Genomic DNA, 72,089 nt, shown 5'->3' with positions numbered 1-72,089 from the left:
AAACATTCTTGAATACTACAAGTCTCATGCGTTTTAGTGGTGAAATGATAATTTAAAAAATCGTTTGGGAAATGAGTTTACTCCCTGGGTACTTTCTTTGTATACTTTTGACTATACGGACCGAGTCCAGGATTTACGGGAAATCACAGGTTTTCGTTTGCCGGCGATTAAACTTCTTTTATTCAGCGTCTCATCAAAAATGAAAACATTTTTAAAAACTACAAGTCTCATGCGTTTTAGTGGTGAAAAAGTAATTTAAAAACTCGTTCGGGAAATGAGTTTACTCCCTGGGTACTTTCTTTGTATACTTTTGACTATACGGGCCAAGCCCGGGATTTACGGGAAATCGCGGGGTTTTGTTTGCAGGCGATTAAACTTCTTTTATTCAGCGTCTCATCAAAAATGAAAACATTTTTGAAAGCTACAAGTCTCATGCGTTTTAGTGGTGAAAAAATAATTTAAAAAATCGTTCGGGAAATGAGTTTACACCCTGGGTACTCTCTTTGTATACTTTTGACTATACGGGCCGAGTCCGGGATTTACGGGAAATCGCAGGTTTTCGTTTGCCGGCGATTAAACTTCTTTTATTCAGCGTTTCATCAAAAATGAAAACATTTTTGAAAACTACAAGTCTCATGCGTTTTAGTGGTGAAAAAATAATTTAAATAATCGTTCGGGAAATGAGTTTACTCCCTGGGTACTTTCTTTGTATACTTTTGACTATACGGGCCGAGTCCGGGATTTACGGGAAGTAGCGGGTTTTTGTTTGCCGGCGATTAAACTTCTTTTATTCAGCGTCTCATCAAAAATGAAAGTATTTTTAAATACTACAAGTCTCATGGGCGTTAGTGGTGAAATAATAATTTAAAAAATCGTTCGGGAAATGAGTTTACACCCTGGGTACTTTCTTTGTATACTTTTGACTATACGGGCCAAGCCGGGATTTACGGGAAATCGCGGGTTTTTGTTTGCCGGCGATTAAACTTCTTTTATTCAGCGTCTCATCAAAAATGAAAACATTTTTAAAAACTACAAGTCTTGTGCGTTTTAGTGGTGAAAAAATAATTAAAAAAAATCGTTCTGGAAATGAGTTTACTCACAGGGTACTTTCTTTGTATACATTCGACTATACGGGCCAAGCCCGGGATTTACGGGAAATCGCGGGTTTTCGTTTTCCGGCGATTAACCTTCTTTTATTCAGCGTCTCATTAAAAATGAAAACATTTTTGAAAACTACAAGTCTCATGCGTTTTAGTGGTGAAAAAATAATTTAAAAAATCGTTCGGGAAATGAGTTTACACCCTGGGTACTCTCTTTGTATACTTTTGAATATACGGGCCGAGTCCGGGATTTACGGGAAATCGCAGGTTTTCGTTTGCCGGCGATTAAACTTCTTTTATTCAGCGTCTCATCAAAAATGAAAACATTTTTGAAAACTACAAGTCTCATGCGTTTTAGTGGTGAAAAAATAATTTAAAAAATCGTTCGGGAAATGAGTTTACACCCTGGGTACTCTCTTTGTATACTTTTGACTACACGGGCCGAGTCCGGGATTTACGGGAAATCGTAGGTTTTCGTTTGCCGGCGATTATACTTCTTTTATTCAGCGTTTCATCAAAAATGAAAACATTTTTGAAAACTACAAGTCTCATGCGTTTTAGTGGTGAAAAAATAATTTAAAAAATCGTTCGGGAAATGAGTTTACTCCCTGGGTACTTTCTTTGTATACTTTTGACTATGCGGGCCGAGTCCGGGATTTACGGGAAGTCGCGGGTTTTTGTTTGCCGGCGATTAAACTTCTTTTATTCAGCGTCTCATCAAAAATGAAAGTATTTTTAAATACTACAAGTCTCATGGGCTTTAGTGGTGAAACAATAATTTAAAAAATCGTTCGGGAAATGAGTTTACACCCTGGGTACTTTCTTTGTATACATTCGACTATACGGGCCAAGCCCGGGATTTACGGGAAATCGCGGGTTTTCGTTTTCCGGCGATTAAACCTCTTTCATTAAGCGTCTCATCAAAAATGAAAACATTTTTGAAAACTACAAGTCTCATGCGTTTTAGTGGTGAAAAAATAATTTAAAAAATCGTTCGGGAAATGAGTTTACACCCTGGGTACTCTCTTTGTATACTTTTGACTATACGGGCCGAGTCCGGGATTTACGGGAAATCGCAGGTTTTCGTTTGCCGGCGATTAAACTTCTTTTATTCAGCGTCTCATCAAAAATGAAAACATTTTTAAAAACTACAAGTCTCATGCGTTTTAGTGGTGAAAAAATAACTTAAAAAATCGTTCGGGAAATGAGTTTACTCCCTGGGTACTTTCATTGTACACTTTTGACTATACGGGCCGAGTCCGGGATTTACGGGAAGTCGCGGGTTTTTGTTTGCCGGCGATTAAACTTCTTTTATTTAGCGTCTCATCAAAAATGAAAACATTTTTGAAAACTACAAGTCTCAAGCGTTTTAGTGGTGAAAAGTTAATTGAAAAAATCGTTTTGGAAATGAGTTTGGAAATGAATTTAAAAAATCGTTCGGGAAATGAGTTTACACCCTGGGTACTTTCATTGTACACTTTTGACTATACGGGCCGAGTCCGGGATTTACGGGAAGTCGCGGGTTTTTGTTTGCCGGCGATTAAACTTCTTTTATTTAGCGTTTCATCAAAAATGAAAACATTTTTGAAAACTACAAGTCTCATGCGTTTTAGTGGTGAAAAAATAATTTAAAAAATCGTTCGAGAAATGAGTTTACACCCTGGGTACTTTCTTTGTATACTTTTGACTATACGGGCCAAGCCGGGATTTACGGGAAATCGCGGGTTTTCGTTTGCCGGCGATTAAACTTCTTTTATTCAGCGTCTCATCAAAAATGAAAACATTTTTAAAAACTACAAGTCTTGTGCGTTTTAGTGGTGAAAAAATAATTAAAAAAAATCGTTCTGGAAATGAGTTTACTCACAGGGTACTTTCTTTGTATACATTCGACTATACGGGCCAAGCCCGGGATTTACGGGAAATCGCGGGTTTTCGTTTTCGGGCGATTAAACCTCTTTCATTAAGCGTCTCATCAAAAATGAAAACATTTTTGAAAACTACAAGTCTCATGCGTTTTAGTGGTGAAAAAATAATTTAAAAAATCGTTCGGGAAATGAGTTTACTCACAGGGTACTTTCTTTGTATACATTCGACTATACGGGCCAAGCCCGGGATTTACGGGAAATCGCGGGTTTTCGTTTTCCGGCGATTAAACCTCTTTCATTAAGCGTCTCATCAAAAATGAAAACATTTTTGAAAACTACAAGTCTCATGCGTTTTAGTGGTGAAAAAATAATTTAAAAAATCGTTCGGGAAATGAGTTTACTCACAGGGTACTTTCTTTGTATACATTCGACTATACGGGCCAAGCCCGGGATTTACGGGAAATCGCGGGTTTTCGTTTTCCGGCGATTAAACCTCTTTCATTAAGCGTCTCATCAAAAATGAAAACATTTTTGAAAACTACAAGTCTCATGCGTTTTAGTGGTGAAAAAATAATTTAAAAAATCGTTCGGGAAATGAGTTTACACCCTGGGTACTCTCTTTGTATACTTTTGAATATACGGGCCGAGGCCGGGATTTACGGGAAATCGCAGGTTTTCGTTTGCCGGCGATTAAACTTCTTTTATTCAGCGTCTCATCAAAAATGAAAACATTTTTGAAAACTACAAGTCTCATGCGTTTTAGTGGTGAAAAAATAATTTAAAAAATCGTTCTGGAAATGAGTTTACACCCTGGGTACTCTCTTTGTATACTTTTGACTATACGGGCCGAGTCCGGGATTTACGGGAAATCGCAGGTTTTCGTTTGCCGGCGATTAAACTTCTTTTATTCAGCGTTTCATCAAAAATGAAAACATTTTTGAAAACTACAAGTCTCATGCGTTTTAGTGGTGAAAAAATAATTTAAAAAATCGTTCGGGAAATGAGTTTACTCCCTGGGTACTTTCTTTGTATACTTTTGACTATACGGGCCGAGTCCGGGATTTACGGGAAGTCGCGGGTTCTTGTTTGCCGGCGATTAAACTTCTTTTATTCAGCGTCTCATCAAAAATGAAAGTATTTTTAAATACTACAAGTCTCATGGGCTTTAGTGGTGAAATAATAATTTAAAAAATCGTTCGGGAAATGAGTTTACACCCTGGGTACTTTCTTTGTATACTTTTGACTATACGGGCCAAGCCGGGATTTACGGGAAATCGCGGGTTTTTGTTTGCAGGCGATTAAACTTCTTTTATTTAGCGTCTCATCAAAAATGAAAACATTTTTGAAAACTACAAGTCTCATGCGTTTTAGTGGTGAAAAAATAATTAAAAAAAATCGTATTGGAAATGAGTTTACTCACAGGGTACTTTCTTTGTATACATTCGACTATACGGGCCAAGCCCGGGATTTACAGGAAATCGCGGGTTTTCGTTTTCCGGCGATTAAACCTCTTTCATTAAGCGTCTCATCAAAAATGAAAACATTTTTGAAAACTACAAGTCTCATGCGTTTTAGTGGTGAAAAAATAATTTAAAAAATCGTTCGGGAAATGAGTTTACACCCTGGGTACTCTCTTTGTATACTTTTGACTATACGGGCCGAGTCCGGGATTTACGGGAAATCGCAGGTTTTCGTTTTCCGGCGATTAAACTTCTTTTATTCAGCGTCTCATCAAAAATGAAAACATTTTTGAAAACTACAAGTCTCATGCGTTTTAGTGGTGAAAAAATAACTTAAAAAATCGTTCGGGAAATGAGTTTACTCCCTGGGTACTTTCTTTGTATACTTTTGACTATACGGGCCGAGTCCGGGATTTACGGGAAGTCGCGGGTTTTTGTTTGCCGGCGATTAAACTTCTTTTATTTAGCGTCTCATCAAAAATGAAAACATTTTTGAAAACTACAAGTCTCAAGCGTTTTAGTGGTGAAAAGTTAATTGAAAAAATCGTTTTTGGAAATGAGTTTTCTCAAAGGGTACTTTCTTTGTATACATTTGACTATACGGGCCAAGCCCGGGATTTACGGGAAATCGCCGGTTTTCGTTTGCCGGCGATTAAACCACTTTCATTAAGCGTCTCATCAAAAATGAAAACATTTCTGAAAACTACAAGTCTCATACGTTTTAGTGGTGAAAAAATAATTTAAAAATTCGTTCGGGAAATGAGTTTACTCACTGGGTACTTTCCTTGTATACTTTTAACTATACGGGCCGAGTCCGGGATTTACAAGAAATCGCGGGTTTTCGTTTGCCGGCGATTAACCTTCTTTTATTCAGCGTCTCATCAAAAATGAAAACATTTTTAAAAACTACAAGTCTCATGCGTTTATGTGGTGGAATAATAATTTAAAAAATCGTTTGGGAAATGAGTTTACTCCCTGGGTACTTTCTTTGTATACTTTTGACTATACGGGCCGAGTCCAGGATTTACGGGAAATCGCAGGTTTTCGTTTGCCGGCGATTAAACTTCTTTTATTCAGCGTCTCATCAAAAATGAAAACATTTTTAAAAACTACAAGTCTCATGCGTTTTAGTGGTGAAAAAGTAATTTAAAAAATCGTTCGGGAAATGAGTTTACTCCCTGGGTACTTTCTTTGTATACTTTTGACTATACGGGCCAAGCCCGGGATTTACGGGAAATCGCGGGTTTTTGTTTGCCGGCGATTAAACTTCTTTTATTCAGCCTCTCATCAAAAATGAAAACATTTTTGAAAACTACAAGTCTCATGCGTTTTAGTGGTGAAAAAATAATTTAAAAAATCGTTCGAGAAATGAGTTTACACCCTGGGTACTTTCTTTGTATACTATTGACTATACGGGCCGAGTCCGGGATTTACGGGAAATCGCGGGTTTTCGTTTGCCGGCGATTAAACTTCTTTTATTCAGCGTCTCATCAAAAATGAAAACATTTTTAAAAACTACAAGTCTTGTGCGTTTTAGTGGTGAAAAAATAATTAAAAAAAATCGTTCTGGAAATGAGTTTACTCACAGGGTACTTTCTTTGTATACATTCGACTATACGGGCCAAGCCCGGGATTTACGGGAAATCGCGGGTTTTCGTTTTCCGGCGATTAAAATCTTTCATTAAGCGTCTCATCAAAAATGAAAACATTTTTGAAAACTACAAGTCTCATGCGTTTTAGTGGTGAAAAAGTAATTTAAAAAATCGTTCGGGAAATGAGTTTACTCACAGGGTACTTTCTTTGTATACATTCGACTATACGGGCCAAGCCCGGGATTTACGGGAAATCGCGGGTTTTCGTTTTCCGGCGATTAAACCTCTTTCATTAAGCGTCTCATCAAAAATGAAAACATTTTTGAAAACTACAAGTCTCATGCGTTTTAGTGGTGAAAAAATAATTTAAAAAATCGTTCGGGAAATGAGTTTACACCCTGGGTACTCTCTTTGTATACTTTTGAATATACGGGCCGAGTCCGGGATTTACGGGAAATCGCAGGTTTTCGTTTGCCGGCGATTAAACTTCTTTTATTCAGCGTCTCATCAAAAATGAAAACATTTTTGAAAACTACAAGTCTCATGCGTTTTAGTGGTGAAAAAATAATTTAAAAAATCGTTCTGGAAATGAGTTTACACCCTGGGTACTCTCTTTGTACACTTTTGACTATACGGGCCGAGTCCGGGATTTACGGGAAATCGCAGGTTTTCGTTTGCCGGCGATTAAACTTCTTTTATTCAGCGTTTCATCAAAAATGAAAACATTTTTGAAAACTACAAGTCTCATGCGTTTTAGTGGTGAAAAAATAATTTAAATAATCGTTCGGGAAATGAGTTTACTCCCTGGGTACTTTCTTTGTATACTTTTGACTATACGGGCCGAGTCCGGGATTTACGGGAAGTAGCGGGTTTTTGTTTGCCGGCGATTAAACTTCTTTTATTCAGCGTCTCATCAAAAATGAAAGTATTTTTAAATACTACAAGTCTCATGGGCGTTAGTGGTGAAATAATAATTTAAAAAATCGTTCGGGAAATGAGTTTACACCCTGGGTACTTTCTTTGTATACTTTTGACTATACGGGCCAAGCCGGGATTTACGGGAAATCGCGGGTTTTTGTTTGCCGGCGATTAAACTTCTTTTATTCAGCGTCTCATCAAAAATGAAAACATTTTTAAAAACTACAAGTCTTGTGCGTTTTAGTGGTGAAAAAATAATTAAAAAAAATCGTTCTGGAAATGAGTTTACTCACAGGGTACTTTCTTTGTATACATTCGACTATACGGGCCAAGCCCGGGATTTACGGGAAATCGCGGGTTTTCGTTTTCCGGCGATTAAACCTCTTTCATTAAGCGTCTCATCAAAAATGAAAACATTTTTGAAAACTACAAGTCTCATGCGTTTTAGTGGTGAAAAAATAATTTAAAAAATCGTTCGGGAAATGAGTTTACTCACAGGGTACTTTCTTTGTATACATTCGACTATACGGGCCAAGCCCGGGATTTACGGGAAATCGCGGGTTTTCGTTTTCCGGCGATTAACCTTCTTTTATTCAGCGTCTCATTAAAAATGAAAACATTTTTGAAAACTACAAGTCTCATGCGTTTTAGTGGTGAAAAAATAATTTAAAAAATCGTTCGGGAAATGAGTTTACACCCTGGGTACTCTCTTTGTATACTTTTGAATATACGGGCCGAGTCCGGGATTTACGGGAAATCGCAGGTTTTCGTTTGCCGGCGATTAAACTTCTTTTATTCAGCGTCTCATCAAAAATGAAAACATTTTTAAAAACTACAAGTCTCATGCGTTTTAGTGGTGAAAAAATAATTTAAAAAATCGTTCGGGAAATGAGTTTACACCCTGGGTACTCTCTTTGTATACTTTTGACTACACGGGCCGAGTCCGGGATTTACGGGAAATCGTAGGTTTTCGTTTGCCGGCGATTATACTTCTTTTATTCAGCGTTTCATCAAAAATGAAAACATTTTTGAAAACTACAAGTCTCATGCGTTTTAGTGGTGAAAAAATAATTTAAAAAATCGTTCGGGAAATGAGTTTACTCCCTGGGTACTTTCTTTGTATACTTTTGACTATGCGGGCCGAGTCCGGGATTTACGGGAAGTCGCGGGTTTTTGTTTGCCGGCGATTAAACTTCTTTTATTCAGCGTCTCATCAAAAATGAAAGTTATTTTAAATACTACAAGTCTCATGGGCTTTAGTGGTGAAACAATAATTTAAAAAATCGTTCGGGAAATGAGTTTACACCCTGGGTAATTTCTTTGTATACTTTTGACTATACGGGCCAAGCCGGGATTTACGGGAAATCGCGGGTTTTCGTTTGCCGGCGATTAAACTTCTTTTATTCAGCGTCTCATCAAAAATGAAAACATTTTTAAAAACTACAAGTCTTATGCGTTTTAGTGGTGAAAAAGTAATTTAAAAAAATCGTATTGGAAATGAGTTTACTCACAGGGTACTTTCTTTGTATACATTCGACTATACGGGCCAAGCCCGGGATTTACGGGAAATCGCGGGTTTTCGTTTTCCGGCGATTAAACCTCTTTCATTAAGCGTCTCATCAAAAATGAAAACATTTTTGAAAACTACAAGTCTCATGCGTTTTAGTGGTGAAAAAATAACTTAAAAAATCGTTCGGGAAATGAGTTTACTCCCTGGGTACTTTCATTGTACACTTTTGACTATACGGGCCGAGTCCGGGATTTACGGGAAGTCGCGGGTTTTTGTTTGCCGGCGATTAAACTTCTTTTATTTAGCGTCTCATCAAAAATGAAAACATTTTTGAAAACTACAAGTCTCAAGCGTTTTAGTGGTGAAAAGTTAATTGAAAAAATCGTTTTGGAAATGAGTTTGGAAATGAATTTAAAAAATCGTTCGGGAAATGAGTTTACACCCTGGGTACTCTCTTTGTATACTTTTGACTATACGGGCCGAGTCCGGGATTTACGGGAAATCGCAGGTTTTCGTTTGCCGGCGATTAATCTTCATTTATTCAGCGTTTCATCAAAAATGAAAACATTTTTGAAAACTACAAGTCTCATGCGTTTTAGTGGTGAAAAAATAATTTAAATAATCGTTCGGGAAATGAGTTTACTCCCTGGGTACTTTCTTTGTATACTTTTGACTATACGGGCCGAGTCCGGGATTTACGGGAAGTCGCGGGTTTTTGTTTGCCGGCGATTAAACTTCTTTTATTCAGCGTCTCATCAAAAATGAAAGTATTTTTAAATACTACAAGTCTCATGGGCGTTAGTGGTGAAATAATAATTTAAAAAATCGTTCGAGAAATGAGTTTACACCCTGGGTACTTTTTTTGTATACTTTTGACTATACGGGCCAAGCCGGGATTTACGGGAAATCGCGGGTTTTCGTTTGCCGGCGATTAAACTTCTTTTATTCAGCGTCTCATCAAAAATGAAAACATTTTTAAAAACTACAAGTCTTGTGCGTTTTAGTGGTGAAAAAATAATTAAAAAAAATCGTTCTGGAAATGAGTTTACTCACAGGGTACTTTCTTTGTATACATTCGACTATACGGGCCAAGCCCGGGATTTACGGGAAATCGCGGGTTTTCGTTTTCCGGCGATTAAACCTCTTTCATTAAGCGTCTCATCAAAAATGAAAACATTTTTGAAAACTACAAGTCTTATGCGTTTTAGTGGTGAAAAAATAATTTAAAAAATCGTTCGGGAAATGAGTTTACTCACAGGGTACTTTCTTTGTATACATTCGACTATACGGGCCAAGCCCGGGATTTACGGGAAATCGCGGGTTTTCGTTTTCCGGCGATTAAACCTCTTTCATTAAGCGTCTCATCAAAAATGAAAACATTTTTGAAAACTACAAGTCTCATGCGTTTTAGTGGTGAAAAAATAATTTAAAAAATCGTTCGGGAAATGAGTTTACACCCTGGGTACTCTCTTTGTATACTTTTGAATATACGGGCCGAGTCCGGGATTTACGGGAAATCGCAGGTTTTCGTTTGCCGGCGATTAAACTTCTTTTATTCAGCGTCTCATCAAAAATGAAAACATTTTTGAAAACTACAAGTCTCATGCGTTTTAGTGGTGAAAAAATAATTTAAAAAATCGTTCTGGAAATGAGTTTACACCCTGGGTACTCTCTTTGTATACTTTTGACTATACGGGCCGAGTCCGGGATTTACGGGAAATCGCAGGTTTTCGTTTGCCGGCGATTAAACTTCTTTTATTCAGCGTTTCATCAAAAATGAAAACATTTTTGAAAACTACAAGTCTCATGCGTTTTAGTGGTGAAAAAATAATTTAAAAAATCGTTCGGGAAATGAGTTTACTCCCTGGGTACTTTCTTTGTATACTTTTGACTATACGGGCCGAGTCCGGGATTTACGGGAAGTCGCGGGTTTTTGTTTGCCGGCGATTAAACTTCTTTTATTCAGCGTCTCATCAAAAATGAAAGTATTTTTATATACTACAAGTCTCATGGGCTTTAGTGGTGAAATAATAATTTAAAAAATCGTTCGGGAAATGAGTTTACACCCTGGGTACTTTCTTTGTATACTTTTGACTATACGGGCCAAGCCGGGATTTACGGGAAATCGCGGGTTTTTGTTTGCAGGCGATTAAACTTCTTTTATTCAGCGTCTCATCAAAAATGAAAACATTTTTGAAAACTACAAGTCTCATGCGTTTTAGTGGTGAAAAAATAATTAAAAAAAATCATATTGGAAATGAGTTTACTCACAGGGTACTTTCTTTGTATACATTCGACTATACGGGCCAAGCCCGGGATTTACAGGAAATCGCGGGTTTTCGTTTTCCGGCGATTAAACCTCTTTCATTAAGCGTCTCATCAAAAATGAAAACATTTTTGAAAACTACAAGTCTCATGCGTTTTAGTGGTGAAAAAATAATTTAAAAAATCGTTCGGGAAATGAGTTTACACCCTGGGTACTCTCTTTGTATACTTTTGACTATACGGGCCGAGTCCGGGATTTACGGGAAATCGCAGGTTTTCGTTTTCCGGCGATTAAACTTCTTTTATTCAGCGTCTCATCAAAAATGAAAACATTTTTGAAAACTACAAGTCTCATGCGTTTTAGTGGTGAAAAAATAACTTAAAAAATCGTTCGGGAAATGAGTTTACTCCCTGGGTACTTTCTTTGTATACTTTTGACTATACGGGCCGAGTCCGGGATTTACGGGAAGTCGCGGGTTTTTGTTTGCCGGCGATTAAACTTCTTTTATTTAGCGTCTCATCAAAAATGAAAACATTTTTGAAAACTACAAGTCTCAAGCGTTTTAGTGGTGAAAAGTTAATTGAAAAAATCGTTTTTGGAAATGAGTTTTCTCAAAGGGTACTTTCTTTGTATACATTTGACTATACGGGCCAAGCCCGGGATTTACGGGAAATCGCCGGTTTTCGTTTGCCGGCGATTAAACCACTTTCATTAAGCGTCTCATCAAAAATGAAAACATTTCTGAAAACTACAAGTCTCATACGTTTTAGTGGTGAAAAAATAATTTAAAAATTCGTTCGGGAAATGAGTTTACTCACTGGGTACTTTCCTTGTATACTTTTAACTATACGGGCCGAGTCCGGGATTTACAAGAAATCGCGGGTTTTCGTTTGCCGGCGATTAACCTTCTTTTATTCAGCGTCTCATCAAAAATGAAAACATTTTTAAAAACTACAAGTCTCATGCGTTTATGTGGTGGAATAATAATTTAAAAAATCGTTTGGGAAATGAGTTTACTCCCTGGGTACTTTCTTTGTATACTTTTGACTATACGGGCCGAGTCCAGGATTTACGGGAAATCGCAGTTTTTCGTTTGCCGGCGATTAAACTTCTTTTATTCAGCGTCTCATCAAAAATGAAAACATTTTTAAAAACTACAAGTCTCATGCGTTTTAGTGGTGAAAAAGTAATTTAAAAAATCGTTCGGGAAATGAGTTTACTCCCTGGGTACTTTCTTTGTATACTTTTGACTATACGGGCCAAGCCCGGGATTTACGGGAAATCGCGGGTTTTTGTTTGCCGGCGATTAAACTTCTTTTATTCAGCCTCTCATCAAAAATGAAAACATTTTTGAAAACTACAAGTCTCATGCGTTTTAGTGGTGAAAAAATAATTTAAAAAATCGTTCGAGAAATGAGTTTACACCCTGGGTACTTTCTTTGTATACTATTGACTATACGGGCCGAGTCCGGGATTTACGGGAAATCGCTGGTTTTCGTTTGCCGGCGATTAAACTTCTTTTATTCAGCGTCTCATCAAAAATGAAAACATTTTTAAAAACTACAAGTCTTGTGCGTTTTAGTGGTGAAAAAATAATTAAAAAAAATCGTTCTGGAAATGAGTTTACTCACAGGGTACTTTCTTTGTATACATTCGACTATACGGGCCAAGCCCGGGATTTACGGGAAATCGCGGGTTTTCGTTTTCCGGCGATTAAACCTCTTTCATTAAGCGTCTCATCAAAAATGAAAACATTTTTGAAAACTACAAGTCTCATGCGTTTTAGTGGTGAAAAAATAATTTAAAAAATCGTTCGGGAAATGAGTTTACTCACAGGGTACTTTCTTTGTATACATTCGACTATACGGGCCAAGCCCGGGATTTACGGGAAATCGCGGGTTTTCGTTTTCCGGCGATTAAACCTCTTTCATTAAGCGTCTCATCAAAAATGAAAACATTTTTGAAAACTACCAGTCTCATGCGTTTTAGTGGTGAAAAAATAATTTAAAAAATCGTTCGGGAAATGAGTTTACACCCTGGGTACTCTCTTTGTATACTTTTGAATATACGGGCCGAGTCCGGGATTTACGGGAAATCGCAGGTTTTCGTTTGCCGGCGATTAAACTTCTTTTATTCAGCGTCTCATCAAAAATGAAAACATTTTTGAAAACTACAAGTCTCATGCGTTTTAGTGGTGAAAAAATAATTTAAAAAATCGTTCTGGAAATGAGTTTACACCCTGGGTACTCTCTTTGTATACTTTTGACTATACGGGCCGAGTCCGGGATTTACGGGAAATCGCAGGTTTTTGTTTGCCGGCGATTAAACTTCTTTTATTCAGCGTTTCATCAAAAATGAAAACATTTTTGAAAACTACAAGTCTCATGCGTTTTAGTGGTGAAAAAATAATTTAAAAAATCGTTCGGGAAATGAGTTTACTCCCTGGGTACTTTCTTTGTATACTTTTGACTATACGGGCCGAGTCCGGGATTTACGGGAAGTCGCGGGTTTTTGTTTGCCGGCGATTAAACTTCTTTTATTCAGCGTCTCATCAAAAATGAAAGTATTTTTAAATACTACAAGTCTCATGGGCTTTAGTGGTGAAATAATAATTTAAAAAATCGTTCGGGAAATGAGTTTACACCCTGGGTACTTTCTTTGTATACTTTTGACTATACGGGCCAAGCCGGGATTTACGGGAAATCGCGGGTTTTTGTTTGCAGGCGATTAAACTTCTTTTATTCAGCGTCTCATCAAAAATGAAAACATTTTTGAAAACTACAAGTCTCATGCGTTTTAGTGGTGAAAAAATAATTAAAAAAAATCGTATTGGAAATGAGTTTACTCACAGGGTACTTTCTTTGTATACATTCGACTATACGGGCCAAGCCCGGGATTTACAGGAAATCGCGGGTTTTCGTTTTCCGGCGATTAAACCTCTTTCATTAAGCGTCTCATCAAAAATGAAAACATTTCTGAAAACTACAAGTCTCATACGTTTTAGTGGTGAAAAAATAATTTAAAAATTCGTTCGGGAAATGAGTTTACTCACTGGGTACTTTCCTTGTATACTTTTAACTATACGGGCCGAGTCCGGGATTTACAAGAAATCGCGGGTTTTCGTTTGCCGGCGATTAACCTTCTTTTATTCAGCGTCTCATCAAAAATGAAAACATTTTTAAAAACTACAAGTCTCATGCGTTTATGTGGTGGAATAATAATTTAAAAAATCGTTTGGGAAATGAGTTTACTCCCTGGGTACTTTCTTTGTATACTTTTGACTATACGGGCCGAGTCCAGGATTTACGGGAAATCGCAGTTTTTCGTTTGCCGGCGATTAAACTTCTTTTATTCAGCGTCTCATCAAAAATGAAAACATTTTTAAAAACTACAAGTCTCATGCGTTTTAGTGGTGAAAAAGTAATTTAAAAAATCGTTCGGGAAATGAGTTTACTCCCTGGGTACTTTCTTTGTATACTTTTGACTATACGGGCCAAGCCCGGGATTTACGGGAAATCGCGGGTTTTTGTTTGCCGGCGATTAAACTTCTTTTATTCAGCCTCTCATCAAAAATGAAAACATTTTTGAAAACTACAAGTCTCATGCGTTTTAGTGGTGAAAAAATAATTTAAAAAATCGTTCGAGAAATGAGTTTACACCCTGGGTACTTTCTTTGTATACTATTGACTATACGGGCCGAGTCCGGGATTTACGGGAAATCGCTGGTTTTCGTTTGCCGGCGATTAAACTTCTTTTATTCAGCGTCTCATCAAAAATGAAAACATTTTTAAAAACTACAAGTCTTGTGCGTTTTAGTGGTGAAAAAATAATTAAAAAAAATCGTTCTGGAAATGAGTTTACTCACAGGGTACTTTCTTTGTTTACATTCGACTATACGGGCCAAGCCCGGGATTTACGGGAAATCGCGGGTTTTCGTTTTCCGGCGATTAAACCTCTTTCATTAAGCGTCTCATCAAAAATGAAAACATTTTTGAAAACTACAAGTCTCATGCGTTTTAGTGGTGAAAAAATAATTTAAAAAATCGTTCGGGAAATGAGTTTACTCACAGGGTACTTTCTTTGTATACATTCGACTATACGGGCCAAGCCCGGGATTTACGGGAAATCGCGGGTTTTCGTTTTCCGGCGATTAAACCTCTTTCATTAAGCGTCTCATCAAAAATGAAAACATTTTTGAAAACTACCAGTCTCATGCGTTTTAGTGGTGAAAAAATAATTTAAAAAATCGTTCGGGAAATGAGTTTACACCCTGGGTACTCTCTTTGTATACTTTTGAATATACGGGCCGAGTCCGGGATTTACGGGAAATCGCAGGTTTTCGTTTGCCGGCGATTAAACTTCTTTTATTCAGCGTCTCATCAAAAATGAAAACATTTTTGAAAACTACAAGTCTCATGCGTTTTAGTGGTGAAAAAATAATTTAAAAAATCGTTCTGGAAATGAGTTTACACCCTGGGTACTCTCTTTGTATACTTTTGACTATACGGGCCGAGTCCGGGATTTACGGGAAATCGCAGGTTTTTGTTTGCCGGCGATTAAACTTCTTTTATTCAGCGTTTCATCAAAAATGAAAACATTTTTGAAAACTACAAGTCTCATGCGTTTTAGTGGTGAAAAAATAATTTAAAAAATCGTTCGGGAAATGAGTTTACTCCCTGGGTACTTTCTTTGTATACTTTTGACTATACGGGCCGAGTCCGGGATTTACGGGAAGTCGCGGGTTTTTGTTTGCCGGCGATTAAACTTCTTTTATTCAGCGTCTCATCAAAAATGAAAGTATTTTTAAATACTACAAGTCTCATGGGCTTTAGTGGTGAAATAATAATTTAAAAAATCGTTCGGGAAATGAGTTTACACCCTGGGTACTTTCTTTGTATACTTTTGACTATACGGGCCAAGCCGGGATTTACGGGAAATCGCGGGTTTTTGTTTGCAGGCGATTAAACTTCTTTTATTCAGCGTCTCATCAAAAATGAAAACATTTTTGATAACTACAAGTCTCATGCGTTTTAGTGGTGAAAAAATAATTAAAAAAAATCGTATTGGAAATGAGTTTACTCACAGGGTACTTTCTTTGTATACATTCGACTATACGGGCCAAGCCCGGGATTTACAGGAAATCGCGGGTTTTCGTTTTCCGGCGATTAAACCTCTTTCATTAAGCGTCTCATCAAAAATGAAAACATTTTTGAAAACTACAAGTCTCATGCGTTTTAGTGGTGAAAAAATAATTTAAAAAATCGTTCGGGAAATGAGTTTACACCCTGGGTACTCTCTTTGTATACTTTTGACTATACGGGCCGAGTCCGGGATTTACGGGAAATCGCAGGTTTTCGTTTTCCGGCGATTAAACTTCTTTTATTCAGCGTCTCATCAAAAATGAAAACATTTTTGAAAACTACAAGTCTCATGCGTTTTAGTGGTGAAAAAATAACTTAAAAAATCGTTCGGGAAATGAGTTTACTCCCTGGGTACTTTCTTTGTATACTTTTGACTATACGGGCCGAGTCCGGGATTTACGGGAAGTCGCGGGTTTTTGTTTGCCGGCGATTAAACTTCTTTTATTTAGCGTCTCATCAAAAATGAAAACATTTTTGAAAACTACAAGTCTCAAGCGTTTTAGTGGTGAAAAGTTAATTGAAAAAATCGTTTTTGGAAATGAGTTTTCTCAAAGGGTACTTTCTTTGTATACATTTGACTATACGGGCCAAGCCCGGGATTTACGGGAAATCGCCGGTTTTCGTTTGCCGGCGATTAAACCACTTTCATTAAGCGTCTCATCAAAAATGAAAACATTTCTGAAAACTACAAGTCTCATACGTTTTAGTGGTGAAAAAAAAATTTAAAAATTCGTTCCGGAAATGAGTTTACTCACTGGGTACTTTCCTTGTATACTTTTAACTATACGGGCCGAGTCCGGGATTTACAAGAAATCGCGGGTTTTCGTTTGCCGGCGATTAACCTTCTTTTATTCAGCGTCTCATCAAAAATGAAAACATTCTTAAAAACTACAAGTCTCATGCGTTTATGTGGTGAAATAATAATTTAAAAAATCGTTTGGGAAATGAGTTTACTCCCTGGGTACTTTCTTTGTATACTTTTGACTATACGGGCCGAGTCCAGGATTTACGGGAAATCGCAGGTTTTCGTTTGCCGGCGATTAAACTTCTTTTATTCAGCGTCTCATCAAAAATGAAAACATTTTTAAAAACTACAAGTCTCATGCGTTTTAGTGGTGAAAAAGTAATTTAAAAAATCGTTCGGGAAATGAGTTTACTCCCTGGGTACTTTCTTTGTATACTTTTGACTATACGGGCCAAGCCCGGGATTTACGGGAAATCGCGGGTTTTTGTTTGCCGGCGATTAAACTTCTTTTATTCAGCCTCTCATCAAAAATGAAAACATTTTTGAAAACTACAAGTCTCATGCGTTTTAGTGGTGAAAAAATAATTTAAAAAATCGTTCTGGAAATGAGTTTACTCCCTGGGTACTTTCTTTGTATACTTTTGACTATACGGGCCAAGCCCGGGATTTACGGGAAATCGCGGGTTTTCGTTTTCCGACGATTAAACCTCTTTCATTAGGCGTCTCATCAAAAATGAAAACATTTTTGAAAACTACAAGTCTCATGCGTTTTAGTGGTGAAAAAATAATATAAAAAATCCTTCGGGAAATGAGTTTACTCCCTGGGTACTTTCTTTGTATACTTTTGACTATACGGGCCAAGCCCGGGATTTACGGGAAATCGCGGGTTTTCGTTTGCCGGCGATTAAACTTCTTTTATTCAGCGTCTGATGAAAAATGAAAACATTTTTAAAAACTACAAGTCTTATGCGTTTTAGTGGTGAAAAAATAATTTAAAAAATCGTTCTGGAAATGCGTTTACTCCCTGGGTACTTTCTTTGTATACTTTTGACTATACGGGCCGAGTCAGGGATTTAGGGAAATCGCAGGTTTTCGTTTTCCGGCGATTAAACTTCTTTTATTCCGCGTCTCATCAAAAATGAAAACATTTTTGAAAACTACAAGTCTCATGCGTTTTAGTGGTGAAAAAATAATTTAAAAAATCGTTCGGGAAATGAGTTTACTCCCTGGGTACTTTCTTTGTATACTTTTGACTATACGGGCCGAGTCCGGGATTTACGGGAAGTCGCGGGTTTTTGTTTGCCGGCGATTAAACTTCTTTTATTTAGCGTCTCATCAAAAATGAAAACATTTTTGAAAACTACAAGTCTCAAGCGTTTTAGTGGTGAAAAGTTAATTGAAAAAATCGTTTTGGAAATGAGTTTTCTCAAAGGGTACTTTCTTTGTATACATTTGACTATACGGGCCAAGCCCGGGATTTACGGGAAATAGCGGGTTTTCGTTTGCCGGCGATTAAACCACTTTCATTAAGGGTCTCATCAAAAATGAAAACATTTCTGAAATTTACAAGTCTCATGCGTTTTAGTGGTGAAAAAATAATTTAAAAATTCGTTCGGGAAATGAGTTTACTCACTGGGTACTTTCCTTGTATACTTTTGACTATACGGGCCGAGTCCGGGATTTACGGGAAATCGCGGGTTTTCGTTTGCCGGCGATTAAACTTCTTTTATTCAGCGTCTTATCAAAAATGAAAACATTTTTAAAAACTACAAGTCTCATGGGCTTTAGTGGTGAAAAAATAATTTAAAAATTCGTTAGGGAAATGAGTTTACTCACTGGGTACTTTCCTTGTATACTTTTGACTATACGGGCCGAGACCGGGATTTACGGGAAATTGCGGGTTTTCGTTTGCCGGCCATTAAACTTCTTTTATTCAGCGTCTCATCAAAAATGAAAACATTTTTAAAAACTACAAGTCTCATGGGCTTTAGTGGTGAAATAATAATTTAAAAAATCGTTTTGGAAATGAGTTTACTCCCTGGGTACTTTTTTGTATACTTTTGACTATACGGGCCGAGTACGGGATTTACGGGAAATCGCAGGTTTTCGTTTGCCGGCGATTAAACTTCTTTTATTCAGCGTCTCATCAAAAATGAAAACATTTTTGAAAACTACAAGTCTCATGCGTTTTAGTGGTGAAAAAATAATTTAAAAAATCGTTCGAGAAATGAGTTTACACCCTGGGTACTTTCTTTGTATACTATTTACTATACGGGCCGAGTCCGGGATTTACGGGAAATCGCAGGTTTTTGTTTGCCGGCGATTAAACTTCTTTTATTCAGCGTCTCATCAAAAATGAAAACATTTTTAAAAACTACAAGTCTCATACGTTTTAGTGGTGAAAAAATAATTTAAAAATTCGTTCGGGAAATGAGTTTACTCACTGGGTACTTTCCTTGTATACTTTTAACTATACGGGCCGAGTCCGGGATTTACGGGAAATCGCGGGTTTTCGTTTGCCGGCGATTAACCTTCTTTTATTCAGCGTCTCATCAAATATGAAAACATTTTTAAAAACTACAAGTCTCATGCGTTTATGTTGTGAAATAATAATTTAAAAAATCGTTTGGGAAATGAGTTTACTCCCTGGGTACTTTCTTTGTATACTTTTGACTATACGGGCCGAGTCCAGGATTTACGGGAAATCGCAGGTTTTGGTTTGCCGGCGATTAAACTTCTTTTATTCAGCGTCTCATCAAAAATGAAAACATTTTTAAAAACTACAAGTCTCATGCGTTTTAGTGGTGAAAAAGTAATTTAAAAAAACGTTCGGGAAATGAGTTTACTCCCTGGGTACTTCCTTTGTATAATTTTGACTATACGGGCCAAGCCCGGGATTTACGGGAAATCGCGGGTTTTTGTTTGCCGGCGATTAAACTTCTTTTATTCAGCCTCTCATAAAAAATAAAAACATTTTTGAAAACTACAAGTCTCATGCGTTTTATTGGTGAAAAAATAATTTAAAAAATCGTTCGGGAAATGAGTTTACTCCCTGGGTACTTTCTTTGTATACTTTTGACTATACGGGCCAAGCCCGGGATTTACGGGAAATCGCGGGTTTTCGTTTGCCGGCGATTAAACTTCTTTTATTCAGCGTCTCATCAAAAATGAAAACATTTTTAAAAACTACAAGTCTTATGCGTTTTAGTGGTTAAAAAATAATTTAAAAAATCGTTCTGGAAATGAGTTTACTCACAGGGTACTTTCTTTGTATACATTCGACTATACGGGCCAAGCCCGGGATTTACGGGAAATCGCGGGTTTTCGTTTTCCGGCGATTAAACCTCTTTCATTAAGCGTCTCATCAAAAATGAAAACATTTTTGAAAACTACAAGTCTCATGCGTTTTAGTGGTGAAAAAATAATTTAAAAAATCGTTCGGGAAATGAGTTTACACCCTGGGTACTCTCTTTGTATACTTTTGACTATACGGGCCGAGTCCGGGATTTACGGGAAATCGCAGGTTTTCGTTTGACGGCGATTAAACTTCTTTTATTCAGCGTCTCATCAAAAATGAAAACATTTTTAAAAACTACAAGTCTTATGCGTTTTAGTGGTTAAAAAATAATTTAAAAAATCGTTCTGGAAATGAGTTTACTCACAGGGTACTTTCTTTATATACATTCGACTATACGGGCCAAGCCCGGGATTTACGGGAAATCGCGGGTTTTCGTTTTCCGGCGATTAAACCTCTTTCATTAAGCGTCTCATCAAAAAAGAAAACATTTTTGAAAACTACAAGTCTCATGCGTTTTAGTGGTGAAAAAATAATTTAAAAAATCGTTCGGGAAATGAGTTTACACCCTGGGTACTCTCTTTGTATACTTTTGACTATACGGGTTGAGTCCGGGATTTACGGGAAATCGCAGGTTTTCGTTTTCCGGCGATTAAACTTCTTTTATTCAGCGTCTCATCAAAAATGAAAACATTTTTGAAAACTACAAGTCTCATGCGTTTTAGTGGTGAAAAAATAATTTAAAAAATCGTTCGGGAAATGAGTTTACACCCTGGGTACTCTCTTTGTATACTTTTGACTATACGGGCCGAGTCCGGGATTTACGGGAAATCGCAGGTTTTCGTTTGCCGGCGATTAAACTTCTTTTATTCAGCGTCTCATCAAAAATGAAAACATTTTTCAAAACTACAAGTCTTATGCGTTTAAGTGGTTAAAAAATAATTTAAAAAATCGTTCTGGAAATGAGTTTACTCACAGGGTACTTTCTTTGTATACATTCGACTATACGGGCCAAGCCCGGGATTTACGGGAAATCGCGGGTTTTCGTTTTCCGGCGATTAAACCTCTTTCATTAAGCGTCTCATCAAAAATGAAAACATTTTTGAAAACTACAAGTCTCATGCGTTTTAGTGGTGAAAAAATAATTTAAAAAATCGTACGGGAAATGAGTTTACACCCTGGGTACTCTCTTTGTATACTTTTGACTATACGGGCCGAGTCCGGGATTTACGGGAAATCGCAGGTTTTCGTTTTCCGGCGATTAAACTTCTTTTATTCCGCGTCTCATCAAAAATGAAAACATTTTTGAAAACTACAAGTCTCATGCGTTTTAGTGGTGAAAAAATAATTTAAAAAATCGTTCGGGAAATGAGTTTACTCCCTGGGTACTTTCTTTGTATACTTTTGACTATACGGGCCGAGTCCGGGATTTACGGGAAGTCGCGGGTTTTTGTTTGCCGGCGATTAAACTTCTTTTATTTAGCGTCTCATCAAAAATGAAAACATTTTTGAAAACTACAAGTCTCAAGCGTTTTAGTGGTGAAAAGTTAATTGAAAAAATCGTTTTGGAAATGAGTTTTCTCAAAGGGTACTTTCTTTGTATACATTTGACTATACGGGCCAAGCCCGGGATTTACGGGAAATCGCGGGTTTTCGTTTGCCGGCGATTAAACCACTTTCATTAAGGGTCTCATCAAAAATGAAAACATTTCTGAAATCTACAAGTCTCATGCGTTTTAGTGGTGAAAAAATAATTTAAAAATTCGTTCGGGAAATGAGTTTACTCACTGGGTACTTTCCTTGTATACTTTTGACTATACGGGCCGAGTCCGGGATTTACGGGAAATCGCGGGTTTTCGTTTGCCGGCGATTAAACTTCTTTTATTCAGCGTCTTATCAAAAATGAAAACATTTTTAAAAACTACAAGTCTCATGGGCTTTAGTGGTGAAAAAATAATTTAAAAATTCGTTAGGGAAATGAGTTTACTCACTGGGTACTTTCCTTGTATACTTTTGACTATACGGGCCGAGACCGGGATTTACGGGAAATTGCGGGTTTTCGTTTGCCGGCCATTAAACTTCTTTTATTCAGGGTCTCATCAAAAATGAAAACATTTTTAAAAACTACAAGTCTCATGGGCTTTAGTGGTGAAATAATAATTTAAAAAATCGTTTTGGAAATGAGTTTACTCCCTGGGTACTTTTTTGTATACTTTTGACAATACGGGCCGAGTACGGGATTTACGGGAAATCGCAGGTTTTCGTTTGCCGGCGATTAAACTTCTTTTATTCAGCGTCTCATCAAAAATGAAAACATTTTTGAAAACTACAAGTCTCATGCGTTTTAGTGGTGAAAAAATAATTTAAAAAATCGTTCGAGAAATGAGTTTACACCCTGGGTACTTTCTTTGTATACTATTTACTATACGGGCCGAGTCCGGGATTTACGGGAAATCGCAGGTTTTTGTTTGCCGGCGATTAAACTTCTTTTATTCAGCGTCTCATCACAAATGAAAACATTTTTAAAAACTACAAGTCTCATACGTTATAGTGGTGAAAAAATAATTTAAAAATTCGTTCGGGAAATGAGTTTACTCACTGGGTACTTTCCTTGTATACTTTTAACTATACGGGCCGAGTCCGGGATTTACGGGAAATCGCGGGTTTTCGTTTGCCGGCGATTAACCTTCTTTTATTCAGCGTCTCATCAAATATGAAAACATTTTTAAAAACTACAAGTCTCATGCGTTTATGTTGTGAAATAATAATTTAAAAAATCGTTTGGGAAATGAGTTTACTCCCTGGGTACTTTCTTTGTATACTTTTGACTATACGGGCCGAGTCCAGGATTTACGGGAAATCGCAGGTTTTCGTTTGCCGGCGATTAAACTTCTTTTATTCAGCGTCTCATCAAAAATGAAAACATTTTTAAAAACTACAAGTCTCATGCGTTTTAGTGGTGAAAAAGTAATTTAAAAAAACGTTCGGGAAATGAGTTTACTCCCTGGGTACTTCCTTTGTATACTTTTGACTATACGGGCCAAGCCCGGGATTTACGGGAAATCGCGGGTTTTTGTTTGCCGGCGATTAAACTTCTTTTATTCAGCCTCTCATCAAAAATGAAAACATTTTTGAAAACTACAAGTCTCATGCGTTTTATTGGTGAAAAAATAATTTAAAAAATCGTTCGGGAAATGAGTTTACTCCCTGGGTACTTTCTTTGTATACTTTTGACTATACGGGCCAAGCCGGGATTTACGGGAAATCGCGGGTTTTCGTTTGCCGGTGATTAAACTTCTTTTATTCAGCGTCTCATCAAAAATGAAAACATTTTTAAAAACTACAAGTCTTATGCGTTTTAGTGGTTAAAAAATAATTTAAAAAATCGTTCTGGAAATGAGTTTACTCACATGGTACTTTCTTTGTATACATTCGACTATACGGGCCAAGCCCGGGATTTACGGGAAATCGCGGGTTTTCGTTTTCCGGCGATTAAACCTCTTTCATTAAGCGTCTCATCAAAAATGAAAACATTTTTGAAAACTACAAGTCTCATGCGTTTTAGTGGTGAAAAAATAATTTAAAAAATCGTTCGGGAAATGAGTTTACACCCTGGGTACTCTCTTTATATACATTCGACTATACGGGCCAAGCCCGGGATTTACGGGAAATCGCGGGTTTTCGTTTTCCGGCGATTAAACCTCTTTCATTAAGCGTCTCATCAAAAAAGAAAACATTTTTGAAAACTACAAGTCTCATGCGTTTTAGTGGTGAAAAAATAATTTAAAAAATCGTTCGGGAAATAAGTTTACACCCTGGGTACTCTCTTTGTATACTTTTGACTATACGGGTTGAGTCCGGGATTTACGGGAAATCGCAGGTTTTCGTTTTCCGGCGATTAAACTTCTTTTATTCAGCGTCTCATCAAAAATGAAAACATTTTTGAAAACTACAAGTCTCATGCGTTTTAGTGGTGAAAAGATAATTTAAAAAATCGTTCGGGAAATGAGTTTACACCCTGGGTACTCTCTTTGTATACTTTTGACTATACGGGCCGAGTCCGGGATTTACGGGAAATCGCAGGTTTTCGTTTGCCGGCGATTAAACTTCTTTTATTCAGCGTCTCATCAAAAATGAAAACATTTTTGAAAACTACAAGTCTCATGCGTTTTAGTGGTGAAAAAATAATTTAAAAATTCGTTAGGGAAATGAGTTTACTCACTGGGTACTTTCCTTGTATACTTTTGACTATACGGGCCGAGACCGGGATTTACGGGAAATTGCGGGTTTTCGTTTGCCGGCGATTAAACTTCTTTTATTCAGCGTCTCATCAAAAATGAAAACATTTTTAAAAACTACAAGTCTCATGGGCTTTAGTGGTGAAATAATAATTTAAAAAATCGTTTGGGAAATGAGTTTACTCCCTGGTTACTTTCTTTGTATACTTTTGACTATACGGGCCGAGTACGGGATTTACGGGAAATCGCAGGTTTTCGTTTGCCGGCGATAAAACTTCTTTTATTCAGCGTCTCATCAAAAATGAAAACATTTTTGAAAACTACAAGTCTCATGCGTTTTAGTGGTGAAAAAAAAATTTAAAAAATCGTTCGGGAAATGAGTTTACTTCCTGGGTACTTTCCTTGTATACTTTTAACTATACCGGCCGAGTACGGGATTTACGGGAAATCGCAGGTTTTCGTTTGCCGGCGATTAAACTTCTTTTATTCAGCGTCTCATCAAAAATGAAAACATTTTTGAAAACTACAAGTCTCATGCGTTTTAGTGGTGAGAAAAAAATTTAAAAAATCGTTCGGGAAATGAGTTTACTTCCTGGGTACTTTCCTTGTATACTTTTAACTATACCGGCCGAGTCCGGAATTTACGGGAAATTGCGGGTTTTCGTTTGCCGGCGATTAACCTTCTTTTATTCAGCGTCTCATCAAAAATGAAAACATTTTTAAAAACTACAAGTCTCATGGGCTTTAGTGGTGAAATAATAATTTAAAAAATCGTTTGGGAAATGAGTTTACTCCCTGGTTACTTTCTTTGTATACTTTTGACTATACGGGCCGAGTACGGGATTTACGGGAAATCGCAGGTTTTCGTTTGCCGGCGATAAAACTTCTTTTATTCAGCGTCTCATCAAAAATGAAAACATTTTTGAAAACTACAAGTCTCATGCGTTTTAGTGGTGAAAAAAAAATTTAAAAAATCGTTCGGGAAATGAGTTTACTTCCTGGGTACTTTCTTTGTATACTTTTGACTATACGGGCCAAGCCGGGATTTACGGGAAATCGCAGGTTTTCGTTTGCCGGTGATTAAACTTCTTTTATTCAGCGTCTCATCAAAAATGAAAACATTTTTAAAAACTACAAGTCTTATGCGTTTTAGTGGTTAAAAAATAATTTAAAAAATCGTTCTGGAAATGAGTTTACTCACAGGGTACTTTCTTTGTATACATTCGACTATACGGGCCAAGCCCGGGATTTACGGGAAATCGCGGGTTTTCGTTTTCCGGCGATTAAACCTCTTTCATTAAGCGTCTCATCAAAAATGAAAACATTTTTGAAAACTACAAGTCTCATGCGTTTTAGTGGTGAAAAAATAATTTAAAAAATCGTTCGGGAAATGAGTTTACACCCTGGGTACTCTCTTTATATACATTCGACTATACGGGCCAAGCCCGGGATTTACGGGAAATCGCGGGTTTTCGTTTTCCGGCGATTAAACCTCTTTCATTAAGCGTCTCATCAAAAAAGAAAACATTTTTGAAAACTACAAGTCTCATGCGTTTTAGTGGTGAAAAAATAATTTAAAAAATCGTTCGGGAAATAAGTTTACACCCTGGGTAGTCTCTTTGTATACTTTTGACTATACGGGTTGAGTCCGGGATTTACGGGAAATCGCAGGTTTTCGTTTTCCGGCGATTAAACTTCTTTTATTCAGCGTCTCATCAAAAATGAAAACATTTTTGAAAACTACAAGTCTCATGCGTTTTAGTGGTGAAAAAATAATTTAAAAAATCGTTCGGGAAATGAGTTTACACCCTGGGTACTCTCTTTGTATACTTTTGACTATACGGGCCGAGTCCGGGATTTACGGGAAATCGCAGGTTTTCGTTTGCCGGCGATTAAACTTCTTTTATTCAGCGTCTCATCAAAAATGAAAACATTTTTGAAAACTACAAGTCTCATGCGTTTTAGTGGTGAAAAAATAATTTAAAAATTCGTTAGGGAAATGAGTTTACTCACTGGGTACTTTCCTTGTATACTTTTGACTATACGGGCCGAGACCGGGATTTACGGGAAATTGCGGGTTTTCGTTTGCCGGCGATTAAACTTCTTTTATTCAGCGTCTCATCAAAAATGAAAACATTTTTAAAAACTACAAGTCTCATGGGCTTTAGTGGTGAAATAATAATTTAAAAAATCGTTTGGGAAATGAGTTTACTCCCTGGTTACTTTCTTTGTATACTTTTGACTATACGGGCCGAGTACGGGATTTACGGGAAATCGCAGGTTTTCGTTTGCCGGCGATAAAACTTCTTTTATTCAGCGTCTCATCAAAAATGAAAACATTTTTGAAAACTACAAGTCTCATGCGTTTTAGTGGTGAAAAAAAAATTTAAAAAATCGTTCGGGAAATGAGTTTACTTCCTGGGTACTTTCCTTGTATACTTTTAACTATACCGGCCGAGTACGGGATTTACGGGAAATCGCAGGTTTTCGTTTGCCGGCGATTAAACTTCTTTTATTCAGCGTCTCATCAAAAATGAAAACATTTTTGAAAACTACAAGTCTCATGCGTTTTAGTGGTGAGAAAAAAATTTAAAAAATCGTTCGGGAAATGAGTTTACTTCCTGGGTACTTTCCTTGTATACTTTTAACTATACCAGCCGAGTCCGGAATTTACGGGAAATCGCGGGTTTTCGTTTGCCGGCGATTAACCTTCTTTTATTCAGCGTCTCATCAAAATTGAAAACATTTTTAAAAACTACAAGTCTCATGGGCTTTAGTGGTGAAATAATAATTTAAAAAATCGTTTGGGAAATGAGTTTACTCCCTGGTTACTTTCTTTGTATACTTTTGACTATACGGGCCGAGTACGGGATTTACGGGAAATCGCAGGTTTTCGTTTGCCGGCGATAAAACTTCTTTTATTCAGCGTCTCATCAAAAATGAAAACATTTTTGAAAACTACAAGTCTCATGCGTTTTAGTGGTGAAAAAAAAATTTAAAAAATCGTTCGGGAAATGAGTTTACTTCCTGGGTACTTTCCTTGTATACTTTTGACTATACGGGCCAAGCCCGGGATTTACGGGAAATCGCGGGTTTTTGTTTGCCGGCGATTAAACTTCTTTTATTCAGCCTCTCATCAAAAATGAAAACATTTTTGAAAACTACAAGTCTCATGCGTTTTATTGGTGAAAAAATAATTTAAAAAATCGTTCGGGAAATGAGTTTACTCCCTGGGTACTTTCTTTGTATACTTTTGACTATACGGGCCAAGCCGGGATTTACGGGAAATCGCGGGTTTTCGTTTGCCAGCGATTAAACTTCTTTTATTCAGCGTCTCATCAAAAATGAAAACATTTTTAAAAACTACAAGTCTTATGCGTTTTAGTGGTTAAAAAATAATTTAAAAAATCGTTCTGGAAATGAGTTTACTCACAGGGTACTTTCTTTGTATACATTCGACTATACGGGCCAAGCCCGGGATTTACGGGAAATCGCGGGTTTTCGTTTTCCGGCGATTAAACCTCTTTCATTAAGCGTCTCATCAAAAATGAAAACATTTTTGAAAACTACAAGTCTCATGCGTTTTAGTGGTGAAAAAATAATTTAAAAAATCGTTCGGGAAATGAGTTTACACCCTGGGTACTTTCCTTGTATACTTTTGACTATACGGGCCGAGACCGGGATTTACGGGAAATTGCGGGTTTTCGTTTGCCGGCGATTAAACTTCTTTTATTCAGCGTCTCATCAAAAATGAAAACATTTTTAAAAACTACAAGTCTCATGGGCTTTAGTGGTGAAATAATAATTTAAAAAATCGTTTGGGAAATGAGTTTACTCCCTGGTTACTTTCTTTGTATACTTTTGACTATACGGGCCGAGTACGGGATTTACGGGAAATCGCAGGTTTTCGTTTGCCGGCGATAAAACTTCTTTTATTCAGCGTCTCATCAAAAATGAAAACATTTTTGAAAACTACAAGTCTCATGCGTTTTAGTGGTGAAAAAAAAATTTAAAAAATCGTTCGGGAAATGAGTTTACTTCCTGGGTACTTTCCTTGTATACTTTTAACTATACCGGCCGAGTACGGGATTTACGAGAAATCGCAGGTTTTCGTTTGCCGGCGATTAAACTTCTTTTATTCAGCGTCTCATCAAAAATGAAAACATTTTTGAAAACTACAAGTCTCATGCGTTTTAGTGGTGAGAAAAAAATTTAAAAAATCGTTCGGGAAATGAGTTTACTTCCTGGGTACTTTCCTTGTATACTTTTAACTATACCGGCCGAGTCCGGAATTTACGGGAAATCGCGGGTTTTCGTTTGCCGGCGATTAACCTTCTTTTATTCAGCGTCTCATCAAAAATGAAAACATTTTTAAAAACTACAAGTCTCATGGGCTTTAGTGGTGAAATAATAATTTAAAAAATCGTTTGGGAAATGAGTTTACTCCCTGGTTACTTTCTTTGTATACTTTTGACTATACGGGCCGAGTACGGGATTTACGGGAAATCGCAGGTTTTCGTTTGCCGGCGATAAAACTTCTTTTATTCAGCGTCTCATCAAAAATGAAAACATTTTTGAAAACTACAAGTCTCATGCGTTTTAGTGGTGAAAAAAAAATTTAAAAAATCGTTCGGGAAATGAGTTTACTTCCTGGGTACTTTCCTTGTATACTTTTGACTATACGGGCCAAGCCCGGGATTTACGGGAAATCGCGGGTTTTTGTTTGCCGGCGATTAAACTTCTTTTATTCAGCCTCTCATCAAAAATGAAAACATTTTTGAAAACTACAAGTCTCATGCGTTTTATTGGTGAAAAAATAATTTAAAAAATCGTTCGGGAAATGAGTTTACTCCCTGGGTACTTTCTTTGTATACTTTTGACTATACGGGCCAAGCCGGGATTTACGGGAAATCGCGGGTTTTCGTTTGCCGGCGATTAAACTTCTTTTATTCAGCGTCTCATCAAAAATGAAAACATTTTTAAAAACTACAAGTCTTATGCGTTTTAGTGGTTAAAAAATAATTTAAAAAATCGTTCTGGAAATGAGTTTACTCACAGGGTACTTTCTTTGTATACATTCGACTATACGGGCCAAGCCCGGGATTTACGGGAAATCGCGGGTTTTCGTTTTCCGGCGATTAAACCTCTTTCATTAAGCGTCTCATCAAAAATGAAAACATTTTTGAAAACTACAAGTCTCATGCGTTTTAGTGGTGAAAAAATAATTTAAAAAATCGTTCGGGAAATGAGTTTACACCCTGGGTACTCTCTTTGTATACTTTTGACTATACGGGCCGAGTCCGGGATTTACGGGAAATCGCAGGTTTTCGTTTGACGGCGATTAAACTTCTTTTATTCAGCGTCTCATCAAAAATGAAAACATTTTTAAAAACTACAAGTCTTATGCGTTTTAGTGGTTAAAAAATAATTTAAAAAATCGTTCTGGAAATGAGTTTACTCACAGGGTACTTTCTTTATATACATTCGACTATACGGGCCAAGCCCGGGATTTACGGGAAATCGCGGGTTTTCGTTTTCCGGCGATTAAACCTCTTTCATTAAGCGTCTCATCAAAAAAGAAAACATTTTTGAAAACTACAAGTCTCATGCGTTTTAGTGGTGAAAAAATAATTTAAAAAATCGTTCGGGAAATGAGTTTACACCCTGGGTACTCTCTTTGTATACTTTTGACTATACGGGTTGAGTCCGGGATTTACGGGAAATCGCAGGTTTTCGTTTTCCGGCGATTAAACTTCTTTTATTCAGCGTCTCATCAAAAATGAAAACATATTTGAAAACTACAAGTCTCATGCGTTTTAGTGGTGAAAAAATAATTTAAAAAATCGTTCGGGAAATGAGTTTACACCCTGGGTACTCTCTTTGTATACTTTTGACTATACGGGCCAAGCCCGGGATTTACGGGAAATCGCGGGTTTTCGTTTTCCGGCGATTAAACCTCTTTCATTAAGCGTCTCATCAAAAAAGAAAACATTTTTGAAAACTACAAGTCTCATGCGTTTTAGTGGTGAAAAAATAATTTAAAAAATCGTTCGGGAAATGAGTTTACACCCTGGGTACTCTCTTTGTATACTTTTGACTATACGGGTTGAGTCCGGGATTTACGGGAAATCGCAGGTTTTCGTTTTCCGGCGATTAAACTTCTTTTATTCAGCGTCTCATCAAAAATGAAAACATATTTGAAAACTACAAGTCTCATGCGTTTTAGTGGTGAAAAAATAATTTAAAAAATCGTTCGGGAAATGAGTTTACACCCTGGGTACTCTCTTTGTATACTTTTGACTATACGGGCCGAGTCCGGGATTTGCGGGAAATCGCAGGTTTTCGTTTGCCGGCGATTAAACTTCTTTTATTCAGCGTCTCATCAAAAATGAAAACATTTTTCAAAACTACAAGTCTTATGCGTTTAAGTGGTTAAAAAATAATTTAAAAAATCGTTCTGGAAATGAGTTTACTCACAGGGTACTTTCTTTGTATACATTCGACTATACGGGCCAAGCCCGGGATTTACGGGAAATCGCGGGTTTTCGTTTACCGGCGATTAAACCTCTTTCATTAAGCGTCTCATCAAAAATGAAAACATTTTTGAAAACTACAAGTCTCATGCGTTTTAGTGGTGAAAAAATAATTTAAAAAATCGTACGGGAAATGAGTTTACACCCTGGGTACTCTCTTTGTATACTTTTGACTATACGGGCCGAGTCCGGGATTTACGGGAAATCGCAGGTTTTCGTTTTCCGGCGATTAAACTTCTTTTATTCCGCGTCTCATCAAAAATGAAAACATTTTTGAAAACTACAAGTCTCATGCGTTTTAGTGGTGAAAAAATAATTTAAAAAATCGTTCGGGAAATGAGTTTACTCCCTGGGTACTTTCTTTGTATACTTTTGACTATACGGGCCGAGTCCGGGATTTACGGGAAGTCGCGGGTTTTTGTTTGCCGGCGATTAAACTTCTTTTATTTAGCGTCTCATCAAAAATGAAAACATTTTTGAAAACTACAAGTCTCAAGCGTTTTAGTGGTGAAAAGTTAATTGAAAAAATCGTTTTGGAAATGAGTTTTCTCAAAGGGTACTTTCTTTGTATACATTTGACTATACGGGCCAAGCCCGGGATTTACGGGAAATCGCGGGTTTTCGTTTGCCGGCGATTAAACCACTTTCATTAAGGGTCTCATCAAAAATGAAAACATTTCTGAAATCTACAAGTCTCATGCGTTTTAGTGGTGAAAAAATAATTTAAAAATTCGTTCGGGAAATGAGTTTACTCACTGGGTACTTTCCTTGTATACTTTTGACTATACGGGCCGAGTCCGGGATTTACGGGAAATCGCGGGTTTTCGTTTGCCGGCGATTAAACTTCTTTTATTCAGCGTCTTATCAAAAATGAAAACATTTTTAAAAACTACAAGTCTCATGGGCTTTAGTGGTGAAAAAATAATTTAAAAATTCGTTAGGGAAATGAGTTTACTCACTGGGTACTTTCCTTGTATACTTTTGACTATACGGGCCGAGACCGGGATTTACGGGAAATTGCGGGTTTTCGTTTGCCGGCCATTAAACTTCTTTTATTCAGCGTCTCATCAAAAATGAAAACATTTTTAAAAACTACAAGTCTCATGGGCTTTAGTGGTGAAATAATAATTTAAAAAATCGTTTTGGAAATGAGTTTACTCCCTGGGTACTTTTTTGTATACTTTTGACTATACGGGCCGAGTACGGGATTTACGGGAAATCGCAGGTTTTCGTTTGCCGGCGATTAAACTTCTTTTATTCAGCGTCTCATCAAAAATGAAAACATTTTTGAAAACTACAAGTCTCATGCGTTTTAGTGGTGAAAAAATAATTTAAAAAATCGTTCGAGAAATGAGTTTACACCCTGGGTACTTTCTTTGTATACTATTTACTATACGGGCCGAGTCCGGGATTTACGGGAAATCGCAGGTTTTTGTTTGCCGGCGATTAAACTTCTTTTATTCAGCGTCTCATCAAAAATGAAAACATTTTTAAAAACTACAAGTCTCATACGTTTTAGTGGTGAAAAAATAATTTAAAAATTCGTTCGGGAAATGAGTTTACTCACTGGGTACTTTCCTTGTATACTTTTAACTATACGGGCCGAGTCCGGGATTTACGGGAAATCGCGGGTTTTCGTTTGCCGGCGATTAACCTTCTTTTATTCAGCGTCTCATCAAATATGAAAACATTTTTAAAAACTACAAGTCTCATGCGTTTATGTTGTGAAATAATAATTTAAAAAATCGTTTGGGAAATGAGTTTACTCCCTGGGTACTTTATTTGTATACTTTTGACTATACGGGCCGAGTCCAGGATTTACGGGAAATCGCAGGTTTTCGTTTCCCGGCGATTAAACTTCTTTTATTCAGCGTCTTATCAAAAATGAAAACATTTTTTAAAACTACAAGTCTCATGCGTTTTATTGGTGAAAAAATAATTTAAAAAATCGTTCGGGAAATGAGTTTACTCCCTGGGTACTTTCTTTGTATACTTTTGACTATACGGGCCAAGCCGGGATTTACGGGAAATCGCGGGTTTTCGTTTGCCGGCGATTAAACTTCTTTTATTCAGCGTCTCATCAAAAATGAAAACATTTTTAAAAACTACAAGTCTTATGCGTTTTAGTGGTTAAAAAATAATTTAAAAAATCGTTCTGGAAATGAGTTTACTCACAGGGTACTTTCTTTGTATACATTCGACTATACGGGCCAAGCCCGGGATTTACGGGAAATCGCGGGTTTTCGTTTTCCGGCGATTAAACCTCTTTCATTAAGCGTCTCATCAAAAATGAAAACATTTTTGAAAACTACAAGTCTCATGCGTTTTAGTGGTGAAAAAATAATTTAAAAAATCGTTCGGGAAATGAGTTTACACCCTGGGTACTCTCTTTGTATACTTTTGACTATACGGGCCGAGTCCGGGATTTACGGGAAATCGCAGGTTTTCGTTTGACGGCGATTAAACTTCTTTTATTCAGCGTCTCATCAAAAATGAAAACATTTTTAAAAACTACAAGTCTTATGCGTTTTAGTGGTTAAAAAATAATTTAAAAAATCGTTCTGAAAATGAGTTTACTCACAGGGTACTTTCTTTATATACATTCGACTATACGGGCCAAGCCCGGGCTTTACGGGAAATCGCGGGTTTTCGTTTTCCGGCGATTAAACCTCTTTCATTAAGCGTCTCATCAAAAAAGAAAACATTTTTGAAAACTACAAGTCTCATGCGTTTTAGTGGTGAAAAAATAATTTAAAAAATCGTTCGGGAAATGAGTTTACACCCTGGGTACTCTCTTTGTATACTTTTGACTATACGGGTTGAGTCCGGGATTTACGGGAAATCGCAGGTTTTCGTTTTCCGGCGATTAAACTTCTTTTATTCAGCGTCTCATCAAAAATGAAAACATTTTTGAAAACTACAAGTCTCATGCGTTTTAGTGGTGAAAAAATAATTTAAAAAATCGTTCGGGAAATGAGTTTACACCCTGGGTACTCTCTTTGTATACTTTTGACTATACGGGCCGAGTCCGGGATTTACGGGAAATCGCAGGTTTTCGTTTGCCGGCGATTAAACTTCTTTTATTCAGCGTCTCATCAAAAATGAAAACATTTTTGAAAACTACAAGTCTCATGCGTTTTAGTGGTGAAAAAATAATTTAAAAATTCGTTAGGGAAATGAGTTTACTCACTGGGTACTTTCCTTGTATACTTTTGACTATACGGGCCGAGACCGGGATTTACGGGAAATTGCGGGTTTTCGTTTGCCGGCGATTAAACTTCTTTTATTCAGCGTCTCATCAAAAATGAAAACATTTTTAAAAACTACAAGTCTCATGGGCTTTAGTGGTGAAATAATAATTTAAAAAATCGTTTGGGAAATGAGTTTACTCCCTGGTTACTTTCTTTGTATACTTTTGACTATACGGGCCGAGTACGGGATTTACGGGAAATCGCAGGTTTTCGTTTGCCGGCGATAAAACTTCTTTTATTCAGCGTCTCATCAAAAATGAATACATTTTTGAAAACTACAAGTCTCATGCGTTTTAGTGGTGAAAAAAAAATTTAAAAAATCGTTCGGGAAATGAGTTTACTTCCTGGGTACTTTCCTTGTATACTTTTAACTATACCGGCCGAGTACGGGATTTACGGGAAATCGCAGGTTTTCGTTTGCCGGCGATTAAATTTCTTTTATTCAGCGTCTCATCAAAAATGAAAACATTTTTGAAAACTACAAGTCTCATGCGTTTTAGTGGTGAGAAAAAAATTTAAAAAATCGTTCGGGAAATGAGTTTACTTCCTGGGTACTTTCCTTGTATACTTTTAACTATACCGGCCGAGTCCGGAATTTACGGGAAATCGCGGGTTTTCGTTTGCCGGCGATTAACCTTCTTTTATTCAGCGTCTCATCAAAAATGAAAACATTTTTAAAAACTACAAGTCTCATGGGCTTTAGTGGTGAAATAATAATTTAAAAAATCGTTTGGGAAATGAGTTTACTCCCTGGTTACTTTCTTTGTATACTTTTGACTATACGGGCCGAGTACGGGATTTACGGGAAATCGCAGGTTTTCGTTTGCCGGCGATAAAACTTCTTTTATTCAGCGTCTCATCAAAAATGAAAACATTTTTGAAAACTACAAGTCTCATGCGTTTTAGTGGTGAAAAAAAAATTTAAAAAATCGTTCGGGAAATGAGTTTACTTCCTGGGTACTTTCCTTGTATACTTTTAACTATACCGGCCGAGTACGGGATTTACGGGAAATCGCAGGTTTTCGTTTGCCGGCGATTAAACTTCTTTTATTCAGCGTCTCATCAAAAATGAAAACATTTTTGAAAACTACAAGTCTCATGCGTTTTAGTGGTGAGAAAAAAATTTAAAAAATCGTTCGGGAAATGAGTTTACTTCCTGGGTACTTTCCTTGTATACTTTTAACTATACCGGCCGAGTCCGGAATTTACGGGAAATCGCGGGTTTTCGTTTGCCGGCGATTAACCTTCTTTTATTCAGCGTCTCATCAAAAATGAAAACATTTTTAAAAACTACAAGTCTCATGGGCTTTAGTGGTGAAATAATAATTTAAAAAATCGTTTGGGAAATGAGTTTACTCCCTGGTTACTTTCTTTGTATACTTTTGACTATACGGGCCGAGTACGGGATTTACGGGAAATCGCAGGTTTTCGTTTGCCGGCGATAAAACTTCTTTTATTCAGCGTCTCATCAAAAATGAAAACATTTTTGAAAACTACAAGTCTCATGCGTTTTAGTGGTGAAAAAAAAATTTAAAAAATCGTTCGGGAAATGAGTTTACTTCCTGGGTACTTTCCTTGTATACTTTTGACTATACGGGCCAAGCCCGGGATTTACGGGAAATCGCGGGTTTTTGTTTGCCGGCGATTAAACTTCTTTTATTCAGCCTCTCATCAAAAATGAAAACATTTTTGAAAACTACAAGTCTCATGCGTTTTATTGGTGAAAAAATAATTTAAAAAATCGTTCGGGAAATGAGTTTACTCCCTGGGTACTTTCTTTGTATACTTTTGACTATACGGGCCAAGCCGGGATTTACGGGAAATCGCGGGTTTTCGTTTGCCGGCGATTAAACTTCTTTTATTCAGCGTCTCATCAAAAATGAAAACATTTTTAAAAACTACAAGTCTTATGCGTTTTAGTGGTTAAAAAATAATTTAAAAAATCGTTCTGGAAATGAGTTTACTCACAGGGTACTTTCTTTGTATACATTCGACTATACGGGCCAAGCCCGGGATTTACGGGAAATCGCGGGTTTTCGTTTTCCGGCGATTAAACCTCTTTCATTAAGCGTCTCATCAAAAATGAAAACATTTTTGAAAACTACAAGTCTCATGCGTTTTAGTGGTGAAAAAATAATTTAAAAAATCGTTCGGGAAATGAGTTTACACCCTGGGTACTCTCTTTGTATACTTTTGACTATACGGGCCGAGTCCGGGATTTACGGGAAATCGCAGGTTTTCGTTTGACGGCGATTAAACTTCTTTTATTCAGCGTCTCATCAAAAATGAAAACATTTTTAAAAACTACAAGTCTTATGCGTTTTAGTGGTTAAAAAATAATTTAAAAAATCGTTCTGGAAATGAGTTTACTCACAGGGTACTTTCTTTATATACATTCGACTATACGGGCCAAGCCCGGGATTTACGGGAAATCGCGGGTTTTCGTTTTCCGGCGATTAAACCTCTTTCATTAAGCGTCTCATCAAAAAAGAAAACATTTTTGAAAACTACAAGTCTCATGCGTTTTAGTGGTGAAAAAATAATTTAAAAAATCGTTCGGGAAATGAGTTTACACCCTGGGTACTCTCTTTGTATACTTTTGACTATACGGGCCGAGTCCGGGATTTACGGGAAATCGCAGGTTTTCGTTTGCCGGCGATTAAACTTGTTTTATTCAGCGTCTCATCAAAAATGAAAACATTTTTCAAAACTACAAGTCTTATGCGTTTAAGTGGTTAAAAAATAATTTAAAAAATCGTTCTGGAAATGAGTTTACTCACAGGGTACTTTCTTTGTATACATTCGACTATACGGGCCAAGCCCGGGATTTACGGGAAATCGCGGGTTTTCGTTTTCCGGCGATTAAACCTCTTTCATTAAGCGTCTCATCAAAAATGAAAACATTTTTGAAAACTACAACTCTCATGCGTTTTAGTGGTGAAAAAATAATTTAAAAAATCGTACGGGAAATGAGTTTACACCCTGGGTACTCTCTTTGTATACTTTTGACTATACGGGCCGAGTCCGGGATTTACGGGAAATCGCAGGTTTTCGTTTTCCGGCGATTAAACTTCTTTTATTCCGCGTCTCATCAAAAATGAAAACATTTTTGAAAACTACAAGTCTCATGCGTTTTAGTGGTGAAAAAATAATTTAAAAAATCGTTCGGGAAATGAGTTTACTCCCTGGGTACTTTCTTTGTATACTTTTGACTATACGGGCCGAGTCCGGGATTTACGGGAAGTCGCGGGTTTTTGTTTGCCGGCGATTAAACTTCTTTTATTTAGCGTCTCATCAAAAATGAAAACATTTTTGAAAACTACAAGTCTCAAGCGTTTTAGTGGTGAAAAGTTAATTGAAAAAATCGTTTTGGAAATGAGTTTTCTCAAAGGGTACTTTCTTTGTATACATTTGACTATACGGGCCAAGCCCGGGATTTACGGGAAATCGCGGGTTTTCGTTTGCCGGCGATTAAACCACTTTCATTAAGGGTCTCATCAAAAATGAAAACATTTCTGAAATCTACAAGTCTCATGCGTTTTAGTGGTGAAAAAATAATTTAAAAATTCGTTCGGGAAATGAGTTTACTCACTGGGTACTTTCCTTGTATACTTTTGACTATACGGGCCGAGTCCGGGATTTACGGGAAATCGCGGGTTTTCGTTTGCCGGCGATTAAACTTCTTTTATTCAGCGTCTTATCAAAAATGAAAACATTTTTAAAAACTACAAGTCTCATGGGCTTTAGTGGTGAAAAAATAATTTAAAAATTCGTTAGGGAAATGAGTTTACTCACTGGGTACTTTCCTTGTATACTTTTGACTATACGGGCCGAGACCGGGATTTACGGGAAATTGCGGGTTTTCGTTTGCCGGCCATTAAACTTCTTTTATTCAGCGTCTCATCAAAAATGAAAACATTTTTAAAAACTACAAGTCTCATGGGCTTTAGTGGTGAAATAATAATTTAAAAAATCGTTTTGGAAATGAGTTTACTCCCTGGGTACTTTTTTGTATACTTTTGACTATACGGGCCGAGTACGGGATTTACGGGAAATCGCAGGTTTTCGTTTGCCGGCGATTAAACTTCTTTTATTCAGCGTCTCATCAAAAATGAAAACATTTTTGAAAACTACAAGTCTCATGCGTTTTAGTGGTGAAAAAATAATTTAAAAAATCGTTCGAGAAATGAGTTTACACCCTGGGTACTTTCTTTGTATACTATTTACTATACGGGCCGAGTCCGGGATTTACGGGAAATCGCAGGTTTTTGTTTGCCGGCGATTAAACTTCTTTTATTCAGCGTCTCATCAAAAATGAAAACATTTTTAAAAACTACAAGTCTCATACGTTTTAGTGGTGAAAAAATAATTTAAAAATTCGTTCGGGAAATGAGTTTACTCACTGGGTACTTTCCTTGTATACTTTTAACTATACGGGCCGAGTCCGGGATTTACGGGAAATCGCGGGTTTTCGTTTGCCGGCGATTAACCTTCTTTTATTCAGCGTCTCATCAAATATGAAAACATTTTTAAAAACTACAAGTCTCATGCGTTTATGTTGTGAAATAATAATTTAAAAAATCGTTTGGGAAATGAGTTTACTCCCTGGGTACTTTCTTTGTATACTTTTGACTATACGGGCCGAGTCCAGGATTTACGGGAAATCGCAGGTTTTCGTTTCCCGGCGATTAAACTTCTTTTATTCAGCGTCTCATCAAAAATGAAAACATTTTTAAAAACTACAAGTCTCATGCGTTTTAGTGGTGAAAAAGTAATTTAAAAAAACGTTCGGGAAATGAGTTTACTCCCTGGGTACTTCCTTTGTATACTTTTGACTATACGGGCCAAGCCCGGGATTTACGGGAAATCGCGGGTTTTTGTTTGCCGGCGATTAAACTTCTTTTATTCAGCCTCTCATCAAAAATGAAAACATTTTTGAAAACTACAAGTCTCATGCGTTTTATTGGTGAAAAAATAATTTAAAAAATCGTTCGGGAAATGAGTTTACTCCCTGGGTACTTTCTTTGTATACTTTTGACTATACGGGCCAAGCCGGGATTTACGGGAAATCGCGGGTTTTCGTTTGCCGGCGATTAAACTTCTTTTATTCAGCGTCTCATCAAAAATGAAAACATTTTTAAAAACTACAAGTCTTATGCGTTTTAGTGGTTAAAAAATAATTTAAAAAATCGTTCTGGAAATGAGTTTACTCACAGGGTACTTTCTTTGTATACATTCGACTATACGGGCCAAGCCCGGGATTTACGGGAAATCGCGGGTTTTCGTTTTCCGGCGATTAAACCTCTTTCATTAAGCGTCTCATCAAAAATGAAAACATTTTTGAAAACTACAAGTCTCATGCGTTTTAGTGGTGAAAAAATAATTTAAAAAATCGTTCGGGAAATGAGTTTACACCCTGGGTACTCTCTTTGTATACTTTTGACTATACGGGCCGAGTCCGGGATTTACGGGAAATCGCAGGTTTTCGTTTGACGGCGATTAAACTTCTTTTATTCAGCGTCTCATCAAAAATGAAAACATTTTTAAAAACTACAAGTCTTATGCGTTTTAGTGGTTAAAAAATAATTTAAAAAATCGTTCTGAAAATGAGTTTACTCACAGGGTACTTTCTTTATATACATTCGACTATACGGGCCAAGCCCGGGCTTTACGGGAAATCGCGGGTTTTCGTTTTCCGGCGATTAAACCTCTTTCATTAAGCGTCTCATCAAAAAAGAAAACATTTTTGAAAACTACAAGTCTCATGCGTTTTAGTGGTGAAAAAATAATTTAAAAAATCGTTCGGGAAATGAGTTTACACCCTGGGTACTCTCTTTGTATACTTTTGACTATACGGGTTGAGTCCGGGATTTACGGGAAATCGCAGGTTTTCGTTTTCCGGCGATTAAACTTCTTTTATTCAGCGTCTCATCAAAAATGAAAACATTTTTGAAAACTACAAGTCTCATGCGTTTTAGTGGTGAAAAAATAATTTAAAAAATCGTTCGGGAAATGAGTTTACACCCTGGGTACTCTCTTTGTATACTTTTGACTATACGGGCCGAGTCCGGGATTTACGGGAAATCGCAGGTTTTCGTTTGCCGGCGATTAAACTTCTTTTATTCAGCGTCTCATCAAAAATGAAAACATTTTTGAAAACTACAAGTCTCATGCGTTTTAGTGGTGAAAAAATAATTTAAAAATTCGTTAGGGAAATGAGTTTACTCACTGGGTACTTTCCTTGTATACTTTTGACTATACGGGCCGAGACCGGGATTTACGGGAAATTGCGGGTTTTCGTTTGCCGGCGATTAAACTTCTTTTATTCAGCGTCTCATCAAAAATGAAAACATTTTTAAAAACTACAAGTCTCATGGGCTTTAGTGGTGAAATAATAATTTAAAAAATCGTTTGGGAAATGAGTTTACTCCCTGGTTACTTTCTTTGTATACTTTTGACTATACGGGCCGAGTACGGGATTTACGGGAAATCGCAGGTTTTCGTTTGCCGGCGATAAAACTTCTTTTATTCAGCGTCTCATCAAAAATGAAAACATTTTTGAAAACTACAAGTCTCATGCGTTTTAGTGGTGAAAAAAAAATTTAAAAAATCGTTCGGGAAATGAGTTTACTTCCTGGGTACTTTCCTTGTATACTTTTAACTATACCGGCCGAGTACGGGATTTACGGGAAATCGCAGGTTTTCGTTTGCCGGCGATTAAACTTCTTTTATTCAGCGTCTCATCAAAAATGAAAACATTTTTGAAAACTACAAGTCTCATGCGTTTTAGTGGTGAGAAAAAAATTTAAAAAATCGTTCGGGAAATGAGTTTACTTCCTGGGTACTTTCCTTGTATACTTTTAACTATACCGGCCGAGTCCGGAATTTACGGGAAATCGCGGGTTTTCGTTTGCCGGCGATTAAACTTCTTTTATTCAGCGTTTCATCAAAAATGAAAACATTTTTGAAAACTACAAGTCTCATGCGTTTTATTGGTGAAAAAATAATTTAAAAAATCGTTCGGGAAATGAGTTTACTCCCTGGGTACTTTCTTTGTATACTTTTGACTATACGGGCCGAGTACGGGATTTACGGGAAATCGCAGGTTTTCGTTTGCCGGCGATAAAACTTCTTTTATTCAGCGTCTCATCAAAAATGAAAGTATTTTTAAATACTACAAGTCTCATGGGCTTTAGTGGTGAAATAATAATTTAAAAAATCGTTCGGGAAATGAGTTTACACCCTGGGTACTTTCTTTGTATACTTTTGACTATACGGGCCAAGCCGGGATTAACGGGAAATCGCGGGTTTTTGTTTGCAGGCGATTAAACTTCTTTTATTCAGCGTCTCATCAAAAATGAAAACATTTTTGAAAACTACAAGTCTCATGCGTTTTAGTGGTGAAAAAATAATTAAAAAAAATCGTATTGGAAATAAGTTTACTCACAGGGTACTTTCTTTGTATACATTCGACTATACGGGCCAAGCCCGGGATTTACGGGAAATCGCGGGTTTTCGTTTTCCGGCGATTAAACCTCTTTCATTAAGCGTCTCATCAAAAATGAAAACATTTTTGAAAACTACAAGTCTCATGCGTTTTAGTGGTGAAAAAATAATTTTAAAAATCGTTCGGGAAATGAGTTTACTCCCTGGGTACTTTCTTTGTATACTTTTGACTATACGGGCCGAGTCCGGGATTTACGGGAAGTCGCGGGTTTTTGTTTGCCGGCGATTAAACTTCTTTTATTTAGCGTCTCATCAAAAATGAAAACATTTTTGAAAACTACAAGTCTCAAGCGTTTTAGTGGTAAAAAGTTAATTGAAAAAATCGTTTTTGGAAATGAGTTTTCTCAAAGGGTACTTTCTTTGTATACATTTGACTATACGGGCCAAGCCCGGGATTTACGGGAAATCGCGGGTTTTCGTTTGCCGGCGATTAAACCACTTTCATTAGGCGTCTCATCAAAAATGAAAACATTTCTGAAAACTACAAGTCTCATACGTTTTAGTGGTGAAAAAATAATTTAAAAATTCGTTCGAGAAATGAGTTTACTCACTGGGTACTTTCCTTGTATACTTTTAACTATACGGGCCGAGTCCGGGATTTACGGGAAATCGCGGATTTTCGTTTGCCGGCGATTAAACTTCTTTTATTCAGCGTCTCATCAAAAATGAAAACATTTTTAAAAAATACAAGTCTCATGCGTTTATGTGGTGAAATAATAATTTAAAAAATCGTTTGGGAAATGAGTTTACTCCCTGGGTACTTTCTTTGTATACTTTTGACTATACGGGCCGAGTCCAGGATTTGCGGGAAATCGCAGGTTTTCGTTTGCCGGCGATTAAACTTCTTTTATTCAGCGTCTCATCAAAAATGAAAACATTTTTAAAAACTACAAGTCTCATACGTTTTAGTGGTGAAAAAGTAATTTAAAAAATCGTTCGGGAAATGAGTTTACTCCCTGGGTACTTTCTTTGTATATTTTGACTATACGGGCCAAGCCCGGGATTTACGGAAAATCGCGGGTTTTTGTTTGCCGGCGATTAAACTTCTTTTATTCAGCCTCTCATCAAAAATGAAAACATTTTTGAAAACTACAAGTCTCATGCGTTTTAGTGGTGAAAAAATAATTTAAAAAATCGTTCGAGAAATGAGTTTACACCCTGGGTACTTTCTTTGTATACTATTGACTATACGGGCCGAGTCCGGGATTTACGGGAAATCGCAGGTTTTTGTTTGCCGGCGATTAAACTTCTTTTATTCAGCGTCTCATCAAAAATGAAAACATTTTTAAAAACTACAAGTCTCATACGTTTTAGTGGTGAAAAAATAATTTAAAAATTCGTTCGGGAAATGAGTTTACTCCCTGGGTACTTTCTTTGTATACTTTTGACTATACGGGCCGAGTCCAGGATTTACGGGAAATCGCGGGTTTTCGTTTGCCGGCGATTAACCTTCTTTTATTCAGCGTCTCATCAAAAATGAAAACATTTTTAAAAACTACAAGTCTCATGCGTTTATGTTGTGAAATAATAATTTAAAAAATCGTTTGGGAAATGAGTTTACTCCCTGGGTACTTTCTTTGTATACTTTTGACTATACGGGCCAAGCCCGGGATTTACGGGAAATCGCGGGTTTTTGTTTGCCGGCGATTAAACTTCTTTTACGTCTACGCTAAACCATTTTGCACCATTGAAAAAGAAAATACTAAGATTCAATAACGCACCTTTTATCACCAAGGAGCTTCGCAAAGCTATTATGCACAGATCCAAACTTCGTCGCATATATAACAAATCACGATCAAAAGAAAATTGGTCCAACTTCACTAGACAGAGAAACTACTGTGTTTCCTTATTACGAAAAACCAGACGTTCGTATTTCAAGGGTTTACGTATGACAAGCATTACTGATAATAAAAAGTTCTGGAAGTCTGTCAAGCCATTGTTTTCAAACGTTAGTTATAACACCAACAAAATTATCTTAATCGAGAAAGAAAAGATAGTCACCGACGAACAAAAATTATGCAAAATCTTCAATGAATATTACACCAACATCACGAAAAATTTACCAATCAAACCAAACGATGATACACATACAGCAACCATTCACGATGCAATCCACTCGTATACTAATCACATCAGTATTTTGAAAATTCGTGAAAATGTGGGTTATGATGAAAAGTTCTATTTTTCGCTGGTTGAACAGCCTGATGTTCTCAAAGTCATCAAAGACATGGATGCAAAGAAATCTTCTGTTAGTGGTGATTTTCCAGTTTTTATGTTGAAAAAGTTTATTCATATCTTTGTTCCTATCCTCACTAATATTATAAATTTTTGTTTACAGTCTAATATTTTTCCTGATGATTTAAAACTTGCAGAGGTTATACCTGTTTTTAAGAAGGATGACTGTAATGATAAGGAGAACTATAGACCTGTTAGCTTGCTTCCCTGTTTATCAAAGGTTTTTGAAAGAATTATTCTTAATCAAATGCACACTTTTATGCATGACAAACTCAGCCCTCATCTATCAGGCTTCAGAAAGGGTTATAATACACAATATGCTCTCATTCGAATGATTGAACAATGGAAAAGCACACTTGATAATAAGGGTGTAGTTGGAGCAGTGCTAATGGACCTTTCAAAAGCTTTTGATACTATCAACCATGATTTGCTTATTGCAAAGCTGCATGCCTATGGTTTTTCCGAATCTTCTTTATTATTTATTCACTCATACTTGAAAAATCGTTTTCAGAGAACCAGAATAAATTCTTCTTTTAGCGAATGGCTTCCTCTTCAAGTTGGAGTTCCACAAGGATCAATCTTAGGACCTCCTTTCTTCAATTATTCTATAAACGATTTATTCTGGTTCATTATTCAATCATCCCTTTGTAACTTTGCAGATGATAACACCTTATATGCTTGTGAAAATTCATTAGAAGATGTAAAACAAACACTGCTTACTAATTTGGTCATAGTTAATAATTGGTTTTATGAAAATTACTTAGCAATAAATTTGAAAAAGTATCAATATATTGTATTAGGTCATCACGATGAAAGTTTGATATTTAACCATTTGAAAATTGCGTGTAAATCGTCTGTAGTGCTTCTTGGTGTTACGATTGACTCGAGACTAAACTTTCATTCGCATGTCAAAAACATCTGTAATAAGGCTAGTAGGAAACTCAACGTGCTTCAAAGGATATCTTCCTTTTTGACACCCAAGATGAAGCGTTTTCTCTTCAATTCATTTATTTTGTCTCAGTTTTCTTACTGTCCCTTAGTATGGATGTTTTGTGGAAAAGTTGCGAATAATCGAATCAATCGTATTCATGAACGTTGTCTAAGAATCATACAGGACGATATAAATGGCAGTTACGATGAACTTTTATCTTTATGTAATGTTAAAAATATTCACATCATCAATTTACAGAATTTAATGAAAGAGGTTTACAAATTTTTAAATGGATTGTCACCTCTATATATGAACGAGATATTTTCTGTTAGGGAAAACAAGTACAACCTTCGTTGCTTTAATTTGATCAGGCGACCAACTTGTCGGACAACGTACTATGGCTTAAATACTTTATCAAATATTGCAGGGAAGCTATGGATATCTGTGCCTGACGCTACAAAGAATGCTCCTTCTCTCGAAGCCTTCCGTAGCTCAATAAAATTTTGGGAAGGTGATGTTTGCACCTGTAAAATATGCATGGATATACCATACATATTTTAACTTTACTTATTTATTTATTTATTTTTCTTATTTTTTATCGCTGTTTGCCTTGTTTTACGTTTTGTTGTCGATTTAAATTAGTTATTTAAATACTATTGTATCTATCGACGTTAAATAAAGAGAAAATCAAATCAAAAAAAAAAAAAAAAATTTATTCAGCCTCTCATCAAAAATGAAAACATTTTTGAAAACTACAAGTCTCATGCGTTTTATTGGTGAAAAAATAATTTAAAAAATCGTTTGGGAAATGAGTTTACTCCCTGGGTACTTTCTTTGTATACTTTTGACTATACGGGCCAAGCCGGGATTTACGGGAAATCGCGGGTTTTCGTTTGCCGGCGATTAAACTTCTTTTATTCAGCGTCTCATCAAAAATGAAAACATTTTTAAAAACTACAAGTCTTATGCGTTTTAGTGGTTAAAAAATAATTTAAAAAATCGTTCTGGAAATGAGTTTACTCACAGGGTACTTTCTTTGTATACATTCGACTATACGGGCCAAGCCCGGGATTTACGGGAAATCGCGGGTTTTCGTTTGCCGGCGATTAAACTTCTTTTATTCAGCGTCTCATCAAAAATGAAAACATTTTTCAAAACTACAAGTCTTATGCGTTTAAGTGGTTAAAAAATAATTTAAAAAATCGTTCTGGAAATGAGTTTACTCACAGGGTACTCTCTTTGTATACTTTTGACTATACGGGCCGAGTCCGGGATTTACGGGAAATCGCAGGTTTTCGTTTTCCGGCGATTAAACTTCTTTTATTCCGCGTCTCATCAAAAATGAAAACATTTTCGAAAACTACAAGTCTCATGCGTTTTAGTGGTGAAAAAATAATTTAAAAAATCGTTCGGGAAATGAGTTTACTCCCTGGGTACTTTCTTTGTATACTTTTGACTATACGGGCCGAGTCCGGGATTTACGGGAAGTCGCGGGTTTTTGTTTGCCGGCGATTAAACTTCTTTTATTTCGCGTCTCATCAAAAATGAAAACATTTTTGAAAACTACAAGTCTCAAGCGTTTTAGTGGTGAAAAGTTAATTGAAAAAATCGTTTTGGAAATGAGTTTTCTCAAAGGGTACTTTCTTTGTATACATTTGACTATACGGGCCAAGCCCGGGATTTACGGGAAATCGCGGGTTTTCGTTTGCCGGCGATTAAACCACTTTCATTAAGGGTCTCATCAAAAATGAAAACATTTCTGAAATCTACAAGTCTCATGCGTTTTAGTGGTGAAAAAATAATTTAAAAATTCGTTCGGGAAATGAGTTTACTCACTGGGTACTTTCCTTGTATACTTTTGACTATACGGGCCGAGTCCGGGATTTACGGGAAATCGCGGGTTTTCGTTTGCCGGCGATTAAACTTCTTTTATTCAGCGTCTTATCAAAAATGAAAACATTTTTAAAAACTACAAGTCTCATGGGCTTTAGTGGTGAAATAATAATTTAAAAAATCGTTTGGGAAATGAGTTTACTCCCTGGGTACTTTCTTTGTGTACTTTTGACTATACGGGCCGAGTCCGGGATTTACGGGAAATCGCAGGTTTTCATTTGCCGGCGATTAAACTACTTTTATTCAGCGTCTCATCAAAAATGAAAACATTTTTGAAAACTACAAGTCTCATGCGTTTTAGTGGTGAAAAAATAATTTAAAAATTCGTTAGGGAAATGAGTTTACTCACTGGGTACTTTCCTTGTATACTTTTGACTATACGGGCCGAGACCGGGATTTACGGGAAATTGCGGGTTTTCGTTTGCCGGCCATTAAACTTCTTTTATTCAGCGTCTCATCAAAAATGAAAACATTTTTAAAAACTACAAGTCTCATGGGCTTTAGTGGTGAAATAATAATTTAAAAAATCGTTTGGGAAATGAGTTTACTCCCTGGGTACTTTTTTGTATACTTTTGACTATACGGGCCGAGTACGGGATTTACGGGAAATCGCAGGTTTTCGTTTGCCGGCGATTAAACTTCTTTTATTCAGCGTCTCATCAAAAATGAAAACATTTTTGAAAACTACAAGTCTCATGCGTTTTAGTGGTGAAAAAATAATTTAAAAAATCGTTCGAGAAATGAGTTTACACCCTGGGTACTTTCTTTGTATACTATTTACTATACGGGCCGAGTCCGGGATTTACGGGAAATCGCAGGTTTTTGTTTGCCGGCGATTAAACTTCTTTTATTCAGCGTCTCATCAAAAATGAAAACATTTTTAAAAACTACAAGTCTCATACGTTTTAGTGGTGAAAAAATAATTTAAAAATTCGTTCGGGAAATGAGTTTACTCACTGGGTACTTTCCTTGTATACTTTTGACTATACGGGCCGAGTCCGGGATTTACGGGAAATCGCGGGTTTTCGTTTGCCGGCGATTAAACTTCTTTTATTCAGCGTCTTATCAAAAATGAAAACATTTTTAAAAACTACAAGTCTCATGGGCTTTAGTGGTGAAATAATAATTTAAAAAATCGTTTGAGAAATGAGTTTACTCCCTGGGTACTTTCTTTGTATACTTTTGACTATACGGGCCGAGTCCAGGATTTACGGGAAATCGCAGGTTTTCGTTTGCCGGCGATTAAACTTCTTTTATTCAGCGTCTCATCAAAAATGAAAACATTTTTAAAAACTACAAGTCTCATGCGTTTTAGTGGTGAAAAAGTAATTTAAAAAAACGTTCGGGAAATGAGTTTACTCCCTGGGTACTTCCTTTGTATACTTTTGACTATACGGGCCAAGCCCGGGATTTACGGGAAATCGCGGGTTTTTGTTTGCCGGCGATTAAACTTCTTTTATTCAGCGTCTCATCAAAAATGAAAACATTTTTCAAAACTACAAGTCTTATGCGTTTAAGTGGTTAAAAAATAATTTAAAAAATCGTTCTGGAAATGAGTTTACTCACAGGGTACTCTCTTTGTATACTTTTGACTATACGGGCCGAGTCCGGGATTTACGGGAAATCGCAGGTTTTCGTTTTCCGGCGATTAAACTTCTTTTATTCCGCGTCTCATCAAAAATGAAAACATTTTTGAAAACTACAAGTCTCATGCGTTTTAGTGGTGAAAAAATAATTTAAAAAATCGTTCGGGAAATGAGTTTACTCCCTGGGTACTTTCTTTGTATACTTTTGACTATACGGGCCGAGTCCGGGATTTACGGGAAGTCGCGGGTTTTTGTTTGCCGGCGATTAAACTTCTTTTATTTCGCGTCTCATCAAAAATGAAAACATTTTTGAAAACTACAAGTCTCAAGCGTTTTAGTGGTGAAAAGTTAATTGAAAAAATCGTTTTGGAAATGAGTTTTCTCAAAGGGTACTTTCTTTGTATACATTTGACTATACGGGCCAAGCCCGGGATTTGCGGGAAATCGCGGGTTTTCGTTTGCCGGCGATTAAACCACTTTCATTAAGGGTCTCATCAAAAATGAAAACATTTTTGAAAACTACAAGTCTCATGCGTTTTAGTGGTGAAAAAATAATTTAAAAATTCGTTCGGGAAATGAGTTTACTCACTGGGTACTTTCCTTGTATACTTTTGACTATACGGGCCGAGTCCGGGATTTACGGGAAATCGCGGGTTTTCGTTTGCCGGCGATTAAACTTCTTTTATTCAGCGTCTTATCAAAAATGAAAACATTTTTAAAAACTACAAGTCTCATGGGCTTTAGTGGTGAAATAATAATTTAAAAAATCGTTTGAGAAATGAGTTTACTCCCTGGGTACTTTCTTTGTATACTTTTGACTATACGGGCCGAGTCCAGGATTTACGGGAAATCGCAGGTTTTCGTTTGCCGGCGATTAAACTTCTTTTATTCAGCGTCTCATCAAAAATGAAAACATTTTTAAAAACTACAAGTCTCATGCGTTTTAGTGGTGAAAAAGTAATTTAAAAAAACGTTCGGGAAATGGGTTTACTCCCTGGGTACTTCCTTTGTATACTTTTGACTATACGGGCCAAGCCCGGGATTTACGGGAAATCGCGGGTTTTTGTTTGCCGGCGATTAAACTTCTTTTATTCAGCGTCTCATCAAAAATGAAAACATTTTTCAAAACTACAAGTCTTATGCGTTTAAGTGGTTAAAAAATAATTTAAAAAATCGTTCTGGAAATGAGTTTACTCACAGGGTACTCTCTTTGTATACTTTTGACTATACGGGCCGAGTCCGGGATTTACGGGAAATCGCAGGTTTTCGTTTTCCGGCGATTAAACTTCTTTTATTCCGCGTCTCATCAAAAATGAAAACATTTTTGAAAACTACAAGTCTCATGCGTTTTAGTGGTGAAAAAATAATTTAAAAAATCGTTCGGGAAATGAGTTTACTCCCTGGGTACTTTCTTTGTATACTTTTGACTATACGGGCCGAGTCCGGGATTTACGGGAAGTCGCGGGTTTTTGTTTGCCGGCGATTAAACTTCTTTTATTTCGCGTCTCATCAAAAATGAAAACATTTTTGAAAACTACAAGTCTCAAGCGTTTTAGTGGTGAAAAGTTAATTGAAAAAATCGTTTTGGAAATGAGTTTTCTCAAAGGGTACTTTCTTTGTATACATTTGACTATACGGGCCAAGCCCGGGATTTGCGGGAAATCGCGGGTTTTCGTTTGCCGGCGATTAAACCACTTTCATTAAGGGTCTCATCAAAAATGAAAACATTTTTGAAAACTACAAGTCTCATGCGTTTTAGTGGTGAAAAAATAATTTAAAAATTCGTTCGGGAAATGAGTTTACTCACTGGGTACTTTCCTTGTATACTTTTGACTATACGGGCCGAGTCCGGGATTTACGGGAAATCGCGGGTTTTCGTTTGCCGGCGATTAAACTTCTTTTATTCAGCGTCTTATCAAAAATGAAAACATTTTTAAAAACTACAAGTCTCATGGGCTTTAGTGGTGAAATAATAATTTAAAAAATCGTTTGAGAAATGAGTTTACTCCCTGGGTACTTTCTTTGTGTACTTTTGACTATACGGGCCGAGTCCAGGATTTACGGGAAATCGCAGGTTTTCATTTGCCGGCGATTAAACTACTTTTATTCAGCGTCTCATCAAAAATGAAAACATTTTTGAAAACTACAAGTCTCATGCGTTTTAGTGGTGAAAAAATAATTTAAAAATTCGTTAGGGAAATGAGTTTACTCACTGGGTACTTTCCTTGTATACTTTTAACTATACGGGCCGAGACCGGGATTTACGGGAAATTGCGGGTTTTCGTTTGCCGGCCATTAAACTTCTTTTATTCAGCGTCTCATCAAACATGAAAACATTTTTAAAAACTACAAGTCTCATGGGCTTTAGTGGTGAAATAATAATTTAAAAAATCGTTTGGGAAATGAGTTTACTCCCTGGGTACTTTTTTGTATACTTTTGACTATACGGGCCGAGTACGGGATTTACGGGAAATCGCAGGTTTTCGTTTGCCGGCGATTAAACTTCTTTTATTCAGCGTCTCATCAAAAATGAAAACATTTTTGAAAACTACAAGTCTCATGCGTTTTAGTGGTGAAAAAATAATTTAAAAAATCGTTCGAGAAATGAGTTTACACCCTGGGTACTTTCTTTGTATACTATTTACTATACGGGCCGAGTCCGGGATTTACGGGAAATCGCAGGTTTTTGTTTGCCGGCGATTAAACTTCTTTTATTCAGCGTCTCATCAAAAATGAAAACATTTTTAAAAACTACAAGTCTCATACGTTTTAGTGGTGAAAAAATAATTTAAAAATTCGTTCGGGAAATGAGTTTACTCACTGGGTACTTTCCTTGTATACTTTTAACTATACGGGCCGAGTCCGGGATTTACGGGAAATCGCGGGTTTTCGTTTGCCGGCGATTAACCTTCTTTTATTCAGCGTCTCATCAAATATGAAAACATTTTTAAAAACTACAAGTCTCATGCGTTTATGTTGTGAAATAATAATTTAAAAAATCGTTTGGGAAATGAGTTTACTCCCTGGGTACTTTCTTTGTATACTTTTGACTATACGGGCCGAGTCCAGGATTTACGGGAAATCGCAGGTTTTCGTTTGCCGGCGATTAAACTTCTTTTATTCAGCGTCTCATCAAAAATGAAAACATTTTTAAAAACTACAAGTCTCATGCGTTTTAGTGGTGAAAAAGTAATTTAAAAAAACGTTCGGGAAATGAGTTTACTCCCTGGGTACTTCCTTTGTATACTTTTGACTATACGGGCCAAGCCCGGGATTTACGGGAAATCGCGGGTTTTTGTTTGCCGGCGATTAAACTTCTTTTATTCAGCGTCTCATCAAAAATGAAAACATTTTTCAAAACTACAAGTCTTATGCGTTTAAGTGGTTAAAAAATAATTTAAAAAATCGTTCTGGAAATGAGTTTACTCACAGGGTACTCTCTTTGTATACTTTTGACTATACTGGCCGAGTCCGGGATTTACGGGAAATCGCAGGTTTTCGTTTTCCGGCGATTAAACTTCTTTTATTCCGCGTCTCATCAAAAATGAAAACATTTTTGAAAACTACAAGTCTCATGCGTTTTAGTGGTGAAAAAATAATTTAAAAAATCGTTCGGGAAATGAGTTTACTCCCTGGGTACTTTCTTTGTATACTTTTGACTATACGGGCCGAGTCCGGGATTTACGGGAAGTCGCGGGTTTTTGTTTGCCGGCGATTAAACTTCTTTTATTTCGCGTCTCATCAAAAATGAAAACATTTTTGAAAACTACAAGTCTCAAGCGTTTTAGTGGTGAAAAGTTAATTGAAAAAATCGTTTTGGAAATGAGTTTTCTCAAAGGGTACTTTCTTTGTATACATTTGACTATACGGGCCAAGCCCGGGATTTACAGGAAATCGCGGGTTTTCGTTTGCCGGCGATTAAACCACTTTCATTAAGGGTCTCATCAAAAATGAAAACATTTCTGAAATCTACAAGTCTCATGCGTTTTAGTGGTGAAAAAATAATTTAAAAATTCGTTCGGGAAATGAGTTTACTCACTGGGTACTTTCCTTGTATACTTTTGACTATACGGGCCGAGTCCGGGATTTACGGGAAATCGCGGGTTTTCGTTTGCCGGCGATTAAACTTCTTTTATTCAGCGTCTTATCAAAAATGAAAACATTTTTAAAAACTACAAGTCTCATGGGCTTTAGTGGTGAAATAATAATTTAAAAAATCGTTTGGGAAATGAGTTTACTCCCTGGGTACTTTCTTTGTGTACTTTTGACTATACGGGCCGAGTCCGGGATTTACGGGAAATCGCAGGTTTTCATTTGCCGGCGATTAAACTACTTTTATTCAGCGTCTCATCAAAAATGAAAACATTTTTGAAAACTACAAGTCTCATGCGTTTTAGTGGTGAAAAAATAATTTAAAAATTCGTTAGGGAAATGAGTTTACTCACTGGGTACTTTCCTTGTATACTTTTGACTATACGGGCCGAGACCGGGATTTACGGGAAATTGCGGGTTTTCGTTTGCCGGCCATTAAACTTCTTTTATTCAGCGTCTCATCAAAAATGAAAACATTTTTAAAAACTACAAGTCTCATGGGCTTTAGTGGTGAAATAATAATTTAAAAAATCGTTTGGGAAATGAGTTTACTCCCTGGGTACTTTTTTGTATACTTTTGACTATACGGGCCGAGTACGGGATTTAGGGGAAATCGCAGGTTTTCGTTTGCCGGCGATTAAACTTCTTTTATTCAGCGTCTCATCAAAAATGAAAACATTTTTGAAAACTACAAGTCTCATGCGTTTTAGTGGTGAAAAAATAATTTAAAAAATCGTTCGAGAAATGAGTTTACACCCTGGGTACTTTCTTTGTATACTATTTACTATACGGGCCGAGTCCGGGATTTACGGGAAATCGCAGGTTTTTGTTTGCCGGCGATTAAACTTCTTTTATTCAGCGTCTCATCAAAAATGAAAACATTTTTAAAAACTACAAGTCTCATACGTTTTAGTGGTGAAAAAATAATTTAAAAATTCGTTCGGGAAATGAGTTTACTCACTGGGTACTTTCCTTGTATACTTTTAACTATACGGGCCGAGTCCGGGATTTACGGGAAATCGCGGGTTTTCGTTTGCCGGCGATTAACCTTCTTTTATTCAGCGTCTCATCAAATATGAAAACATTTTTAAAAACTACAAGTCTCATGCGTTTTAGTGGTGAAAAAGTAATTTAAAAAAACGTTCGGGAAATGAGTTTACTCCCTGGGTACTTCCTTTGTATACTTTTGACTATACGGGCCAAGCCCGGGATTTACGGGAAATCGCGGGTTTTTGTTTGCCGGCGATTAAACTTCTTTTATTCAGCGTCTCATCAAAAATGAAAACATTTTTCAAAACTACAAGTCTTATGCGTTTAAGTGGTTAAAAAATAATTTAAAAAATCGTTCTGGAAATGAGTTTACTCACAGGGTACTCTCTTTGTATACTTTTGACTATACGGGCCGAGTCCGGGATTTACGGGAAATCGCAGGTTTTCGTTTTCCGGCGATTAAACTTCTTTTATTCCGCGTCTCATCAAAAATGAAAACATTTTTGAAAACTACAAGTCTCATGCGTTTTAGTGGTGAAAAAATAATTTAAAAAATCGTTCGGGAAATGAGTTTACTCCCTGGGTACTTTCTTTGTATACTTTTGACTATACGGGCCGAGTCCGGGATTTACGGGAAGTCGCGGGTTTTTGTTTGCCGGCGATTAAACTTCTTTTATTTCGCGTCTCATCAAAAATGAAAACATTTTTGAAAACTACAAGTCTCAAGCGTTTTAGTGGTGAAAAGTTAATTGAAAAAATCGTTTTGGAAATGAGTTTTCTCAAAGGGTACTTTCTTTGTATACATTTGACTATACGGGACAAGCCCGGGATTTACGGGAAATCGCGGGTTTTCGTTTGCCGGCGATTAAACCACTTTCATTAAGGGTCTCATCAAAAATGAAAACATTTTTGAAAACTACAAGTCTCATGCGTTTTAGTGGTGAAAAAATAATTTAAAAATTCGTTCGGGAAATGAGTTTACTCACTGGGTACTTTCCTTGTATACTTTTGACTATACGGGCCGAGTCCGGGATTTACGGGAAATCGCGGGTTTTCGTTTGCCGGCGATTAAACTTCTTTTATTCAGCGTCTTATCAAAAATGAAAACATTTTTAAAAACTACAAGTCTCATGGGCTTTAGTGGTGAAATAATAATTTAAAAAATCGTTTGGGAAATGAGTTTACTCCCTGGGTACTTTCTTTGTGTACTTTTGACTATACGGGCCGAGTCCGGGATTTACGGGAAATCGCAGGTTTTCATTTGCCGGCGATTAAACTACTTTTATTCAGCGTCTCATCAAAAATGAAAACATTTTTGAAAACTACAAGTCTCATGCGTTTTAGTGGTGAAAAAATAATTTAAAAATTCGTTAGGGAAATGAGTTTACTCACTGGGTACTTTCCTTGTATACTTTTGACTATACGGGCCGAGACCGGGATTTACGGGAAATTGCGGGTTTTCGTTTGCCGGCCATTAAACTTCTTTTATTCAGCGTCTCATCAAAAATGAAAACATTTTTAAAAACTACAAGTCTCATGGGCTTTAGTGGTGAAATAATAATTTAAAAAATCGTTTGGGAAATGAGTTTACTCCCTGGGTACTTTTTTGTATACTTTTGACTATACGGGCCGAGTACGGGATTTAGGGGAAATCGCAGGTTTTCGTTTGCCGGCGATTAAACTTCTTTTATTCAGCGTCTCATCAAAAATGAAAACATTTTTGAAAACTACAAGTCTCATGCGTTTTAGTGGTGAAAAAATAATTTAAAAAATCGTTCGAGAAATGAGTTTACACCCTGGGTACTTTCTTTGTATACTATTTACTATACGGGCCGAGTCCGGGATTTACGGGAAATCGCAGGTTTTTGTTTGCCGGCGATTAAACTTCTTTTATTCAGCGTCTCATCAAAAATGAAAACATTTTTAAAAACTACAAGTCTCATACGTTTTAGTGGTGAAAAAATAATTTAAAAATTCGTTCGGGAAATGAGTTTACTCACTGTGTACTTTCCTTGTATACTTTTAACTATACGGGCCGAGTCCGGGATTTACGGGAAATCGCGGGTTTTCGTTTGCCGGCGATTAACCTTCTTTTATTCAGCGTCTCATCAAATATGAAAACATTTTTAAAAACTACAAGTCTCATGCGTTTATGTTGTGAAATAATAATTTAAAAAATCGTTTGGGAAATGAGTTTACTCCCTGGGTACTTTCTTTGTATACTTTTGACTATACGGGCCGAGTCCAGGATTTACGGGAAATCGCAGGTTTTCGTTTGCCGGCGATTAAACTTCTTTTATTCAGCGTCTCATCAAAAATGAAAACATTTTTAAAAACTACAAGTCTCATGCGTTTTAGTGGTGAAAAAGTAATTTGAAAAAACGTTCGGGAAATGAGTTTACTCCCTGGGTACTTCCTTTGTATACTTTTGACTATACGGGCCAAGCCCGGGATTTACGGGAAATCGCGGGTTTTTGTTTGCCGGCGATTAAACTTCTTTTATTCAGCGTCTCATCAAAAATGAAAACATTTTTCAAAACTACAAGTCTTATGCGTTTAAGTGGTTAAAAAATAATTTAAAAAATCGTTCTGGAAATGAGTTTACTCACAGGGTACTCTCTTTGTATACTTTTGACTATACGGGCCGAGTCCGGGATTTACGGGAAATCGCAGGTTTTCGTTTTCCGGCGATTAAACTTCTTTTATTCCGCGTCTCATCAAAAATGAAAACATTTTTGAAAACTACAAGTCTCATGCGTTTTAGTGGTGAAAAAATAATTTAAAAAATCGTTTGGGAAATGAGTTTACTCCCTGGGTACTTTTTTGTATACTTTTGACTATACGGGCCGAGTACGGGATTTAGGGGAAATCGCAGGTTTTCGTTTGCCGGCGATTAAACTTCTTTTATTCAGCGTCTCATCAAAAATGAAAACATTTTTGAAAACTACAAGTCTCATGCGTTTTAGTGGTGAAAAAATAATTTAAAAAATCGTTCGAGAAATGAGTTTACACCCTGGGTACTTTCTTTGTATACTATTTACTATACGGGCCGAGTCCGGGATTTACGGGAAATCGCAGGTTTTTGTTTGCCGGCGATTAAACTTCTTTTATTCAGCGTCTCATCAAAAATGAAAACATTTTTAAAAACTACAAGTCTCATACGTTTTAGTGGTGAAAAAATAATTTAAAAATTCGTTCGGGAAATGAGTTTACTCACTGGGTACTTTCCTTGTATACTTTTAACTATACGGGCCGAGTCCGGGATTTACGGGAAATCGCGGGTTTTCGTTTGCCGGCGATTAACCTTCTTTTATTCAGCGTCTCATCAAATATGAAAACATTTTTAAAAACTACAAGTCTCATGCGTTTATGTTGTGAAATAATAATTTAAAAAATCGTTTGGGAAATGAGTTTACTCCCTGGGTACTTTCTTTGTATACTTTTGACTATACGGGCCGAGTCCAGGATTTACGGGAAATCGCAGGTTTTCGTTTGCGGGCGATTAAACTTCTTTTATTCAGCGTCTCATCAAAAATGAAAACATTTTTAAAAACTACAAGTCTCATGCGTTTTAGTGGTGAAAAAGTAATTTGAAAAAACGTTCGGGAAATGAGTTTACTCCCTGGGTACTTCCTTTGTATACTTTTGACTATACGGGCCAAGCCCGGGATTTACGGGAAATCGCGGGTTTTTGTTTGCCGGCGATTAAACTTCTTTTATTCAGCGTCTCATCAAAAATGAAAACATTTTTCAAAACTACAAGTCTTATGCGTTTAAGTGGTTAAAAAATAATTTAAAAAATCGTTCTGGAAATGAGTTTACTCACAGGGTACTCTCTTTGTATACTTTTGACTATACGGGCCGAGTCCGGGATTTACGGGAAATCGCAGGTTTTCGTTTTCCGGCGATTAAACTTCTTTTATTCCGCGTCTCATCAAAAATGAAAACATTTTTGAAAACTACAAGTCTCATGCGTTTTAGTGGTGAAAAAATAATTTAAAAAATCGTTCGGGAAATGAGTTTACTCCCTGGGTACTTTCTTTGTATACTTTTGACTATACGGGCCGAGTCCGGGATTTACGGGAAGTCGCGGGTTTTTGTTTGCCGGCGATTAAACTTCTTTTATTTCGCGTCTCATCAAAAATGAAAACATTTTTGAAAACTACAAGTCTCAAGCGTTTTAGTGGTGAAAAGTTAATTGAAAAAATCGTTTTGGAAATGAGTTTTCTCAAAGGGTACTTTCTTTGTATACATTTGACTATACGGGCCAAGCCCGGGATTTACGGGAAATCGCGGGTTTTCGTTTGCCGGCGATTAAACCACTTTCATTAAGGGTCTCATCAAAAATGAAAACATTTCTGAAATCTACAAGTCTCATGCGTTCTAGTGGTGAAAAAATAATTTAAAAATTCGTTCGGAAAATGAGTTTACTCACTGGGTACTTTCCTTGTATACTTTTGACTATACGGGCCGAGTCCGGGATTTACGGGAAATCGCAGGTTTTCGTTTGCCGGCGATTAAACTTCTTTTATTCAGCGTCTTATCAAAAATGAAAACATTTTTAAAAACTACAAGTCTCATGGGCTTTAGTGGTGAAATAATAATTTAAAAAATCGTTTGGGAAATGAGTTTACTCCCTGGGTACTTTCTTTGTGTACTTTTGACTATACGGGCCGAGTCCGGGATTTACGGGAAATCGCAGGTTTTCATTTGCCGGCGATTAAACTACTTTTATTCAGCGTCTCATCAAAAATGAAAACATTTTTGAAAACTACAAGTCTCATGCGTTTTAGTGGTGAAAAAATAATTTAAAAATTCGTTAGGTAAATGAGTTTACTCACTGGGTACTTTCCTTGTATACTTTTGACTATACGGGCCGAGACCGGGATTTACGGGAAATTGCGGGTTTTCGTTTGCCGGCCATTAAACTTCTTTTATTCAGCGTCTCATCAAAAATGAAAACATTTTTAAAAACTACAAGTCTCATGGGCTTTAGTGGTGAAATAATAATTTAAAAAATCGTTTGGGAAATGAGTTTACTCCCTGGGTACTTTTTTGTATACTTTTGACTATACGGGCCGAGTACGGGATTTACGGGAAATCGCAGGTTTACGTTTGCCGGCGATTAAACTTCTTTTATTCAGCGTCTCATCAAAAATGAAAACATTTTTGAAAACTACAAGTCTCATGCGTTTTAGTGGTGAAAAAATAATTTAAAAAATCGTTCGAGAAATGAGTTTACACCCTGGGTACTTTCTTTGTATACTATTTACTATACGGGCCGAGTCCGGGATTTACGGGAAATCGCAGGTTTTTGTTTGCCGGCGATTAAACTTCTTTTATTCAGCGTCTCATCAAAAATGAAAACATTTTTAAAAACTACAAGTCTCATACGTTTTAGTGGGGAAAAAATAATTTAAAAATTCGTTCGGGAAATGAGTTTACTCACTGGGTACTTTCCTTGTATACTTTTAACTATACGGGCCGAGTCCGGGATTTACGGGAAATCGCAGGTTTTCGTTTGCCGGTGATTAAACTTCTTTTATTCAGCGTCTCATCAAAAATGAAAACATTTTTGAAAACTACAAGTCTCATGCGTTTTAGTGGTGAAAAAATAATTCAAAAATTCGTTAGGGAAATGAGTTTACTCACTGGGTACTTTCCTTGTATACTTTTGACTATACGGGCCGAGACCGGGATTTACGGGAAATTGCGGGTTTTCGTTTGCCGGCGATTAAACTTCTTTTATTCAGTGTCTCATCAAAAATGAAAACATTTTTAAAAACTACAAGTCTCATGGGCTTTAGTGGTGAAATAATAATTTAAAAAATCGTTTGGGAAATGAGTTTACTCCCTGGGTACTTTTTTGTATACTTTTGACTATACGGGCCGAGTACGGGATTTACGGGAAATCGCAGGTTTACGTTTGCCGGCGATTAAACTTCTTTTATTCAGCGTCTCATCAAAAATGAAAACATTTTTGAAAACTACAAGTCTCATGCGTTTTAGTGGTGAAAAAATAATTTAAAAAATCGTTCGAGAAATGAGTTTACACCCTGGGTACTTTCTTTGTATACTATTTACTATACGGGCCGAGTCCGGGATTTACGGGAAATCGCAGGTTTTTGTTTGCCGGCGATTAAACTTCTTTTATTCAGCGTCTCATCAAAAATGAAAACATTTTTAAAAACTACAAGTCTCATACGTTTTAGTGGGGAAAAAATAATTTAAAAATTCGTTCGGGAAATGAGTTTACTCACTGGGTACTTTCCTTGTATACTTTTAACTATACGGGCCGAGTCCGGGATTTACGGGAAATCGCGGGTTTTCGTTTGCCGGCGATTAACCTTCTTTTATTCAGCGTCTCATCAAATATGAAAACATTTTTAAAAACTACAAGTCTCATGCGTTTATGTTGTGAAATAATAATTTAAAAAATCGTTTGGGAAATGAGTTTACTCCCTGGGTACTTTCTTTGTATACTTTTGACTATACGGGCCGAGTCCAGGATTTACGGGAAATCGCAGGTTTTCGTTTGCCGGCGATTAAACTTCTTTTATTCAGCGTCTCATCAAAAATGAAAACATTTTTAAAAATTACAAGTCTCATGCGTTTTAGTGGTGAAAAAGTAATTTAAAAAAACGTTCGGGAAATGAGTTTACTCCCTGGGTACTTCCTTTGTATACTTTTGACTATACGGGCCAAGCCCGGGATTTACGGGAAATTGCGGGTTTTCGTTTGCCGGCCATTAAACTTCTTTTATTCAGCGTCTCATCAAAAATGAAAACATTTTTAAAAACTACAAGTCTCATGGGCTTTAGTGGTGAAATAATAATTTAAAAAATCGTTTGGGAAATGAGTTTACTCCCTGGGTACTTTTTTGTATACTTTTGACTATACGGGCCGAGTACGGGATTTACGGGAAATCGCAGGTTTACGTTTGCCGGCGATTAAACTTCTTTTATTCAGCGTCTCATCAAAAATGAAAACATTTTTGAAAACTACAAGTCTCATGCGTTTTAGTGGTGAAAAAATAATTTAAAAAATCGTTCGAGAAATGAGTTTACACCCTGGGTACTTTCTTTGTATACTATTTACTATACGGGCCGAGTCCGGGATTTACGGGAAATCGCAGGTTTTTGTTTGCCGGCGATTAAACTTCTTTTATTCAGCGTCTCATCAAAAATGAAAACATTTTTAAAAACTACAAGTCTCATACGTTTTAGTGGGGAAAAAATAATTTAAAAATTCGTTCGGGAAATGAGTTTACTCACTGGGTACTTTCCTTGTATACTTTTAACTATACGGGCCGAGTCCGGGATTTACGGGAAATCGCGGGTTTTCGTTTGCCGGCGATTAACCTTCTTTTATTCAGCGTCTCATCAAATATGAAAACATTTTTAAAAACTACAAGTCTCATGCGTTTATGTTGTGAAATAATAATTTAAAAAATCGTTTGGGAAATGAGTTTACTCCCTGGGTACTTTCTTTGTATACTTTTGACTATACGGGCCGAGTCCAGGATTTACGGGAAATCGCAGGTTTTCGTTTGCCGGCGATTAAACTTCTTTTATTCAGCGTCTCATCAAAAATGAAAACATTTTTAAAAACTACAAGTCTCATGCGTTTTAGTGGTGAAAAAGTAATTTAAAAAAACGTTCGGGAAATGAGTTTACTCCCTGGGTACTTCCTTTGTATACTTTTGACTATACGGGCCAAGCCCGGGATTTACGGGAAATCGCGGGTTTTTGTTTGCCGGCGATTAAACTTCTTTTATTCAGCCTCTCATCAAAAATGAAAACATTTTTGAAAACTACAAGTCTCATGCGTTTTATTGGTGAAAAAATAATTTAAAAAATCGTTCGGGAAATGAGTTTACTCCCTGGGTACTTTCTTTGTATACTTTTGACTATACGGGCCAAGCCGGGATTTACGGGAAATCGCGGGTTTTCGTTTTCCGGCGATTAAACCTCTTTCGTTAAGCGTCTCATCAAAAATGAAAACATTTTTGAAAACTACAAGTCTCATGCGTTTTAGTGGTGAAAAAATAATTTAAAAAATCGTTCGGGAAATGAGTTTACACCCTGGGTACTTTCTTTGTATACTTTTGACTATACGGGCCGAGTCCAGGATTTACGGGAAATCGCAGGTTTTCGTTTGCCGGCGATTAAACTTCTTTTATTCAGCGTCTCATCAAAAATGAAAACATTTTTAAAAACTACAAGTCTCATGCGTTTTAGTGGTGAAAAAGTAATTTAAAAAAACGTTCGGGAAATGAGTTTACTCCCTGGGTACTTCCTTTGTATACTTTTGACTATACGGGCCAAGCCCGGGATTTACGGGAAATCGCGGGTTTTTGTTTGCCGGCGATTAAACTTCTTTTATTCAGCCTCTCATCAAAAATGAAAACATTTTTGAAAACTACAAGTCTCGTGCGTTTTATTGGTGAAAAAATAATTTAAAAAATCGTTCGGGAAATGAGTTTTTATCCCTGGGTACTTTCTTTGTATACTTTTGACTATACGGGCCAAGCCGGGATTTACGGGAAATCGCGGGTTTTCGTTTGCCGGCGATTAAACTTCTTTTATTCAGCGTCTCATCAAAAATGAAAACATTTTTAAAAACTACAAGTCTTATCCGTTTTAGTGGTTAAAAAATAATTTAAAAAATCGTTCTGGAAATGAGTTTACTCACAGGGTACTTTCTTTGTATACATTCGACTATACGGGCCAAACCCGGAATTTACGGGAAATCGCGGGTTTTCGTTTTCCGGCGATTAAACCTCTTTCATTAAGCGTCTCATCAAAAATGAAAACATTTTTGAAAACTACAAGTCTCATGCGTTTTAGTGGTGAAAAAATAATTTAAAAAATCGTTCGGGAAATGAGTTTACACCCTGGGTACTCTCTTTGTATACTTTTGACTATACGGGCCGAGTCCGGGATTTACGGGAAATCGCAGGTTTTCGTTTGACGGCGATTAAACTTCTTTTATTCAGCGTCTCATCAAAAATGAAAACATTTTTGAAAACTACAAGTCTTATGCGTTTTAGTGGTTAAAAAATAATTTAAAAAATCGTTCTGGAAATGAGTTTACTCACAGGGTACTTTCTTTATATACATTCGACTATACGGGCCAAGCCCGGGATTTACGGGAAATCGCGGGTTTTCGTTTTCCGGCGATTAAACCTCTTTCATTAAGCGTCTCATCAAAAAAGAAAACATTTTTGAAAACTACAAGTCTCATGCGTTTTAGTGGTGAAAAAATAATTTAAAAAATCGTTTGGGAAATGAGTTTACACCCTGGGTACTCTCTTTGTATACTTTTGACTATACGGGCCGAGTCCGGGATTTACGGGAAATCGCAGGTTTTCGTTTTCCGGCGATTAAACTTCTTTTATTCAGCGTCTCATCAAAAATGAAAACATTTTTGAAAACTACAAGTCTCATGCGTTGTAGTGGTGAAAAAATAATTTAAAAAATCGTTCGGGAAATGAGTTTACACCCTGGGTACTCTCTTTGTATACTTTTGACTATACGGGCCGAGTCCGGGATTTACGGGAAATCGCAGGTTTTCGTTTGCCGGCGATTAAACTTCTTTTATTCAGCGTCTCATATAAAATGAAAACATTTTTGAAAACTACAAGTCTCATGCGTTTTAGTGGTGAAAAAATAATTTAAAAATTCGTTAGGGAAATGAGTTTACTCACTGGGTACTTTCCTTGTATACTTTTGACTATACGGGCCGAGACCGGGATTTACGGGAAATTGCGGGTTTTCGTTTGCCGGCGATTAAACTTCTTTTATTCAGCGTCTCATCAAAAATGAAAACATTTTTAAAAACTACAAGTCTCATGGGCTTTAGTGGTGAAATAATAATTTAAAAAATCGTTTGGGAAATGAGTTTACTCCCTGGTTACTTTCTTTGTATACTTTTGACTATACGGGACGAGTACGGGATTTACGGGAAATCGCAGGTTTTCGTTTGCCGGCGATAAAACTTCTTTTATTCAGCGTCTCATCAAAAATGAAAACATTTTTGAAAACTACAAGTCTCATGCGTTTTAGTGGTGAAAAAAAAATTTAAAAAATCGTTCGGGAAATGAGTTTACTTCCTGGGTACTTTCCTTGTATACTTTTAACTATACCGGCCGAGTACGGGATTTACGGGAAATCGCAGGTTTTCGTTTGCCGGCGATTAAACTTCTTTTATTCAGCGTCTCATCAAAAATGAAAACATTTTTGAAAACTACAAGTCTCATGCGTTTTAGTGGTGAGAAAAAAATTTAAAAAATCGTTCGGGAAATGAGTTTACTTCCTGGGTACTTTCCTTGTATACTTTTAACTATACGGGCCGAGACCGGGATTTACGGGAAATTGCGGGTTTTCGTTTGCCGGCGATTAAACTTCTTTTATTCAGCGTCTCATCAAAAATGAAAACATTTTTAAAAACTACAAGTCTCATGGGCTTTAGTGGTGAAATAATAATTTAAAAAATCGTTTGGGAAATGAGTTTACTCCCTGGTTACTTTCTTTGTATACTTTTGACTATACGGGACGAGTACGGGATTTACGGGAAATCGCAGGTTTTCGTTTGCCGGCGATAAAACTTCTTTTATTCAGCGTCTCATCAAAAATGAAAACATTTTTGAAAACTACAAGTCTCATGCGTTTTAGTGGTGAAAAAAAAATTTAAAAAATCGTTCGGGAAATGAGTTTACTTCCTGGGTACTTTCCTTGTATACTTTTAACTATACCGGCCGAGTACGGGATTTACGGGAAATCGCAGGTTTTCGTTTGCCGGCGATTAAACTTCTTTTATTCAGCGTCTCATCAAAAATGAAAACATTTTTGAAAACTACAAGTCTCATGCGTTTTAGTGGTGAGAAAAAAATTTAAAAAATCGTTCGGGAAATGAGTTTACTTCCTGGGTACTTTCCTTGTATACTTTTAACTATACCGGCCGAGTCCGGAATTTACGGGAAATCGCGGGTTTTCGTTTGCCGGCGATTAACCTTCTTTTATTCAGCGTCTTATCAAAAATGAAAACATTTTTGAAAACTACAAGTCTCATGCGTTTTAGTGGTTAAAAAAAAATTTAAAAAATCGTTCGGGAAATGAGTTTACTTCCTGGGTACTTTCCTTGTATACTTTTAACTATACCGGCCGAGTACGGGATTTACGGGAAATCGCAGGTTTTCGTTTGCCGGCGATTAAACTTCTTTTATTCAGCGTCTCATCAAAAATGAAAACATTTTTAAAAACTACAAGTCTCATGCGTTTTAGTGGTGAGAAAAAAATTTAAAAAATCGTTCGGGAAATGAGTTAACTTCCTGGGTACTTTCCTTGTATACTTTTAACTATACCGGCCGAGTCCGGAATTTACGGGAAATCGCGGGTTTTCGTTTGCCGGCGATTAACCTTCTTTTATTCAGCGTCTCATCAAAAATGAAAACATTTTTAAAAACTACAAGTCTCATGGGCTTTAGTGGTGAAATAATAATTTAAAAAATCGTTTGGGAAATGAGTTTACTCCCTGGGTACATTCTTTGTATACTTTTGACTATACGGTCCGAGTCCAGGATTTACGGGAAATCGCAGGTTTTCGTTTACCGGCGATTAAACTTCTTTTATTCAGCGTCTCATCAAAAATGAAAACATTTTTAAAAACTACAAGTCTCATGCGTTTTAGTGGTGAAAAATAATTTAAAAAATCGTTCGGGAAATGAGTTTACTCCCTGGGTACTTTCTTTGTATACTTTTGACTATACGGACCGAGTCCGGGATTTACTACGGGAAATCGCAGGTTTTCGTTTGCCGGCGATTAAATTGCTTTTATTCAGCGTCTCATCAAAAATGAAAACATTCTTGAATACTACAAGTCTCATGCGTTTTAGTGGTGAAATAATAATTTAAAAAATCGTTTGGGAAATGAGTTTACTCCCTGGGTATTTTTTTTGTATACTTTTGACTATACGGGCCGAGTCCAGGATTTACGGGAAATCGCAGGTTTTCGTTTGCCGGCGATTAAACTTCTTTTATTCAGTGTCTCATCAAAAATGAAAACATTTTTAAAAACTACAAGTCTCATGCGTTTTAGTGGTGAAAAAGTAATTTAAAAAATCGTTCGGGAAATGAGTTTACTCCCTGGGTACTTTCTTTGTATACTTTTGACTATACGGGCCAAGCCCGGGATTTACGGGAAATCGCGGGTTTTTGTTTGCCGGCGATTAAACTTCTTTTATTCAGCCTCTCATCAAAAATGAAAACATTTTTAAAAACTACAAGTCTTATGCGTTTTAGTGGTTAAAAAATAATTTAAAAAATCGTTCTGGAAATGAGTTTACTCACAGGGTACTTTCTTTGTATACATTCGACTATACGGGCCAAACCCGGGATTTACGGGAAATCGCGGGTTTTCGTTTTCCGGCGATTAAACCTCTTTCATTAAGCGTCTCATCAAAAATGAAAACATTTTTGAAAACTACAAGTCTCATGCGTTTTAGTGGTGAAAAAATAATTTAAAAAATCGTTCGGGAAATGAGTTTACACCCTGGGTACTCTCTTTGTATACTTTTGACTATACGGGCCGAGTCCGGGATTTACGGGAAATCGCAGGTTTTCGTTTGACGGCGATTAAACTTCTTTTATTCAGCGTCTCATCAAAAATGAAAACATTTTTGAAAACTACAAGTCTTATGCGTTTTAGTGGTTAAAAAATAATTTAAAAAATCGTTCTGGAAATGAGTTTACTCACAGGGTACTTTCTTTATATACATTCGACTATACGGGCCAAGCCCGGGATTTACGGGAAATCGCGGGTTTTCGTTTTCCGGCGATTAAACCTCTTTCATTAAGCGTCTCATCAAAAATGAAAACATTTTTGAAAACTACAAGTCTCATGCGTTTTATTGGTGAAAAAATAATTTAAAAATTCGTTAGAGAAATGAGTTTACTCACTGGGTACTTTCCTTGTATACTTTTGACTATACGGGCCGAGACCGGGATTTACGGGAAATTGCGGGTTTTCGTTTGCCGGCGATTAAACTTCTTTTATTCAGCGTCTCATCAAAAATGAAAACATTTTTAAAAACTACAAGTCTCATGGGCTTTAGTGGTGAAATAATAATTTAAAAAATCGTTTGGGAAATGAGTTTACTCCCTGGTTACTTTCTTTGTATACTTTTGACTATACGGGCCGAGTACGGGATTTACGGGAAATCGCAGGTTTTCGTTTGCCGGCGATAAAACTTCTTTTATTCAGCGTCTCATCAAAAATGAAAACATTTTTAAAAACTACAAGTCTCATGCGTTTTAGTGGTGAAAAAAAAATTTAAAAAATCGTTCGGGAAATGAGTTTACTTCCTGGGTACTTTCCTTGTATACTTTTAACTATACCGGCCGAGTACGGGATTTACGGGAAATCGCAGGTTTTCGTTTGCCGGCGATTAACCTTCTTTTATTCAGCGTCTTATCAAAAATGAAAACATTTTTGAAAACTACAAGTCTCATGCGTTTTAGTGGTGAAAAAAAAATTTAAAAAATCGTTCGGGAAATGAGTTTACTTCCTGGGTACTTTCCTTGTATACTTTTAACTATACCGGCCGAGTACGGGATTTACGGGAAATCGCAGGTTTTCGTTTGCCGGCGATTAAACTTCTTTTATTCAGCGTCTCATCAAAAATAAAAACATTTTTGAAAACTACAAGTCTCATGCGTTTTAGTGGTGAGAAAAAAATTTAAAAAATCGTTCGGGAAATGAGTTAACTTCCTGGGTACTTTCCTTGTATACTTTTAACTATACCGGCCGAGTCCGGAATTTACGGGAAATCGCGGGTTTTCGTTTGCCGGCGATTAACCTTCTTTTATTCAGCGTCTCATCAAAAATGAAAACATTTTTAAAAACTACAAGTCTCATGGGCTTTAGTGGTGAAATAATAATTTAAAAAATCGTTTGGGAAATGAGTTAACTTCCTGGGTACTTTCCTTGTATACTTTTAACTATACCGGCCGAGTCCGGAATTTACGGGAAATCGCGGGTTTTCGTTTGCCGGCGATTAACCTTCTTTTATTCAGCGTCTCATCAAAAATGAAAACATTTTTAAAAACTACAAGTCTCATGGGCTTTAGTGGTGAAATAATAATTTAAAAAATCGTTTGGGAAATGAGTTTACTCCCTGGGTACATTCTTTGTATACTTTTGACTATACGGTCCGAGTTCAGGATTTACGGGAAATCGCAGGTTTTCGTTTACCGGCGATTAAACTTCTTTTATTCAGCGTCTCATCAAAAATGAAAACATTTTTAAAAACTACAAGTCTCATGCGTTTTAGTGGTGAAAAATAATTTAAAAAATCGTTCGGGAAATGAGTTTACTCCCTGGGTACTTTCTTTGTATACTTTTGACTATACGGACCGAGTCCGGGATTTACTACGGGAAATCGCAGGTTTTCGTTTGCCGGCGATTAAATTGCTTTTATTCAGCGTCTCATCAAAAATGAAAACATTCTTGAATACTACAAGTCTCATGCGTTTTAGTGGTGAAATAATAATTTAAAAAATCGTTTGGGAAATGAGTTTACTCCCTGGGTATTTTTTTTGTATACTTTTGACTATACGGGCCGAGTCCAGGATTTACGGGAAATCGCAGGTTTTCGTTTGCCGGCGATTAAACTTCTTTTATTCAGCGTCTCATCAAAAATGAAAACATTTTTAAAAACTACAAGTCTCATGCGTTTTAGTGGTGAAAAAGTAATTTAAAAAATCGTTCGGGAAATGAGTTTACTCCCTGGGTTCTTTCTTTGTATACTTTTGACTATACGGGCCAAGCCCGGGATTTACGGGAAATCGCGGATTTTTGTTTGCCGGCGATTAAACTTTTTTTATTCAGCGTCTCATCAAAAATGAAAACATTTTTAAAAATTACAAGTCTTATGCGTTTTAGTGGTGAAAAAATAATTTAAGAAATCGTTCGGGAAATGAGTTTACATCCTGGGTACTCTCTTTGTATACTTTTGACTATACGGGCCGAGTCCGGGATTTACTACGGGAAATCGCAGGTTTTCGTTTGCCGGCGATTAAATTGCTTTTATTCAGCGTCTCATCAAAAATGAAAACATTCTTGAATACTACAAGTCTCATGCGTTTTAGTGGTGAAATAATAATTTAAAAAATCGTTTGGGAAATGAGTTTACTCCCTGGGTATTTTTTTTGTATACTTTTGACTATACGGGCCGAGTCCAGGATTTACGGGAAATCGCAGGTTTTCGTTTGCCGGCGATTAAACTTCTTTTATTCAGCGTCTCATCAAAAATGAAAACATTTTTAAAAACTACAAGTCTCATGCGTTTTAGTGGTGAAAAAGTAATTTAAAAAATCGTTCGGGAAATGAGTTTACTCCCTGGGTTCTTTCTTTGTATACTTTTGACTATACGGGCCAAGCCCGGGATTTACGGGAAATCGCGGATTTTTGTTTGCCGGCGATTAAACTTTTTTTATTCAGCGCCTCATCAAAAATGAAAACATTTTTAAAAATTACAAGTCTTATGCGTTTTAGTGGTGAAAAAATAATTTAAGAAATCGTTCGGGAAATGAGTTTACACCCTGGGTACTCTCTTTGTATACTTTTGACTATACGGGCCGAGTCCGGGATTTACGGGAAATCGCAGGTTTTCGTTTGCCGGCCATTAAACTTCTTTTATTCAGCGTCTGATCAAAAATGAAAACATTTTTGAAAACTACAAGTCTCATGCGTTTTAGCGGTGAAAAAATAATTTAAAAATTCGTTAGGGAAATGAGTTTACTCACTGGGTACTTTCCTTGTATACTTTTGACTATACGGGCCGAGACCGGGATTTACGGAAAATTGCGGATTTTCGTTTGCCGGCGATTAAACTTCTTTTATTCAGCGTCTCATCAAAAATGAAAACATTTTTAAAAACTACAAGTCTGATGGGCTTTAGTGGTGAAATAATAATTTAAAAAATCGTTTGGGAAATGAGTTTACTCCCTGGTCACTTTCTTTGTATACTTTTGACTATACGGGCCGAGTACGGGATTTACGGGAAATCGCAGGTTTTCGTTTGCCGGCGATTAAACTTCTTTTATTCAGTGTCTTATCAAAAATGAAAACATTTTTAAAAACTACAAGTCTCATGCGTTTTAGTGGTGAAAGAATAATTTAAAAAATCGTTCGGGAAATGAGTTTACTTCCTGGGTACTTTCTTTGTATACATTCGACTATACGGGCCAAGCCCGGGATTTACGGGAAATCGCGCGATTTCGTTTGCCGGCGATTAAACCTCTTTTATTAAGCGTCTCATCAAAAATGAAAACATTTTTAAAAACTACAAGTCTCATGGGCTTTAGTGGTGAAATAATAATTTAAAAAATCGTTCGGTAAATGAGTTTACACCCCGGGCACTTTCTTTGTATACTTTTGACTATACGGGCCGAGTCCGGGATTTACGGGAAATCGCAGGTTTTCGTTTGCCGGCGATTAAACTTCTCTTATTTAGCGTCTCATCAAAAAAGAAAACATTTTTGAAAACTACAAGTCTCATGCGTTTTAGTGGTGAAAAAATAATTTAAAAAATCGTACGGGAAATAAGTTTACACCCTGGGTACTCTCTTTGTATACTTTTGACTATACGGGCCGAGTCCGGGATTTACGGGAAATCGCAGGTTTTCGTTTTCCGGCGATTAAACTTCTTTTATTCCGCGTCTCATCAAAAATGAAAACATTTTTGAAAACTACAAGTCTCATGCGTTTTAGTGGTGAAAAAATAATTTAAAAAATCGTTCGGGAAATGAGTTTACTCCCTGGGTACTTTCTTTGTATACTTTTGACTATACGGGCCGAGTCCGGGATTTACGGGAAGTCGCGGGTTTTTGTTTGCCGGCGATTAAACTTCTTTTATTTAGCGTTTCATCAAAAATGAAAACATTTTTGAAAACTACAAGTCTCATGCGTTTTAGTGGTGAAAAAAAAAATAAAAAATCGTTCGGGAAATGAGTTTACTTCCTGGGTACTTTCCTTGTATACTTTCAACTATACCGGCCGAGTACGGGATTTACGGGAAATCGCAGGTTTTCGTTTGCCGGCGATTAAACTTCTTTTATTCAGCGTCTCATCAAAAATGTAAACATTTTTGAAAACTACAAGTCTCATGCGTTTTAGTGGTGAGAAAAAAATTTAAAAAATCGTTCGGGAAATGAGTTAACTTCCTGAGTACTTTCCTTGTATACTTTTAACTATACCGGCCGAGTCCGGAATTTACGGGAAATCGCGGGTTTTCATTTGCCGGCGATTAACCTTCTTTTATTCAGCGTCTCATCAAAAATGAAAACATTCTTGAATACTACAAGTCTCATGCGTTTTAGTGGTGAAATAATAATTTAAAAAATCGTTTGGGAAATGAGTTTACTCCCTGGGTATTTTCTTTGTATACTTTTGACTATACGGGCCGAGTCCAGGATTTACGGGAAATCGCAGGTTTTCGTTTGCCGGCGATTAAACTTCTTTTATTCAGCGTCTCATCAAAAATGAAAACATTTTTAAAAACTACAAGTCTCATGCGTTTTAGTGGTGAAAAAGTAATTTAAAAAATCGTTCGGGAAATGAGTTTACTCCCTGGGTACTTTCTTTGTATACTTTTGACTATACGGGCCAAGCCCGGGATTTACGGGAAATCGCGGATTTTTGTTTGCCGGCGATTAAACTTTTTTTATTCAGCGTCTCATCAAAAATGAAAACATTTTTAAAAATTACAAGTCTTATGCGTTTTAGTGGTGAAAAAATAATTTAAAAAATCGTTCGGGAAATGAGTTTACACCCTGGGTACTCTCTTTGTATACTTTTGACTATACGGGCCGAGTCCGGGATTTACGGGAAATCGCAGGTTTTCGTTTGCCGGCGATTAAACTTCTTTTATTCAGCGTCTTATCAAAAATGAAAACATTTTTGAAAACTACAAGTCTCATGCGTTTTAGCGGTGAAAAAATAATTTAAAAATTCGTTAGGGAAATGAGTTTACTCCCTGGGTACTTTCTTTGTATACTTTTGACTATACGGGCCGAGTCCGGGATTTACGGGAAGTCGCGGGTTTTTGTTTGCCGGCGATTAAACTTCTTTTATTTAGCGTCTCATCAAAAATGAAAACATTTTTGAAAACTACAAGTCTCATGCGTTTTAGTGGTGAAAAAAAAAAATAAAAAATCGTTCGGGAAATGAGTTTACTTCCTGGGTACTTTCCTTGTATACTTTCAACTATACCGGCCGAGTACGGGATTTACGGGAAATCGCAGGTTTTCGTTTGCCGGCGATTAAACTTCTTTTATTCAGCGTCTCATCAAAAATGTAAACATTTTTGAAAACTACAAGTCTCATGCGTTTTAGTGGTGAGAAAAAAATTTAAAAAATCGTTCGGGAAATGAGTTAACTTCCTGAGTACTTTCCTTGTATACTTTTAACTATACCGGCCGAGTCCGGAATTTACGGGAAATCGCGGGTTTTCATTTGCCGGCGATTAACCTTCTTTTATTCAGCGTCTCATCAAAAATGAAAACATTCTTGAATACTACAAGTCTCATGCGTTTTAGTGGTGAAATAATAATTTAAAAAATCGTTTGGGAAATGAGTTTACTCCCTGGGTATTTTTTTTGTATACTTTTGACTATACGGGCCGAGTCCAGGATTTACGGGAAATCGCAGGTTTTCGTTTGCCGGCGATTAAACTTCTTTTATTCAGCGTCTCATCAAAAATGAAAACATTTTTAAAAACTACAAGTCTCATGCGTTTTAGTGGTGAAAAAGTAATTTAAAAAATCGTTCGGGAAATGAGTTTACTCCCTGGGTACTTTCTTTGTATACTTTTGACTATACGGGCCAAGCCCGGGATTTACGGGAAATCGCGGATTTTTGTTTGCCGGCGATTAAACTTTT

This window comes from Hydractinia symbiolongicarpus, chromosome 4 (assembly GCF_029227915.1).
Source record: "Hydractinia symbiolongicarpus strain clone_291-10 chromosome 4, HSymV2.1, whole genome shotgun sequence".
NCBI lineage: Eukaryota > Metazoa > Cnidaria > Hydrozoa > Anthoathecata > Hydractiniidae > Hydractinia > Hydractinia symbiolongicarpus.
Note: the sequence above shows the minus strand (reverse complement) of the source record.